General features: G+C 47.7%; 1 protein-coding gene across 1 annotated transcript; it reads left to right on the top strand.

Annotated features, from left to right (window-relative positions):
* The first annotated feature begins 38,574 nt into the window (after positions 1-38,574).
* Positions 38,575-60,237, top strand: PVALB (parvalbumin). The gene is made up of 4 exons (XM_023559949.2): positions 38,575-38,654; positions 40,338-40,470; positions 41,784-41,893; positions 60,035-60,237. The coding sequence occupies exons 1-4, from the start codon at positions 38,594-38,596 to the stop codon at positions 60,061-60,063; spliced, it is 333 nt and encodes a 110-aa protein (XP_023415717.2). The 5' UTR covers positions 38,575-38,593; the 3' UTR covers positions 60,064-60,237.
* The last annotated feature ends 711 nt before the right edge of the window (positions 60,238-60,948 follow it).

Here is a 60,948-nt window from a genome sequence, read left to right on the forward strand (position 1 = left end):
GATCAAAGTGTTCAGTAATGGTAGCTGGGCTCCATCCAGTTCTTTTGGTCTCATGGCAAAGGAGGCAGTTTTTCATGGAGACAATCAGCCGCACATTCCATTTCTTCCTCTCAGTCCTGTCTCTCCTTCTTCCTCTGTTGCTCCAGGTGAGCAGAGACCAATTGATGTGTCTGGGATGGCCCCTTGCAGGTTTGAAGAGCCAGGCACTACGCAACAGACTAGGAGGTAAAACAGAAACACTAAACATGATATTAGGCCAGTTAACTGGGATGTCCAATGAAACCATGACTCTAAACCTCTAAACCAAGAAACCAAATCCCATTAGGTGTTTGGTTGTACATAAGCAGCTTCAACAGCTACTCCTTTTTTTTGTCATTGTAAATATATTATCACACAACTTTTGCCAGTTCAACTTTTTCTAGGTGCACACATTCCTCCACAGGGTTTTTAATGGCTTGTTTTTCAGAAGTAGATCACCAGCCCTTTCTTTCAAGGCACCTCTGGGTAGACTTGAGCTGCCAACCTTTTGGTTAGCAGATGAATATGTTAACCATTTGTACTACTCAGGGACTTCTATAATAAAAGTTGTTGTTGTTGTTGTTAGGTGCCATTGCGCCGGTTCCGACTCATAGCAACCCTATGCACAACAGAACGAAACACTGCCCAGTCCTGCTGCATCCTTTCAATCGTTGTTATGCTTGAGCTCATTGTTGCAGCCACTGTGTCAGTCTACCTCATTGAGGGTCTTCCTCTTTTCCGCTGATCCTGTACTTTGCCAAGCATGATGTCCTTTTCCAGGGACTGATCCCTCCTGACAACAGGTCCAAAGTATGTAAGACGCAGTCTTGCCATCCTTGCTTCTAAGGAGCATTCTGGTTGTACTTCCCCCCACGTGTCTGTCAGTTTGTCGTACTGTGGCAGCTTGCGTGTTGCTGTGATGCTGGATCCTATGCCACCGGTATTCAGATACCAGCAGGGTCACCTATGGAGGACAGGTTTCAGCTGAGCTTCCAGACTAAGACAGACTAGGAAGAAGGACCCGGCAACCTACTTCTGAAAAGCATTAGCCAGTGAAAACCTTATGAATAATAAAAGTAGCCCACCTTTATTGAATGTGCTCTGTGTGTCCAGCTCTGCTCTAGGGCTTTACATGCAAAGTACCTATGATTCCCATTTTATAGATGAAGAAACTGAGGCCAAGAGTGGTAAGCCACTGGTGCAAGACCACACTGCTAGTAAGTGGTGAACCAGATGAACCCAGGCAATCTAAGAAGAGGAGAAAATTCAGAAAGAGACTCATGCTGGCTTTGAAGAAAAGCAGATTTATCCTGTGTGTCTTTATGAGAAAATTCCAGAAACGGGAAGAAGTGACTAGAAGGGAGTGCCGGCTCAATGTGAAGGATTTTCTAACTATCCCAGCTGCCATGTGAAGCACTGAGCTCTTGGTCAACGGAGGTATGAAAGAGGAAGGCCATACCCCTGCAGAGTGAACCACCTGGAAAAGAGGGGTGTCTCTGAGAAAGAAGAACAGAGAGGTTTGGGCAAGAGGGGAGCTCTGGGTCCAGACTGATTGGATTCAAAGCCTAGTATGCTACTTACCAGCTGAGTGACTTGTGGAAAGTTACTTAGCTTCTCTGTGGCTCAGTTTCATCTTCTGTATACGGGACTAAGAATAGTGTCTGTCTGACAGGTGGCCGTAAGGATTAAATGAGCTAATATGCAAATTAACTCGCTATTACCATCATCTTCCTGGTCACTAGAAGGATCAGGAAGTCAAGCAGACACGCCTGAGGGTGGGTGACAGAATAGTCCTGGTCAAAGGGAAGAAGGCCTAGAGCTAGCCAGCCAGGGGCCCAGGAAAAAACCTTTTGGATTCTCTTGAGGGACAGGCTGCAAGAAGTTTCTAAATACTGAATGGCCTGCTGGGCCCTCTTTGTGTTTACTTCCCTGTGGTCTGTAGCGTTTGGTAAAGTCTTTTGACAGCTTCAGTCTGATTCAGCCATTCTAAGAATAAATCTGAGAAGGAGTTTGTGGCACTGGTTGAGCCAAAACATTAAAGGGATAGCAGTGTCCCCATCCTCGCCCCGAAGGTTGGGTAGAGGTGTCGAAAGGGGTCAAATCCAGACTCTAAAGAAAAGCATGTTCCATTGTCCACTGGGGCCCACCTTTATCTCATTATAATCACACCCTTTCCTGTTATGATTGTAAAAGGAGAAAACAAAAACAGACAGGAAGGAAATAGCTATGTGAGTCACATGAGAAAATTCGACTTATCTTTTTCATGGTCGAGTCTTTTTGTCTGACATAGAATGGTGCTAGACAGCCTGATCCTCCGTGTGTGTGTGTGTGTGTGTGTTTCCCCTCCAAAAGTAGGGTCTGAAGGATGGCTACTGCCAAAAATCTAATTTATCTGTGCATCTTTCAAAACCCGTTGCCACTGAGTTGATTCTGAGTCATGGCGGCCTCAAGTGTATCGGAGTAGAACTGTGCTCCACAGAGTTTTCAATGGCTGTGATCTCATGGAAGTAGATCAGGGCTTTCTTTCCTGGCACCATAGGGTGGATTCGAACCGCCAACCTTTCTCAGTTAGTAGCCAAGCACAGACTGTTTGCACCACCCAGGGACCTGTGAGTCAATCAAAGTCCGGTCAAAAACCAGAAAGCGTACCAGTCACTTTAACAGGGAGAATTGATTATAGGGAATTGACTGAGCAGTTCCTGGAGGACTGAAAAGGCAAAAGAGAACACTTAGATAACTGGAGACAGTAACTTCAGGAACAATCTCAGGGCTGTCAGAACAAAGAGGGAGAGGTGGCAGTTCCCAGAATCTAGAAGTTCAGAGAAGGGACCCCACAGACTGCTGAGGAGGGAGCACTCCCCAGCCGGTCCTGGATTCTGAGGGAATGTGATGGGTCTGGGTTGGGGAGTGCTAGAACTACCTGGAGACTGGAGCCAAGTGCTCCTACCTGCGTGAAGGCCAGGCTGGGCTGAAGAAGCCCAGCTGGAGCTGCACTCACAGGAAGAGCAAGCAGAAAGGAAAGCACCTCACAGTCTCTCTCTAGCTCCCACTATTGGCAGAGCCTCACAGGAGCCAGCTGGCAGAGCAGAAATGTGGCTGGGGAATCCCAGCCCCAGCACCACTGGGCAGAACACAGAAGGCTGGGTTTGGGGCTGGGTTAGCTAAATAACTGGCACACCCAGAAGGAACCAAACCAAACCAGCTGCAGTTGAGTCGGTTCCATCTAATGGCAACACCATGAGTATCAGAGTAAAACTGTGTTCCCTAGGGTTGTCGATGGCCAATTTTTTGGAAGTAGATCACCAGACCTTTCTTCCAAGGTACCTCTGGGTGGTCTAGAACTACCAACCTTTATTAGTAGCCTAGCGCTTAACTTTTTGTACTACCTAGGGATTCTACCCAGAACGAAGACAATATTTATCAGTGGGGACTTTCAAAGAAATGGGCCACAGGCCTGGAGCAACTCCCAAAGCATAATTTAAAGGGATAAATACTCTTTTAGAAAGAAATTCTGGCTTATCTAACTTTTATTATGCATCTATTATGTGCCAAGCACTAATTTGGGTGCTATGGGGAAGTTTGGAGCTAAAAATAAATTTTCAGAGTTGAATGTTCAAATGCTGTCTCTCTATTCTTGTAGAGTCACAATACTTGATTCATCACATATTGACTTCTATTTCCTCCATCATAAAATGCAGATGGGGACGGCCACCTTCTATGTAGACCTTGTGGTTTAATTAGAACAATGGAGCGGGCTAATAAATGCAAAGTGCTTGGCATGCAGTGGGCGTCCAGTTGGTCTTTCTCTTTCTCCCCACCTTTGCCTTCTCTTCGTCTTGGTGCTCCCCTCCTAGTTTTCCCTTTCTTACCTCCTCCTCTTCCATCATCCTCATTCTCCTCCTCATCATCACTTCTTGGGGAACAATTATTTAGATGGGTGTCCCTGGGTGGTACAAACAGTTAATGCACTTGGCTGCTAACCGAAAGGTTAGAAGTTCCAGTCCACCCGGAAGTGCCCCAGAAGAAAGGCCTGGCAATCTATTTCTGAAAAATCAGCCATTGACAACCCTATGGAGCACAGTTCTATTCAGACACACGTGGGGTCACCTTGAGTCAGAACTGGCTCCACAGCGACTGGTTTTTATTGAGACTGTATTAAAGGTTTTACCTGCTTCTTTTATTTACTCCCCACAACAATCCTATAAAGTAAATAATATTATTATCCATATTTTATAGATAAAAAGCCTGGAGGCGTAGGGAAGTAAAATTACTTGCCCAAACTCACAATACAAAAGAGAAATCATTATTCTCGTTTTAAAAAAATAAAAACCACTGAGGTCCAGAGAAGTTAAATGACTTATCCTAAGTCATAACACAACTTAATGGGTGGCGAGGCTGCATTTGTGTGGGCCCTTCAGACTGCCTGTCTGCATTCAGCTTGCCGAACACCAGTTGAAGCTTTTTGTATTTTGCTTTATATTATTTTAATAGGGTTTTGTTTTTTACAGCAGAAAAGAAAAATGGGTTAATCACCCCACAACCCAGATCACCCCATAAACATTGTTTTTAATGAAAATCTATCACGTACCTGATAAAACAAATTCCACAGTACATTTCATTGTATGGCTATCTGTAAGTGTCTCCCATTCTTAGAAGTTTGTATTATTTATAATTTATTTTAGGAGCCTGCGTGGTACAAGCGGTTTGCAATCAGCTGCTAACCTAAAGGTTGGCAGTTTGAACTCACCCAGAAGCTCTGTGGAAGAGAGGCCTGGCAAACTGCCTCTGTAAAGATTACAGCTAAAAAAAAAAACCTCTATGGAGTAGTTCTACTCTGTAACACATGGGGTTGCCATGAGTTAGGGGCTGGCTCGACAGCAGGTAACGACAATAACATAGTTTAATTTTTGCTATTACCAAAGTCTTTTGAAATGAATATTTCTTTGAGAGAATATTCCTAAGTATCTAAAAGGTAACCACCTAGCAATAGAATCGCTGTGTCAAAGGGCATGAATTTTTTTTTTTAAATAATCTTTATTGTGCTTTAAGTGAAAGTTTACAAATCAAGTCAGTCTCTCACACAAAAACCCATATATGCCTTGCTACACACTCCCAGTTACTCTCCCCCTAACTAGTCAGTCCACTCTCTCCCTCCACTCTCTCCTTTTGTGTCCATTTTGCCAGCTTCTAACCCCCTCTGCCCTCTCATCTCCTCTCCAGGCAGGAGATGCCAACATAATCTCAAGTATCCACCTGATCCAAGAAGCTCACTCCTCACTAGCATCCCTCTCCAACCCATTGTCCAGTCCAATCCATGTCTGAAGAGTTGGCTTCGGGAATGGTTCCTGTCCTGGGGCAACAGAAGGTCTGGGGGCCATGACCACCGGGGTCCTTCCAGTCTCAGTCAGACCATTAAGTTTGGTCTTATGAGAATTTGGGGTCTGCATTCCACTGCTCTCCTCCTCCCTCAGGGGTTCTCTGTTGTGTTGCCTGTCAGGGCAGTCATTGGTTGTAGCCGGGCACCATCTAGTTCTTCTGGTCTCAGGATGATGTACTCTCTGGTTCATGTGGCCCTTTCTGTCTCTTGGGCTCGTAGTTACCTTGTGTCCTTGGTGTTCTTCATTCTCCTTTGATCCAGGTGGGCTGAGACCAATTGATGAATCTTAGATGGCCGCTTGCTATCTTTTAAGACCCCAGACACCACTCTTCAAAGTGGGATGCAGAATGCTTTCTTAATAGATTTTATTATGCCAATTGACTTACATGTACCCTGAAAACCATGGTCCCCAGACCCCTGCCCCTGCTACTCTGACCTTCAAAGCATTCCGTTTATTCAGGAAACTTCTTCGCTTTTTGTTTAGTCCAATTGTGCTGACCTCCCCTGTATTGTGTGCTGTCTTTCCCTTCACCTAAAGTAGTTCTTATCTGCTAATTAGGGAATGCCCCTCTCCCACCCTCCCTCCCTCCCCCCTCTTGTAACCACAAAAGAATGTTTTCTTCTCTGTTTAAACTATTTCTCAAGTTCTTATAATAGTGGTCTTATACAATATTTGTCCTTTTGCAACTAATTTCACTCAGCATAATGCCTTGCAGGTTCCTCCATGTTATGAAATGTTTCACAGGTTCCTCACTGTTCTTTATCGATGTGTAGTATTCCATTGTGTGAATATACCATAATTTATTTATCCATTCACCTGTTGATGGGCACCTTGGTTGCTTCCATCTTTTTGCTATTGTAAACAGTGCTGCAATAAACATGGGTTTGCATATATCTGTTTGTGTAAAGGCTCTTATTTCTCCAGGATATATTCTGAGGAGTGGGATTGCTGGATTGTATGGTAGTTCTATTTCTAGCTTTTTAAGGAAGCGCCAAATAGATTTCCAAAGTGGTTGTACCATTTGACATTCCCACCAGCAGTGTAGAAGTGTTCCAATCTCTCCACAGCCTCTCCAACATTTATTATTTTGTGTTTTTTGGATTAATGCCAGCCTTGTTGGAGTGAGATGAAATCTCATTGTAGTTTTGATCTGCATTTCTCTAATGGCTAATGATCGTGAACAATTCCTCATATATCTGTTAGTTACCTGAATGTCTTCTTTAGTGAAGTGTCTATTCATATCTTTTGCCCATTTTTTAATTGGGTTATTTGTCTTTTTGCAATTGAGTTTTTGCAGTATCATATAGATTTTAGAGATCAGGCCCTGATCAGAAATGTCATAGCTAAAAACTTTTTCCTAGTCTGTAGGTAGCCTTTTTACTCTTTTGGTGAAGTCTTTTTTTTTTTTTTTTTTGGATGAGCATAGGTGTTTGATTTTTAGGAGCTCCCGGTTATCTAGTTTTTCTTCTGCATTGTTAGTAATGTTTTGTATACTGTTTATGCCACGTATTAGGGCTCCTAACGTTGCCCCTGTTTTTTCTTCCATGATCTTTATCGTTTTAGATTTTATATTTAGGTCTTTGATCCATTTTGAGTTAGTTTTTGTGCATGGAGTGAGGTATGGGTCTTGTTTCATTTTTTTGCAGATGGATATCCAGTTATGCCAGCACCATCTGTCTTTTCCCCATTTAACTGTTTTGGGGCCTTTGTCAAATATCAACTGGCATGAGCATTTTTAATTTGGATCAAAATCACCAAACTTCCTGAGTGGAGTCTGGGGTCTTAAAAGCTAACAAGGAGCCATCTATAAGATGCATCAATTGGCTCCAACCCACCCGGAGCAAAGGAGAATGAAGAACACCAAAGACACAAGGAAAATATGAACCCAAGAGACAGAAAAGACCACATACACCAGAGACTCCATCAGCCTGAGACCAGAAGAACTAGATGGTACCCAGCTACCACCGATGTCTGCCCTGACAGGGAACACAACAGAGAGTCCCTGATGGAGCAGGAGAAAAGTAGGGTGCGGAACTCAAATTCTAGTAAGAAGACCAGACTTAATGGTCTGATGGAGAATGGAGGGACCCCAGAAGACATGGCTCCCAGACTCTCTATTAGCTCCAAACTAAAACCATTCCCAAAGCCAACTCTTCAGACAAAGATTAGACTGGACTATAAGACATAAAATGATACTGGTGAGGAGTGTGCTTCTTAGCTCAAGTAGACATGAGACTAAGTGGGCAGCTCCTGTCTGGAGGTGAGATGAGAAGGCAGAGGGGACAGGAGCTGGCCGGATGGACACAGGGTAGAGAAGAGGAGTGTGCTGTCTCATTAGGGGGAGAGCAACTAGGGTCACATAGCCACGTATGCATAAGTTTTTATATAAGAAACTGATTTGAATTGTAAAGTGTCACTGAAAGCACAATTTAAAAAATCACCAAACTTCCCCCACTGACCTCACTGGATGTGGTCATACCTCACCATTTTTGCCCACTTGACGACTTAAACAAGTACCCCATTCTGATTGGTGTTATTTTGATGAGGTCGACCCCAAGCATATTTTCATATGCTTATTGGCCATTTGTATTTCTTTTCCTCTTCTCCTCTGGTCTATGTCCCTTGGCCTCCCTTTTCTCAATTGAATTGTTCACCTTTTTCTCATTGTTTATGAGCTCTCTGTAAATCAAGAACACTAGCTCTTTTTCTATCAAATAGTTTCCTTCCCAGTCCATTGTTTGCTTTTGACTTTGTGATGGTGTTGTATTGCCTTGTAGAAGTTGTACGTTTTCATACAGTGGCCTTTGTCAATCTGTTTATGGTTTCTAGGTGTCCTCATGGCTTTACAGCTGTCCCTCTTCTCATTTGTAGGTGGGAGAGATTTTTCACGTGGCTTACCAGCTGGCCATCTCCCTGGGCTTGCCCTCCGCCACCCCCACACAGAGGTACCCCCCTCAGAAGACTCAGTGGTCCCTTGACCTGCCTGAGAGGGCTGCTGCCTCACCTTTCACAGGCAACTCTAGGATGCACTTCGCTGTGGTTCTCCCCCGGCCTCCAGCTCCTTTCAAGGAGCTGTGCATCTTAAACGTTCCTTAATCCTCCAACTAAATTTACCAGCTGTTGCTTGCAGCCAAGACATCAGCTAAATTAAACTTTGGAGTTGTGGACACAGCGTATCATATGTTTCTCGGTGGGGAGAGGTGGTGGGAGCAGCCACACCCCATCTGTCCTGGTGCTGGGGGTCAAGCTGTCCCTCCTGCTCTCAGAATCCCACAGTAACGACACCTTCCTTCACTCAGAGACACCACTGTCCCGCCATCTCAAGCATGCATTTGTTCTACTCAGCAAGCGTTTACTGATGCTTCATCTTGCCAGGCGCTGTTCTGGGGGTAAGGTCCCCAGAGGGTGGGAAAGATTTACATTTATCTATTAACCTGAAGGCTGGCCATTCGAACTTAACCGCTGGTGCCGGAGAAGAAAGACCTGGTGATCTGCTTCTGTAAAGATTACAGCTAAGAAAACGCCGTGGAGCAGTTCTACCCTGTAACGCACGGGGTCACCATGAGTCGGAATTGACTGGTTTGTTGGTTTGTTCTGGGGGCTGGGAAATATGTGCGCTTTCCTTTCCAATGGGGGAGACAGGTGATGAGCAAAGAAGCAGGTAAAGAGAGAGAGAGACAAGTAGAGGGGAAGGGTGGATGACTCTTTAAACATGGCGTCCCAGGAAGGCCTCTCCAAGACGGCAACATCACGCAGAAGCCACGCGGATGTCTGGGGGGAGCAGGTTCCAGGCAGAGAGAGGAGCAGATGTAAAGGCCCCGAGGTGAGAACATCCTTGGGGTGTCCCAGGACGAGCAGGGACACCAGGCCACTGGAGCGTGCAGCAGAGGAGGAGGGGTGGGAGGGAGGTCAGAGAGCAGGGCGGGGTGGGTCACAGAGCCTCGTAGTTCTTGGGAAGGGGTTGGGACTGTGTTCCAGGGGAGCGGGGGAAACCAAGGGGGTGCTGAGAATTGGGAGCAAAGTGACCTAACCTCCATCTTAAGTGGATTCAGTTCACGTTCCCCTTCTGTGGTGGCCTGTTGTTCTTGGGTGCCCTTGAGTTGATTTCAACTCCTAGTGACCCATGTGACAAAGAGCTGTCCCATAGGGTTTCCTAGGCTGTAATCTTTACAGGAGCAGATTGCCACGTCTTTTCTCCTGTGGGTTCGAAGCTCTGATTTTTCGGTTAGCAGCCGAGTGCTTAACTACCGCGCCACCAGGGCTCCTCTGTGGCAACCTTTGGGCACGAAAGGCCAGAACGCCATTTGCGCATTTCCATCAACTGAGGATGGCTAAACAAACTGAGGCATAGCCATACAAGAGAATAGCATCCAGCCATGAAAAGAAAGCAAGTACTGAGTCAGGCTGCAAGGCAGACGGGCCTCGGAAACATTCTATTAGTCAGTGATAGAAGCCACACAGAAAAAGCCACATGTCCAAAGGTTCCCCTTGTATGAAACTCTCAAAACCAGTGAATTCACAGAGACAGAACACAGATTGGTGGCTGTAGGGGCTGCAGGGAGGGAGGGATGGAGAACAACTGCTTAATGGGTACGGAGTTTCCTTTTGAGGTGAGGAAAACGTCTGGGAAGGAGATCGAGTTGGTGGTTACACACACTGTGAATGGACTTAAATGCCATGATTCGTTTGCTTTAAAATGGTTAATTTTATGTTATGTGAATTTCACCTCAATAAAAAAAATTTTTAATTAAAATAAAAATCTCAGCACGCGAAGGGGCCACTGAGTGGCAGCGATGTGGAAACTCCAATGATGGTGCCTCAGCACCTGAGAGCAGCTCCTGGGACTGATTTCAGTGGGCACAGCCGGCGTTCCAGGTACATGTCACCTCTTGGGGATGTGGGCAAGGCCCTCCCTGCTCTGGGCACAAAGTCACCACGCGGGAAGGTCTGGCTGGGCCCCAACCTGCATCCCTCGCATCTACAAAGAGAAAGCCACCCCCCTCCCCCGCCATGGAGACTCAGGTCCAGCAAGATCCTTGATGGGGTCCAGCTGTGACCCTGTATCCAGGTGGAGGCCCTGCTGCTCAGGTCTGGCCCCGAGGGAGGGGCAGAAGCAGCTGGCGATGACCTCCAGGTGCAGACACCACAGACTGGGCCGGCCCTCAGCTCAAACGGCTCCAGAGCTGCATTCGCCAATGCACGAAGCTCAGCCAAGTGTGCCCTTGGCCAGCTTATTGGGAGGTTCGCTGGAGGGACAATTACAGAACACCTGATGGACAGCAAGGGTTGGAGAGATACCAGCTCCCTCCCCTGCTCCCTCTCAGTGCCACCGTACAGGCTCAGAGTCAGCACTACAGCAGGTGAGAGACATGGACCACCCTACTGCACCCAAAACAGGAGGAGCCCAGCTGCAGTTTGCCGGATTGACAACAACCTCTCTCTCTCTCACACACACTCACACACACACACACACACACACACACACACACACACACACAGCCTGCTCATGATCCATTTCTACAGAGTGAGGGCCCCAGGCCCGACTATTTCCCCATTATTCTATTGTTCAGCCCCAAATTCAGCCATTAAGGAGCACCTGGGCCGGCAAACTCTGCACATACATAACCATGGCCCGCCACCCTCATTCTGACTTTCACTGATCATACAGGACGGTATAGATTTCACTAAAAATGCCTCTCAGTAATTTGCAGCGTTCCAATTAATTGGTAGAATATAGGTAGAAATTTTGGCAGTCAGAGAAGCTATTGCCTTTCTGGGATAAATCACCAAAGCTTCATGTCTAGGTCCTACCATGGGACCAGAAAAAAAAAACCCAAGTCCATTGTCGTCAAGTCAATGACGACTCATAGCGACCCTATAGGACAGAGTAGAACTGCCCCATGGTGTTCCAAGGCTGAAAATCTTTAGGGAAGCAGATTGCTACATCTTTCTCCCGCGGAGCAGCTGGTGGGTTTGAACTACCCACCTTTCTGTTCGCCGCCGAGCACTTTAACCACTGCACCACCAGGGCTCCTCCCTACCAGGGGAGCGTCTGCAAATGTCCTGTAAGCAAACACTACTTGATGGTCAATTAACAAACGGACACGGCTCCTGCTTCTCCAGACACACCGCATATGAGCCTTCCTCCAAACGAAATGAAAATTCACTTTCCAAAGAGAAAAGAGCATTTTTTTACCATTTCTACTTCAAGTGAATTTTTTTTGTTTTTTTCTTTCCAAAGAGTGATGGCAAACATGGAGGGAAGCCTCTGGGAGCTGGGGGGATAGCTCAGCACTGCCTGCACGTTCTGAATGTAATCAGAGAAGCCAGGTAGAAACATCGAGTGACACGGAAAAGCCTGTCCTGTCAGGGGCATAGCAGCAAGTCTGAGCAGATTGCTTCCTTCTGGTAGAAAATACTCCATCTGATCACAAAGAACTCCAGGAAACCACAGAACTGTTACAACACAGGAGCTGAGCAGCAAATCACAACCTCGATGGTGACAAAAAGGAGAGAAAGGGGACAGTCCTGGATTCAACTTTCCCTTTCTTGTTGCAGGGGGTTGAAGAGCATCCCCTCAAAATTCACGTCCACTCGGAACCACAGAATATGACCTCGTTTGGGACTAGGTCTTTCCAGGAGTGATAAGATGAAGTCATACTGGATTAATTGATGCTGTGGTTGTTGCTAGGTGCTGTCAGGGTCGGATGACCCAGTAAGTATGCGACGAAACCCCTGTGAAATTGGTCACTACAGATTAGTAAGTAAGCCTGTGCTTACCTTGCTTACTGGGTCATCCCTCCCTGTCAGGATGTGTAAATTTGACAGGAGGCTTTGAATCTGTAGGGTGGTGCCGTGGGGTTGGGAGAGACACAGATGCCAGCCATACCTAGAGGCACAATCTTTGATATGGTGAAAAAATGATTTGGTAAGCGAGGAAAGCACTGCGCTTACCTTGCCTATTGGACATTCCACCCCTGGGTTCTGTGGAGTTGATTTCCAACTCAGTGACCCCATGTGTAGAACTACCCTGTAGGGTTTTCTAGCCTGTCATCTTTGTGTGTGTGGTGTGTTTTAGGTAAAAATTTACAGCGCAAATTAGTTTTTCATTAAAAAATTTATACACCAATTATTTTGTGACATTGGTTGCAATCCCTGCAGTAGGCTGCAACATTTATGGGAGCAGATCACCAGGTCTTCTCTTTCAGATCCACTGGGTGGGTTTGAACTGTCAACCTTTCTGTTAGCAGCTGAGCACTTAACCATTGTGCCACCAGGATGAGCCCTAAACCCAATGATTGCTGTCCTTGTAAGAAGATCGTGTGGAGACACGAAGGAGGCCTTGTGAAGCCAGAGGCAGAGATAGGAGTGATGGAGCTGCAAAGCAAGGCACGCCAAGGATTGCTGGGGGCCACCAGAATTTAAGAAGCAGCAAGGAAGGAGGGTTCTTCCCTAGAACCTTCGGAGGGAACACGGCCCTGCTGGCACCTTGATTTCATGCTTCTAGCCTCCAGAACTGTGAGAATGTCTTTTGTTGTTGTTGTTGTTATTTTAGGCCACCTGGTTCATGATAGTTTGTTTTGGCTACTCTGGAAAATTCGTATACCTGTCATCCTTAAAAAGCTAAATTTCTAACTCTCTGCCTCACCTCCCCCAGGGAACTTCAAACCCTCACACCTTGGTATGAATTAGACTGCTTACAACCAATGGGCAGCCAGCCAGATAACTCTAGGGAGGGAAGAGGGCAGAAAGGTCAAAGAGAAGGAACGGGGTCCAGACCTTCTGACTGGCTCCACTGTGCTTTCCTGAAGGTTCTCTATCTTTTGCATCAGGCAACAAGAGTTTCCAAATATGTTCCGTGGAACACCAGTCACATAAGGTGCTCTAGGAGGAAGGGTTCCAGGATGCTTTAGGAACAGCATTCTGTAGGCCTTTTCTTGCCCCCTCAGAGCAAAGGCTGCAATTAAAGAATCTTATTTAACTTCTGTTTTGCCATTGTGTGTTTCTCAAATTTATAGGGTCATGGAATGCCCTATTTATTAAACCCTTATATATATATATTTTAACATGCTACTACAAAAAAAAATTTGTAGCATGTTAAAATATATATATTTCTGTCTAACTTTTAGCTAAGGGCCCGATACAAGAGCTAACAACTGCTCCCACGTTCTATAGGGTCTCGCAAATTTTCTCTTAATGGGACAGATAGGAAATACTTCAGGCTTTGTGGGCCAAGAGGCAAAATTAAGACTATTATGTAGGAACTTATATAACCATTTAAGATGTAATCATTTAAAATTTTCAAACCATTCTTAGCTCTCAGCTGTAACTAAACAAAGAAACAAGTAAACAAACAAACCCACAAAAAACAAAACAAAACAAAAAACCCAAGTGGTTGGCTGGGCTTGGCCTACAGCCTGCAATTTGCTAACCCTTGTTCTAGACTCTTTACTCTGGATTTGGGAATGAGAGAGCATAAAATGGTGACTCTTGGCTTTTCATCCACTGGAAGGCATAAAAGGGTTAAAGCTGGAGAGACAGAGAAGTCAAAGGGTGCCATGAGCCCCATCTGCAAAGGGAAATCATTGGAATATGTTTCAATTATCTATTATATTTGGAGTAGAAAACCACTCCAAAACTGAATCTCAAACGATATGTCATGTCTCGTGATTCTTTGGGTTGGCTGGGCTCAGCTGAGCAGTTCTTCTGCTCCATGTAGTGTCCAAAAAAAAAAAAACAACCAAACCCAGTGCCGTCGAGTCGATTCCAACTCATAGCGACCCTATAGGACAGAGTAGAACTGCCCCATAGAGTTTCCAAGGTATGCCTGGCAGATTCGAACTGCTGACCCTTTGGTTAGCAGCTGTAGCACTTAACCACTACACCACCAGGGTTTCCACCATGTGGTGTCATCTGGGGTTATTCATGTGGCTGCATTCAAGCTGGGATTTTGGCTGCAACTAGAAGCTCAAGGAGCCCTGGTAGTGTAGTGGTTAAGAGTTTGTCTGCCAACCAAAAGGTTGGCAGTTTGAATTCACCTGTCCCTCCTTGGAAACCCTATGGGGCAGTTCTACTCTGTCCTATAGGGTCGCTACGAGTCGGAATCAACTCGATGGCAACGGGTTGGTTGGTTGGTAGAAGCCCAAGGTGGCTTTACTCTCAATTTTGGCATACCAGGTGAGGTGGGCTGGAGGGGCTGGAGGCTGGCTGGGCCTCTCTCTCTCCATATGGACTTATACATACAAGGATAGAGGAATTGTTCATAGCCGTCTTTAGAGATAATCCACCACAGTCTGTCCTCTGACAATAAAAGTTTACAATTTTCCCACAGGCAAACTATGCCCCACTCCCTCCCATGACTCCTAAAAGTATCACCCAATTACAGTTTCTACTCAAAATCCAGTATCTCCTAACTGTATCAAGTCCAGATGCAAATGAGTTTCCTTGGGTGCATCTCTTCTTAGGGAGACCTAAGAGTTAAAAACAGAATTTATTTGTCCTCCCCAAACCCAGCATATTATGTTGAAACAGGGAGAAGATAAATGCAATGGACACTTCCATTCAAAGAAGAAAACAGAAGACACATAACAGTCACTCCAAATCAAAACCAATCCCGTTACTGTCGAGTCGATTCAGACTTATGGCAACCCTATAGAAGACAGTAGAACTACCCAATAGGGTTTCCAAGAAGCAGCTGGTGGATTCAAACTGCTGACCTTTTGCTTAGCAGCTGTAGCTTTTAACCACTGTGCCACCAGGGCTCCTAACAGTCACTAGTCCAGAGCAATCTGAGATCCAGCTAGGCACATATCACCAGTAGATTCCATATATGCACGGGTTCAAATCCCACTTCTGCTACCAACTTCTGTCCTAGTCTTCTATTGCCAAGCAAATATTAAGCTTTAAATGTTGTCTTAAAACAACAACCATTTATTTGCTCATGATTCTGCAACTTGGGCAAGACTTGGCTGGGAGCGGCTCATCTCTACTCCACGTAGCGTTGGCTAAGTTGGTCCAGCTAGGGCTAGAGGATCCAAAATGGCTTTGATAATAATGTGTCTAGCATCTCATGAGAGTGACTGGAATGGCTGGGGGCGGTTGGGATTCTCTCTCACCCTTTCTTGTCTTTCATCCTCTGGTGTCACCCTCTCCAAGTGGCCTCGCTCACCTACAGGGTAGTCAGACTTGTCAACATGGTGGCTAGTTTTCTGGCACGTTGTGTTGGTCAAAACAAGTCACAGGACCAGCCCATGTGCAAGGAGAAGGGCAGGAGACTCCACCTCTTGATGAAAGGGAGTCCTTGTGTGGTGCTGCTAACCAATAGGTTGATGGTTGGGTCTACTCAGAGATGCCTTGAAAGAAAGGCCTGGTGATCTACTTCCAAAAAATCAGCCATTGAAAATCCTATGGAGCACAGTTCTACTCTGACACACATGCAGGTTCCATGAGTTGGAATTAACTCAATAGCAACTGCTACGGTATGGTGTGGTGCGGTGCGGTGTGGTGCAGTGCGGTGTGGTGTGGTGTGGTATTGGTCAAAGTAAGTTACAAGCTCATCTCTACCCGTCAAAGCGGTGGAGGAATAGACTCCACCTCTTGATGAAAGGAACAGCATGCACATACAGGTAGGGAGAATTCTTGGTGGCCATTTCTGCATATTAATCCACCATGAAGTGCTTAAGAAGCTCCAAGCACACCAATGGAAAAGGTTGACACAGTTACCTTTATAATTATGGCCGAGTGGGATGATGCCTGGTACATGATGAGAAATCTCAAGGACATATGGATGGCTGAAGTGACTTGGGGCAGCAGAGTTCAAGGTTTCAGTTAGGAAGTAATGGTACTCCCAGCATCAGAAAGTCGAATGCACCCAAGGAGCATATTTTCTGTGGATGTGACCACGCAAGAGAGCAAACCAGCATAAATTTTTCTTAGATCCTGCCCTTGAGGGGTGTCTTAGTTATCTAGTGCTGCTGTAACAGAAATACCACAAGTGGGTGGCTTTAACAAACAGAAATTTATTTCGTCACAGTTAGGAGACTAGTAGTCCAAATTCAGGGTGCTGGCTCTAAGGGCATTCCGGACATGGTTTCCTCAGGGAGGGACAGTGAGCTGCACAGCCTACACACACCTCCAGAACTAGAGAAGAATGGTGCTTTTGGTAATACCCAAGTACTTGTGTTTATTTTACCACGCCCCCAGCCACCAAGCTGGCTTCAGTGGTTGTCAATTTCCCTGGGCCTGAGCTAGGTTAAGCTGCACATGCTGAGCCATTCTCCCAGCCTTACGGAAGGAAAAAATTCACAACTGGGGAAGAAGATAATCTGCTAGCTCCACTAAGCTGGGTAGCTCAGGACAGAAGTGGCTTCTGTCCAGGCATAAACAGTCCGTGGGCTTTAAATACCTTTCACCCCTGCGTGGACCTGTCTGGGCCGTGTTCAGGAGAATCAGCCCTTGTTGGCAGACTATAACTGTTTCAGCTGTGTGGTGGAGAGATAGGTTTTTGATGTTTGACACTGCTTTGCATATTAAACAGAGCCCTCACCTACCCATATCAGGGGCCTAAAGACTGGTGGCTCCACCCATGTCACTTAGTCACCCTTGACAGGGGTCTAAGGATAAGTGGTACCTCCCAGACCTTACAACCAAAAGCATTGGGTGCCCATGGTCCATCTGCAGAATCCACCCACCTGTGCACTATAGGGAACAGGGAGGTGCTTTCCTCACAGACACTCAGGGGACAGTTGTCAGCCCCCTGCCTTGTTCAGAGTGTGACCCCCTGCTGAAACCTGATACCTGCGCCTACACCAATCACCCCTGGCCCTCTAAGACTGTAGGTCAGAGCCTGTACCACACACTTGATGACCAACCACCTGCACACCTGAGCTGAATCCATACAAGAAAAGTAAATGAGCTCCTAGACTCATATAACTGGTAACAGCTCTAACCATCTGGTGACAGGATGTTAGAGCTTCAAAGGTGAAAATAATCAATCTAGCTCACTCAAGCAGCCTATTTGGGCATATCAAAACAAAACAAACAAGAAGCTAGGATAACAGTAAGCAAATATAAATTAATATAATAACTTATATGCTGGTTGGAGCCAACAGTCAATATCAAATGCATAAAGAAGCAGACCATGATCACTCCAACAAGCTCTCAAAAAAAAAAAGAAGTAAGGAATCTTCCAGATGAAGGTGTATTCCTGGAATTACCAGCTGTAGAATACAAAAGATTAATTTACAGAACTCTTCAAGAGATCAGGAAGGATATCAGACAAAATGCAGAACAAGCCAAGGAACACACAGATAAAGCAGTTGAAGAAATTAAAAGGTTATTCAAGAATATAATGAAAAATTTAATAGGCTTTAAGGATCCTTAGACAGCAATCAGAAACTCAGAAGATTAACAATAAAATTACAGAATTAAACAACCCAATAGAAAGTCAGAGGAGCAGAATTGAGCAAGTTGAAGGCAGAATTAGTGAGACTGAAGATAAAACACTTGACACCAACATATTTGAAGAAAAATCAGATAAAAGAATTAAAAAATGAAGAAACCCTAAGAATCATGTGGGACTCTATCAAGAGAAATAACCTACGAGTGATTGGAGTACCAGAACAGGGAGGGGTAGCAGAAAACACAGAGAGAACTGTGGAAGATTTGTTGGCAGAAAACATACCTGATATTGTGAATTGATGAGAAGATATCTATCCAAGATGCTCATCGAACTCCACATAAGGAAGATCTTAAAAGAAAGTCACCAAGGCATATCATACTTAAACTTGCCAAAACCAAAGATAAAGAGAGAATTTTAAGAGCAGCTAGGGATAAACAAAAAATCACCTACAAAAGAAAGTCAATAAGAATAAGCTCAGACTACACAGCAGAAACCATGCAGGCAAGAAGGCAACAGGGTGACTTATATAAAGCATTGAAGGAAAAAAGCTGCCAACCAAGAATCATATATCCAGCAAAAATGTCTCTCAAATATGAAGGCAAAACTAGGATATTTCCAGATAAACAGAAGTTTAGGGAATTTGTAAATATCAAACCAAAACTACAGGAAATATTAAAGTGAGTTCTCTGGTTAGAAAATCAATAATATCAAACATCAACCCAAGACTAGAACACAGGACAGAGCAACCAGATGTCAACTCAGATAGGGAAATCACAAAAATTAATCACAATAAAAAAATGCTTAAAACAGGGAAACAGTAATGTCATTATGTAAAAGATGACAACATTAAAACAATGAAGAGGGACTAAAAACGTAGTCATAAATCTTTCACATGGAGAGGAATTCAAGGTGATATAAAGAAAATAAAGTTACGTTTATACTTAGAAAAACAGGGGTAAATATTAAGGTAACCACAAAGGAGACTAACAATCCTACTCAACAAAATAAAATACAAGAAAAAAATAAAGACTCAGCAAAAACAAAATCAACAACAACGAATAAGAGGAAAAGACAATACATGAAGATAAACTACTCAGCACAAAAAATTAAGTGGGAAAAAGAAACTGTCAACAACACACAAAAAAAGACATCAAAATGACAGCACTAAATTCATACCTATCCATAACTACGCTGAGTGCAAATGGACTAAATGCACCAATAAAGAGACAGAGAGTGGCAGAATGGATTAAAAAACTCGATCCGTCTACGTGCTGCCTACAAGAGACACAATTAGGCTTAAAGACACAAACAAGCTAAAACTCAAAGGATGGGAAAAAAATATATCAGGCAAACAACAATCAGAAAAGAGCAGGAGTGGCAATATTAATTTCTGACCAAATAGACTTTAAAGTTAAATCCATCAGAAAGGATAAAAAAGGAGATGATATAATGATTAAAGGGACAATAAACCAGGAGGATATAACCATTTTAAATATTTATGCACCCAATGACAGGGCTTCAAGATGCATAAAACAAACTCCGATAGCATTGAGAAGTGAGGTAGACAGCTCCACAATAATAGTAGAAGACTTCAACGCGCCACTTTCAGTGAAGGACAGAACATCTAGAAAGAAGCTCAATAAAGACACAGAAGAGCTAAATGTCACCATCAACCGACTTGACCTCATAGACATATACAGAACACTCCACCCAACAGCAGCCCAGTATACTTTCTTTTCCAGCACACATGGAACATTCTGTAGAATAGACCACATATTAGGTCATAAAGCGAGCCTTCACAGAATCGGAAACATTACAAAGCATCTTCCCTGACCATAAGGCCGTGAAAGTAGAAATCAATAACGGGAAAAGCAGGCAAAAGAAACCAAATACATGGAAACTGAACAATACCCTGCTCAAAAATGACTCGGTTATAGAAGAAATTAAAAAAAAAAAAAAATTAAGGGCAGAATAAAGAAATCCATAGAATCCAATGAGAGTGAAAACACTTCCTATTAGAACCTTTGGCACACAGAGAAACCAATGCTCAGAGGTCAATTTATATGAATAAATGCACAAATCCAAAAAGAAGAAAGGGTCAAAATCAAAGAATTATCCCTACAACTTGAACAAATAGAAAGAGAACAACAAAAGAAACCCTCAGGCACCAGAAGAAAGCAAATAATAAAAATCAGAGCAGAATTAAATGAGAGAACAGAAAAACAATTGAAAGAGTTAACAAGACCAAAAGCTGGGTTTTTTTGTTTTGTTTTTGGTTTTTTTTTTATTAACCTTTATTGAGCTTCAAGTGAACGTTTACAAATCAAGTCAGACTGTCACATATAAGTTTATATACACCTTACCCCGTACTCCCACTTGCTCTCCCCCTAATGAGTCAGCCCTTCCAGTCTCTCCTTTCGTGACAATTTTGGCAGCTTCCAACTCTCTCTATCCTCCCATCCCCCCTCCAGACAGGAGATGCCAACACAGTCTCAAGTGACCACTTGATATAAATAGCTCACTCTTCATCAGCATCTCTCACCTACCCACTGTCCAGTCCCTTTCATGTCTGATGAGTTGTCTTCGGGGATGGTTCCTGTCCTGTGCCAACAGAAGGTTTGGGGACCTTGACCGCCGGGATTCCTCTAGTCTCAGTCAGACCATTAAGTATGGTCTTTTTATGCGAATTTGGGGTCTGCATCCCACTGATCTCCTGCTCCCTCAGGGGTTCTCTGTTGTGCTCCCTGTCAGGGCAGTCATCGATTGTGGCCGGGGACCAACTAGTTTTTCTGGTCTCAGGATGATGTAGGTCTCTGGTTCATGTGGCCCTTTCTGTCTCTTGGGCTCTTAGTTGTCCTGTGACCTTGGTGTTCTTCATTCTCCTTTGATCCAGGTGGGTTGAGACCAACTGATGCATCTTAGATGGCCGCTTGTTAGCATTTAAGACCCCAGACGCCACATTTCAAAGTGGGATGCAGAATGTTTTCATAATAGAATTATTTTGCCAATTGACTTAGAAGTCCCCTTAAACCATGGTCCCCAAACCCCCGCCCTTGCTCTGCTGAACTTTGAAGCATTTATTTTATCCCAGAAACTTCTTTGCTTTTGGTCCAGTCCAGTTGAGCTGACCTTCCATGTATTGAGTATTGTCCTTCCATTCACCTAAAGCAGTTCTTATCTACTAATTAATCAGTAAAAAACCCTCTCCCACCCTCCCTCCCTCCCCTCCCCGTAACCACAAAAATATGTGTTCTTCTCAGTTTATACTATTTCTCAAGATCTTATAATAGTGGTCTTATACAATATTTGTCCTTTTGCCTCTGACTAATTTTGCTCAGCATAATGCCTACCAGGTTCCTCCATGTTATGAAATGTTTCACAGATTCATCACTGTTCTTTATCGATGCGTAGTATTCCATTGTGTGAATATACCACAATTTATTTAACCATTCATCCGTTAATGGACACCTTGGTTGCTTCCAGCCAAAAGCTGGTTTTTTAAAAAAATTAACAAAATTGATAACCACTGGCCAAACTGACAAAAGGAAAACAGGAGAGGAAGCCAATAACCCAAGTAAGAAACGAGATGGATGATATTACAACAGACCCAATTGAAATTTTAAAATTCATATCAGGTTACTACGAAAAATTATACTCTGACAAATATGAAAACCAAAAAGAAATGGATGAATTTCTAGAAATATACTACCTACATAAACTAACACAAACGGAGGTAGACCAACTAAATAGACCCATAACAAAAGAAGAGATTGAAAACGTAATTTAAAAACTCCCAACAAAGAAAAAAGCCCTGGCCTGGAAGGCTTCACTGGAGAGTTCTACCAAACTTTCAGAGAAGAGTTAACACCACGACTACTAAAGGTATTTCAGAACATAGAAAAGGATGGAATACTCCCTGACTCATTCTATGAAGCCAGCATATCCCTGATACCAAATCAGGTAAAGACACCACAAAAAAAAAAAAAAAGAAAGAAAATTACAGACCTATATCCCTCATGAACTTAGATGCAAAAATCCTCAACAAAATTCTAGCCAATAGAATTCCAACAACATATCAAAAAAAAGAATTCACCATGACCAAATGGGATTTATACCAGGTAGGCAGGGATGGTTCAACATTAGAAAAACAATCAATGTAATCCATCATGTAAAAGACAAGAACCTCATGATCTAATCAATTAATGCAGAAAAGGCATCTGACAAAGTCCAACACTAATTCATGACAAAAACTCTCAGCAAAATAGGAAAATCCCTCAACATAATAAAGGGCATTTATACAAAGCCAACAGCCAACATCATCCTAAATGGCGTGAGTCTGAAAGCATTCCCCTTGAGAACGGGAACCAGATGAGGATGCCCTTTATCACCACTCTTATTCAACATTGTGCTGGAGGTCCTAGTCAGAGCAATTAGGCTAGATAAAGAAATAAAGGGCATCCAGATTGGTAAGAAAGAACTAAAAGTATCTCTATTTGCAGATGACATGATCTTATACACAGAAAACCCTAAGGAATCCTCAAGAAAACTACTGAAACTAATAGAAGAGTTCAGCAGAGTATCAAGATTCAAGAAAAATATACAAAAATTAGTCGGATTCCTCTACACCAACAAAGAGAACATCGAAGACGAAATCACCAAATCAATACCATTTGCAGTAGCCCCAAAGAAGATAAAACACTTAGGAATAAATCTAACTGGAAACATAAAAGACCTATACAAAGAGAACTACAAGACACTGCTGCAAGAAACCAAAAGAGACCTACATAAGTGGAAAAACATACCTTGGTCATGGATAGGAAGACTTAACATTATAAAAATGTCTATTCTACCAAAAGTGGTCTATAGGTGCAAGGCAATTCCGATCCAAATTCCAAAGACATTTTTTAATGAGATGGAGAAACAAATCACCAGCTTCATATGGAATGGAAAGAGGCCCCGGATAAGTACAGCATTACTGAAAAAGAATAACAAAGTGGGAGGCCTCAGGCCCTGATTTTAGAACATATTATACTGCCACAGTAGTCAAAGCAGCCTGGTACTGGCACAACAACAGATACACAGGTCAGTGGAATAGAATTGGGAATCCAGACATAAATCCAACCACATATGAGCAGCTGATATTTGACAAAGGCCCAAAGTCAGTTAAATGGGGAAAAGAGAGTCTCTTTAACAAATGGTGCTGGCATAACTGGATATCCATCTGCAAAAACAAATGAAACAAGACCCATACCTCACAGCATGCACAAAAACTAACTCAAAATGGATCAAAGGCCTAAATAAAAAGTCTAAAATGATAAAGATCATGGAACAAAAAAATAGGGACAAGGCTAGAAGCCCTATTACATGCCATAAACAGTATACAAAACATTACTAGCAATGCATAAACACCAGAAGAGAAACTAGATAACCGGGACCGCCTAAAAATCAAACACCCATGCTCCTCCAAAGACTTCACCAAAAGAATAAAAAGATTACCTACAGACTGGGAAAAAGTTTTTAGCTATGATATTTCCCGTCAGCACCTGATCTCTAAAATCTACATGATACTGCAAAAACTCAGCTACAAAAAGACAAATAACCCAGTTTAAAAATGGGCAAAGGATATGAACAGACACTTCACCAAAGAAGACATTCAGGCAGCTAACAGATACATGAGGAAATGTTCTCAATCATTAGCAATTAGAGAAATGCAAATCAAAACTGCAATGAGATACCATCTCACCCCAACAAGGCTGTCATTAATCCAAAAAACACAAGAATAAATGTTGGAGAGAAGAAAATATTCTTTGATGGTTATAAGGGTTGGGAGGGAGAGGGGTATTCACTAGATAGTAGATAAAAACTATTTTGGGTGAAGGGAAAGACAACACACAATATAGGAGAGGACAGCACAACTGGACTAAACCAAAAGCAAAGAAGTTTCCTGAATAAACCGAATACTTCAAGGCTAGGGTAACAGGGACAGGGGTCTGGGGACCATGGTTTCATGGGACATCTAGGTCAATTGGCATAATAAAATCAATTAAGGACAAAAAAAAAAAAGCTTACAGCCTAGGAAACCCTATGGGGCATTTCTGCTCTGTCCTATAGGGTTGTTATGAGTCAGAATCAACTTCATGGCACACAACAGCAACAGCCAAAGTAGAACTATTGGCATGTTTGGTTGGAAATTATGTTGATACCTGGAAGATGTTTTATGCTAACAAAGACTAAGAGCCTCTGACCTACAATGCTTGTTACAAAGGGGCCACTCATGAGGTTGATCTAGAGGAAGTCAGAGAGCCAGCCCAAGGGGTTTTGCTGCCCTCCCTGAAACAACAGGAGGCCCCTGGCAGGTTCTAAGTAGGAGAATGGTGGATTCAGGGTGCACGGAGGGTGGCTGGACGGGCTAAGACTGCAGGCAGGGGCACCGATCAGAGGTGAGCAGTCTGCTGTTGGAGCCAGACTTCCTGGGTTCAAATACCATTTCTACCACTTACCTGCTGTGTGACCTTGGACAAGTTACTTAACTTTTCTGATGCCTTAGCATTCCTATCTGTAAAGCAGTGATTATAAGAGCTTTTTTAAAATAAATGAGTTTCAGTATGTAGCGGTTAGGATTATGTCAGAGTTTAGCACCATATAAGAATGTTACCACCTCTTGTGTGTGTATGTCTCTATGAGTACTACTATTATGGTCCAAGAAAAGATATTACAGTGGACTAGGGCAGTGTCACGGGGAATAAAGCCTGCAGACCTAGTGAACAAATACTTGGAGATATGCACATACTTAAATGCATCTACTATTCAAATGGGTCCCTGAATGGTAGCAAAAGGCTAATGCTCTTGGCTGCTAACCAAAAGGTTGGAGGTTCAAGTCCACCCAGAGGCACCTCAAAAGAGAGAATTAACAATCTGTTTCCAAAAAATCAGCCATTGAAAACCCTGTGGAGCACGGCTCTACTCTAACACACATAGGGTCTCCATGAGTTGGAATGGACTTAATGGCGACAGATTTTTTTTTACTATTCTAGTACTTTGTACACTATCTTATATATAGTTAGGAGGTTTAAACACATCTACAAATTTATATACGCTCCATCTACATGTGGAGCTCTGGTGGCACAGTGGTTAAGTGCTCGGTTGCTAACTAAAAGTTTGGCAGTTTGAATTCACCAGTTGCTCCATGGAGAAAAGGTGTGACAATCTGTTTCTGTAAAGATTTGCAGCCTTGGAGACCCTATAGGGCAGTTCTACTCTGTCCTATAATGGTCACTGTGGGTTGGACTTGACAGCAGAGGGGTTTTTTCAGTTTGTTTTCTGATATCTATATGTACTATATATCAAAAGTGTGGTGAAACCTATGTGAAATTGGTCACTACAGATTAGTAAGTAAGCATACGTAAGCCCATGCTTACTCTGCTTAATGAGTATTCTGCCCATGTGTCCAACGCAGTGAATGTGGACTTGGAGAAGGACCAAGACTCCTTTCTTCAGCCGGGGATGGGCTAGCAGCCCACCGACCTCTGGGGGAGCTTCACAGGAGACAGGCCAGGATTCAGTCAGAGCTTGGATCTCTTGTTTTCCTGGAGCTAGCAAGCCCAGGAGCAGTGGGAGCAGACCCAGGAGAGCAGCAAGGGAGGGGTGAGGCTGCTCTGGACACCTCTGCCGCTCCCCCAGCACTTGGCACTCCTGAGGCTCAGAGATGGCTAAGGAGCCCCACCGCTGCTCGTGCAGCCCCCAGGCTTTCCTCAGCCTCTGCCATTTTCCAGATGAGGAAACTGAGGCTGAAGAGAAAGGATTCCGCCCAAGGTGTGAGAGAGAAGCAGGCGTTTGAACTGGTTCGTTCTGGTTAGACCTCCTGTTGAGAATTTGCATTTCCACCCCAGATATACTGAATCAGGACCTACAGTTTAATAAGATCCCCAGGTGATTCTTATGTATGATATTTTGAGACCCACTGCTCTACTAGCAGAAACCCTGGTGGTGTAGTGGTTAAGTGCTACATCTGCTAACCAAAGGTTGGCAGTTAGAATCCACCAGGCACTCCTTGGAAACTCTGTGGGCAGTTTTACTCTGTCCTAAAGGGGCCACTATGAGTCGGAAACGACTCGAAGGCAGTGGGTTAATGGGACTCTACTAGGGGTGCTAAGATTGGTCCCTAACCAGAAGTATTAGAATCGCCTGGGAACTTGTTAGGAATGCAAGTTCTCAGCAGGGGTTCAAAGCTGGCCAAAGCAGTTGGAAGCCTGGGAGAAAAGTAAAAGGAGCAGCATCGTCTGAGCGTGTGTGTACCAGGACCCGTGTCCGGCCTTAACCTACTGGACGTCAGACAGGAATCAGCTGAAGGGAGTGTGATTACGCCCTTTTGACAGATGAGAAAACCGAGCTCCAGCGGTTGGGGCATTTCCTGGAGTTCGGAGGCAGGTTAGAATTTGTAGTTTAGTGTCTGCCTGTGCTTTTCCTCCCATCGTAATAGGAAAGAGGGAAGCAAGAGGACGGAATTCCGGAACAGCCCAAGTTTTGATGAGTTTTTTTTTTAGTTGCTTTAATTTTGCTCCCACCCTGGACTTTGAAGTCCTCAGGAAGCTGCTTGCCCTGGCCTCCTTGGCCTGAGAGTGTGGCCCCCACCAGCCTCCTTTCTTCAAGGCCACACAGCTACGGAATTTGGCCCTGGAGATTAATCCTTGTCACTCTCCTGGCCTCTCCCTCTCTCCCACTAAAAGTGAAGGGGTCTTGGCCATGGTCTGTAGGCCTGCCTGAAATCTAGTGGGGACACCACTTCCTGCCCCTAGCCTCCCCCAGCCCTAACCCACTCACCCCTCGGCTGTAAGACCAAGCAGTGGCCATGTCAACAGGACTGGAATTCTCCTTTCTTGCTTGCTCTCAAATCATTTTAAGGATCTTGGTAGCAATTTGGTATCCTTGAAAGCTCACTTAATGAGGAATCTGTTCAGAATTCAGCAAAGATTTGAATACATTTGTATTTACGTCACATACAGCGTGCATCACACAGGCTAACAGTTGTGGTGGTATGTTTATAGTCACTGAGTGCTTCCAATGAACCAATCTCCTCTTTAGGTCGTCCCATCCATGTGTTCATGTCACCCTTACAACACTCAAGGGAAGCACCTGTATGAGTCCTGATTTACAGAAGAGGAAACTGAGGCTCAGAGAAATCAAGACTCTGGCCACATCCACAGTGAGATTCAGAGCTAGGAAAAAATCAAACCCATTGCCTTCGAGTTGGTTCTGACGCATGGCCCATATGACAGAGTAAAGTTGTTCCATATGGTTTTCCTGGCTGTGATCTTTATGGAAGCAGATTGGTGGGCTTTTCTTCCACAGAGTCACAGGATGGGTCTGAACCGCCAACTTCTCAGTTAGTAGCTGAGAGCAAATTGTTTGGGCCACCCAGGGACCTTTTAGAGCCTAAATATCCTTTCCTCTCTACCATGCAAAGACAGCAGGCTTCATTCTCCCCAAACACTCAACCCCTCTCTGTCTCAGCTCCCTTAGCTCCCAGCCTCCTGCACAAGCGGACACCAGGTTGCCCCACAGCCAAGGTCTTCTGACCATTCTATTGCCCGTAGAGTCAGTAAGAAAGTTAGACAGTATTCAGAAAGGGCTGCTCTTACAGGAATAACAAAAACAATATAATAATAATAGGTATAAAAGTCAAGGAGTCTCTGGGTGGTGCAAATGGCTAACCCACTCAGCTGCTAACCGAAAGGTTGGAGGATCAAGGCCACCCAGTGGTGCCTCAGAAGAAAGGCCTGGGAATCTACTTCCAAAAAAAATCAGCCATTGAAAACTGTGTGGAGCACAGTTGTACTCCGATACACATGGGTTCCCCGTGAATCAAAATCGACTTTACAACACATGGTTTTTAATAAAATTCAGCAGTTCCACAAGGGATGAAGTTATACATCCCACATGGCTTTGGCACAGCTCTGTGAGGAAACTATAATTATCTTTATTCTCCAGATGTGAAAACTGATGTTGCTAAAACGGAAGAACCTTGCCCAAGGTCACACAGCTAGTGTGTTGGCAGAGCCAGGTTTTAAACTCAGGTCCACGTGGCACCAAGATCTATGTAATTTCCTCTCCACTTTCTGCCTCTACTAAGTCCCTGACCTCAGCGAGTTCCCATTTGGGGAGCAGACAAGTAAATGGTTAATGGCCCCACAGCAATGATCATAGTAAACGCAGGGTACCAGGAGGAGCGTGTAATCAGGGAAAGGAATCCAGGAGGGCTTCTGGAAAGAGGTGGTACCTGACCTAAATCATATGGGATGAGGAATCACAGACCTGCAGGAGTTGCAGCTGGAAAATATCCGGAGAAGATCATCCACTCCCACTTCCAGGCTTTACTACAGGTCATTCATTGTTACAGGGGTCTGTGTCATCCTTCAAGGCAAACTGAAGGTAATTCCTCCTCTGAGTGCAACCATGACTATAGCAGTAAAAACGCTCATCACCTGATGTTGTATACCTTTTCTACTTCGGTTCCTGAAAGCGGAGCCCAGACCACTTATAAAGACGGCACGTCCTCTCATGCCCGGGCCTGGGCTCTCTCTCCCACACACCCACGCCGTCTTCCTAACACATGAACTAGCCACTTTCAGGGGCCCAGAAATTGGATCCGCAGGCCTGGGTGTGAGTCCTGGCTCTGCCACTTGGCCCTGCCACTTCCTTGGGCACTGTATGACTCCCTGTGCCTCAGGCTTTCCTCTGTAAAATGAGATGGTTTCATTGGCCTCTAAGAGCTCTCCAACTCTGCAGACCTATGAGACCAAGGCGAGTCCCTGGTGGTGCAAATGGTTAACATGGTCAGCTGCTAACTGAAAGGTTGGCGGTTCAAGTCCAGCCAGGGGTGCCTAGGAAGAAAGGCCTGGTGACCTACTTCCAAAAAAATTACCCACCGAAAACCCTATGAAGCACAGTTCTACTCGGACACATATGGGGCCACTGTGAGTCGAAACTGATTCGACAGTACCTGGTGGTGGGGTGTGAGACAAGGACTCACGACTGAGAACCCAGGAGAAGAAAGGACAGCCAAGGAGGCAGAAAGGAAAGGAGCAATCTAGTCTCCAAAGAGGGGTGGGGGAGAGAAAGGGCAGTCCTGCTCTCTCAGCCCGTCCCTTCTCCGCCTCACTTTGCCTATTTGTCTATTTCCCAACTCTCAGCCATTGGCCCTCTTCAAACCTCAGTCCTAATCTCCAACATGGTCTGTGGGCCAGACTGCAACACCGAAGTGAGATGGGAGCCATTAAGTTTTCAAACGGATCCAGGTTCTGTAATTTCAAAAGAAAAAAACGTCAATAGGATTTGACCCAGAATCAAGATGAAAGCAATAAATATTTGTGAGAAAGAAAAATGGTTCAATCATTCCCTTAAAACGATTTGGTTGTGTCACCTAGGAATTTTACACTAAGTACCAGGTCTTTCTCGCATTGGCTGAAGGGCCACCAAGAGGTAGAGTGACCACACATTCCGGATTTACTTAGCCTGGTTTCAAATATTCAGTTCCTTGTTCCCCAAAGCACCTCTCTTATCAGAATATGAGCTGCCATTTTGGATTAGAAAGAGGCCTGTATGTAATATGTGGCTTTAACCCCCAGGAAAGACACAGTTTCCAAAAGACTTAGTACACACTAGCAATTACCCCTCAAACACAGGTGAATAAATGGATGTAGACAGCATTCTAAGCAGGAATCCAAGAATGTTTTCGAGAACAACCACTGCACACACGCAGCCAAAAATAAAGCTGTCAGTTTGATTTATTCTCCTTGGAGTGCCTCCTGGAGAGAAGCTGGACACTGGCGTTGGTGCCTCAAACTGCCAATTAGAAAGGTAGCTGGAAACAGAGAGAACAAGCAGAGTAACGGGGCCAAGACCACAAGACGGTGATCAAGGCCAGTGCAAGGTGCTAGGAGGGGCATGAGGTCAGAGGGAAGAAACCAAGGAGGACTTCTTGTAAGAGGTGACGCCTAGGCTAAGTCATGAAGGATGATCAGCAGGCGGAGGGTCAGCAGGAGTGAGAAGGCCAAAAGTCTCCAGAAAGTAAATGATAACAACTGTATTTTTTTTTTTTTTGTACTTGGGTAGCAATGGTTATGGGTGGCTCCCTCCCCCTTCTAACCTTTCTATTTTATATTGTTTCTTTCAAGAGTATATGTCATTTTTGTAATAATATTTTTTAAAAATAAAAAGAATAACTGTTTCAAAGGATTTGCAGAGTTTTTGTGTCTGTGTCGTGATCATGGGAATGGAGACCTTTCCCTTCTCCTTCCTCCGGCAGCCTCTCTCTGTGGCTGGTGCAGATAAGCGGTTAGAGGTAAATCCTTTCTTTCCCTTCATTGCTATGAGAGAGTTCAGAATGTTAGTACTTGCCAATTTTGATACAAATTTGCTGGGTGCTGGAGAGCACACATAAGTGGTCTACTCAGGCCCGGAAATGGGCTCAAACATACCAAACAGTCTTGATGATAGACTGGACCAGGCAACTTTTTGTTGTGTTATACATAAGGTCACCAGGAGGTGGAGACAACACGACACCGACACCAACAACAACTCAGGCTGGGATATCACGGTACCTCAGCCCACCTGGGTGAAGTGCTGGGCACTGGGCACCCCAACAAGAAGTCAGGAGCACTGCATGGGATCCTGAAAAAATATGGAAATTCCTCACCACCAGCACAACCACCACACATACGAGTGTCCTAACTTTGCTGTGGGCTGTGGGCTGCTATGGTGGGGTGGGGGCAAGGGACAGAGGTAGAAGTGGGCTGATCAAGAGATGATAACGTGAGAAAGGACATTGCCTTTATAATCCAGGGACACCTTATCGATCTGAGCTGGGCTCCAGACATCACACTCTCTGCCCCTCTGAGGCTACCAGGCCTCCTGGAGCCAGGAGCATTCTCCAGGACTCTGCAGGCTGGGCCTCTGACTGCTTCTCCACTCGCATTGCTCAGCACAACCCAAAGAGAGAGGATCCCAGAGACTGCACATTACCAATATCAACCCCAACTTCTAGCTTCCACAGCCACGACAGGGATGACCTGCTCCCCTTTATAAATCCAGGCCACACAGGGGCCAAACCCAGTCCCTGGTTTCCACTGAGAGCGGATGGTGTTGTTAGCGGCCACTGAGTCAGCCCCCGATTCATGGTGACCCCAGGCACAATGGAACAAAAGCTGCCTGGTCCTGTACTATTCCCATGATCGGTTGCAGATGGGACCATTACGATCCATAGGGTTTTCACTGGCTGATTTTCAGAAGTATATGGCTACACCTTTCTTCTAGTCTTAGTCTGGAAGCTCCGCTGAAGCCTGTTCATCATCATAGCAACAAGCAAGCCTCCACTGACGGTGGCCGGGAATGGAACCTGGGTCTCCAACATGGAAGGCAAGAATTCTACCACTGAACCACTACGGGCCCTGAGGTTTTCGATAGAAGAACATAAATCTAGGGGGGCAAGAGCCATAATTACCTTGGTTTATACAGCCCCAACCTCAACTCACTTTCCAGAATCCCAGCCCCTTCTAGGACCACTCCAGTCCCACCCCCATCCACCTTTCCCATTCTCCAGCTCCACATTCCCCCAGCCTGAGCACTGAATCCTGGCCTCAGACATCCCCGTGTTAAAGCAAGTGGTGGCCAGGGCCGTCTCTCCTTGGGTCTCCAAATTTCCATTCATAAAACAATTCTCAGGAGTCCTGTCATTCCATGCCAGGGCAGGATCAAGGGTAAGTTTCTCACAATGATACCCCATTGCATCGATTCCAACTCATAGCGACCCTATAGGACAGAGTAGAACTGTCCCATAGTGTTTCCAAGGAGTGGTTGGTGTATTTGAACCACCAACTTTTTGGTTAGCAGCCGAGCTCTTAACCACAGCTCCACCAGGGCTTCTCAGAAGGATAACCACCCTGATTATCATTTGTGTGGGGCTACATAGCCTCCAGCCCCTTACTGGGACATGATCTCATTTAGTATGCACACAGCTTCCTCTTCAGCTCCATCTCACAGATGGAGAGACTGAGGCCCAGAGAGGTGAAGCCACTGGCTCAAGGTCACACAGTGGGTAAGTGGCAGAGCCAGGGCTGGGCCCCAGAGCTGTCTACTTACGTGCCCTTACCACCTTTGGGCTCTCTCTCAGTGGTAAAATAGTGTTTCAGTTTGGGTGAGGGGAGGGAGGGGGAAGAAAGGCCACAGGCTCAGGATCTGGCTCTCAGGAATGGGGTCAAAATTCCTTCAAGTTAATACACAGCATCCCAGACGACTGACCTCATAAATATCACTAGATCCCGCAGCCTCCACCCAGTCCACCAGGGCCCTGGACATGAGGAACTCTGTATCCTGTTCCCGGCTGCAGCAGGTGGAAATAGTGTGAACTAATGAAATATTGCCAGCGAAGCTAACAGCTGCATTCCTATCTCCTGGCAGACAGTACCTGGAGACTACTGACCCACACTCACTGGCCTCCTCCCTCCACCAGCTGGAAGGCCAGAGTGAGACTTAGGAGAGCTCTGAACATGGGTGGAGGCAGCAGACCAGGCTTTGGTACCAAGGCTAGCTGTGTGACCTTGGGCGAGTGACTTGACATCTCTGAACTTCAGTTTCTTCACCTGTAAAAAGGGGATAATGGGACCCACTTCAGGAGCTATGGATAAAACACAGTAGCCTATATGTGGAAGTGTCTAGCTGGAGACCAGGTACAGTGTTGGGGGCCCAGGAGACAGAATGGGGGTTAGTGTGGGAATGTGACACCCATCCATCTACCCACATGCCTGGTCCCTGTTCAGAGTACAAAACTCAAAGCCAGAGGAAAATCCCAGTGGACACTGCTACTGCCTTTAAACAGAGGTCTCGGGGGCTGGGAGTAAGCTGCCTGTTAGGCCCCACAGGGGTGGGACGCAGACCTTAAGCCAAGAAAGGCAACTTTGGTTCCCCAGAGTGAATCACTGTCTAGAAGTTAGCTGCACGCTCTCATCAAGTTCACCAGGAAGTCAGTGCCTGGCCTGCTTGGGCACCCCAGAGACCCGCCTCAATGAATAATGTGGGATTTTGTCCATGGGCTTTGGCTGCCTAGAATCCCTTCCCTCTGTCCAGCAACAGGCCCCTGCCCAGGCAGCTCCACTGGTGTTGACACCCCGTCCCACCCCCAGTTTAAGGTAAGGGTGGCTTGTGAACTAGACCAGGCAACCCATGCGCTCCCCTTGTGATCCACAGAGCCTGGTTCAGGGATGAATGTATGCTCAAGCAGAGCTAATCCCAGCCAGTGAAGCTGGATCAAGCCACACCTGAACCCTCCTGGCTTTTCAGTTGCATGAGTCAGTAAATTCCACTTTTTGTCTTAAGCCAGCCTGAGTCAGGCTTTCTGTCACTTGCAATCTAAACAGGCCTGACAGATAACCCATTTCTGACATCAAGGCCCTTGTAAAACCAAATTCATAAAGTGAAGGCTGCTTCATTGGCACAGATTCAGAGCAAAAGGAACTGGGTAATGTTTCAAGACATCCTACTCAGGCTTTAGGACATCCTTACCCTGGTTCAAGTGCTGTGGAAAAAATGCTTCAGAATCCGAAAGGCCTGAGTTTAAATCCCAGCTCCACCACTTACTAGCTGTGTGACCTTGGGCAAGTCATTAAACCTCTCTGAGATTCTATTTCTTCAAATAGAAGAGGGCTATTAAAAAAAAAAAAAACATTGCTGTCAAGTCAATTCTGACTCATAGTGACCCTACAGGACAGGGTAGAACTGTCCCATGGAGTTTCCAATGCTGTAATTTTTTACAGGACCAGACTGCCACATCTTTTTTCAGTGGACCGGCTGGTAGATTTGAACCAACAATCTTTTGGTTAGAAGCTGAGCGCTCAACCACTGAGCCACCAGGGCTGAGGGTAAAATGAGATAATGTTCATTAAGCACCAGGCACACAGTAGGCACTCAATAAATGCATCCCCACAGACCATTTCAAAAAACCAACCAAACCCATTGCCGTCCAGTCATTCCAACTCATAGCAATCTTACAGGACAGAATAGAACTGCCCCACAGGGTTTCCAAGGAGCGGTTGGTGAATTTGAACTGCCGACATTTTTGGTTAGCAGCCATAGCTCCCTGGAGCTCTTAACCACTGTGCGACCAGGACCTCTAGACCTGCTTAATTGCAGATACATGAAGAAGACATGGGGACAGCGAGGAGGCATCCTGGTTCCCAAGAATTCACTCATGGGGAGCCCTGCCCCCAATGTATATCTTCTGTCCATCTTCACAAGAAGCAGGATAGTGGTGGTCGTTAGGTGCTTTCGAGTTGGCTCTGACTCAGAGCAACCCTGTGTACAACAGAACAAAACACTGCCCAGTCCTGCGCCATCCTCACCATCGTTGTTCTGCTTGAGCCCAATGTTGCAGCCACTGTGTCATCTTATTGGGGTCTTCTTTTTTTTGGCTGACCCCCTACTTTACCAAGCATGATGTCCTTCTCCAGGGACTGATCCCTCCTGAAACCATGTCCAAGGTATGTGAGAGGTACAAAGGATAGTGGAGTACAAAGGAAAAAAGGATGTTCGTGCCAGAGAGACCTGAGTTTAAATCCTACCTATGCTCTGAGACCTTTGGCAAGTTACCTAACCTTTCTGAGCCTTGTTCTCCCATCAGTAAAACGGGGATGGCAATGCCTACCTACCTTGTAGACGGGGCGTAAGGATGAAAGCGTGATGCTGTGTGTGTAGATAGTACCCAGCACAGTGTTCAACAAACGTGGTTATTCTCCCAGCCTGTAGCCAGGGATCTTCTTCAATGGCTGGTCCCCAAGACTACCAATTTCCCTCTCTCTGAGCTCAACCATTCTCATGCTTCAACTCCTTAGCCTCCCCGGTAACCACCGGCCCTGATTTCTCTCAGAATTCAGGTCTTCCGGGCATCTCCAGGGCATCCCCTAGGCATCCCAGACCCAACTCAAGGCCCTGGTTCCTCCAGTACCTGCTAAGTGATTTGGGGCAGGTCACCTTGGCATTGGTCCCTCCACCTGTCAAATGAGCAGCTTACAGTAGCTAACTACAGAGACTGCCCCAGCCCTAACGCCCTAGGGTTCTCAATTCTGCTGAATCATCTCCCCATCGAGGCCTCACCTTCCCAGACTCACCACCTTCAAACGGTGCTACCATTCTTCAACCAACCCAGGCTTGAAAATGTGGAGTCAACTTGGATTTGTCCAAGCTGGATTTGCCCCCACGTCTGAGATACTCGCCTGTCTACACATTCCTCTCTATCATCACTACCATTATCCTAGTCCGGGCCCAGCACTACACATCCAGGCTACAGCTACAGCCTCCCCCATCTGGCCCACTCCTCCACTCTTTTCACCCTCAGAGCCAATGGGCAATAGAAAACTAGAGTGTCAACCTCCCAGCAACCTTTGCATGGAAGCTGGGCCTCCTCATGTCACCGTCAAGAACTGAAATCTAATATTGACAACCTCAGCATCCTGGAGATCTTTTTAAGGTGAATGGGGCCGGGGGGAGACCTTTCATGTTGTTCAGACTAGACACTCAATAAATATTTGTTAAATTCATTCATTCATTCATGCTTTTAAAAACACACCCATTGTACTGTCATCTCCAGCCTAAGACAGGTGTCATGCAAATCTCATGAAACCTATGGCCCTTTGCTCCACAAAAGGGTATTTGCATGGGACATTGTGCGTGTATTTTCAGGGGGATTTTAGTCCCCCCAGCCCATCTGCAGAGCACAGGTTGGCCCTGATGGAGATGGTTTTACTGACAGGGAGACTTGAGACACAAAGAGAGGAAGAGACTTGTCAGAGAACATGCTGAGCGTGCCTTTCCACCAGGCATGAGATCATCAAATCAAAGTGCTGGGGCCACTGCCAGCTCTACCACTTCCCACGTCTGTGGCTTTAAGCAGCAAGTCACAAAACATCTTTGCGCCTTGGTGTCCTTCTCTGTATGGTGACTGTGCCTGTGTTGCAGTGTCGTAGGAAAAAGATGAACTTCGCCCAGTCCTAAGAAGACAATCCCTGCTCCATTCCCTTCCATGCCTTTTTTCTTCCTTTCTTGACAGGAGTTTGGAGAAAGGATATGTTGCTGCCATCTGAGGTGGTCATGGAAGGCTTCCTGGAGAGGGTGAGACCTGCCTGGGACTCAGTTTCAGGTGTTAGAGGGAGGCAGGGGCCAAGGATTATTAATAGGCCTGGCTCAATGGGCTCAGGGAGAGTGAATGTGATACAGACGGTTGGGAAGTACCTGACGCTGGAAGGGGAGGGGGACAGGGACTGGGGGGTGCGCCACCTCCCAAAATAGCCAACGCAGAAGCCTATATAGGTGGCCATCCCACCACTAGGCTCACTTTCCAACAGGACTCCCACCAGCCCCATCTTTCAGTACAGGCTCTGGCCCTCCACCCCTAACCAGGTGAGTGGTAGCTCCTGGGCTGGAGGGATGCAGTAGGGAGGGGCCGGCTGGAAGGGACAGCATCTCCCCTTCCCCCAGCCACCCAGGGGGTGGGGTGGGGGTGCTGAGAGGTAGGAGTATGGACTTTTGCGTTCTTTCTCCATCCTGCCTTCTGGGGTGACCTGCGCCAATCCCTCCCCTGTCTGGGCCCCAGGTTCCCCATCTATAGAACAAGAGAGGTGGAGCCAGATATTGTAGCCTCTGGCAATGCCACCAGAGGGGGCCCCCGAGTGGGCAGAGGAGGCAGGACGGTGTGTGGAGGATGGACGGGTTGATCAATATCAAGGGCAGAGCTGAAAGGGAATCAGCTGATGCTCCAGCAGGAGGACTGGGCCCAGAGAGGGTATCTAGCTGGTCAGGGAGAGATGGAGGAAGGAGAGGAAGAAGGGTGGGCCCCTGTTGAGGCTCCAGCCTTCAGCTTGGGGTTCAGTGCTTGGGTTTGCTCCAGGAGACATGTGAGACTCAGATAGGGCTGAGTGTGAGACTTGATAAGGCTGGGTCCCAGGTACTGGGGAGGGGCATTGGAGCAATTGGTGACCTCGAATTAGCAGACCCTGAGTGGTCCCTGCTTGACCACTCCTCACTGTGTGTCCCTAGGCCACTCGCTGACTCTCTCCAGCCTCAGTTTCCCCACCAGGATAGCATAAGTGTCCTTTGGCTGGGAAAACAGATTCTCCAACTAGGCTGAGCCTGCGGCTAACAGGATAGCATAGAAGCTCCGATGGTCCGAGTTAGCAGCCCAGCTGGGGTGGGGTCAGAAATGGTGGGGCAGCAGCAGGGACAGCAGGGACCACAGCATCTGAGGAAGGTCCAGGGGAAAGACCTCGAGCCAAGGGATACCAGGTTGGGAGCTGCAGCCTTGGTCCCTTTTAAGCTAACTGGTGGGCTATGTATGGCCTGAAGGAGCTAACTCACAGGGAGGGCGCCCCAGGAGTCAGTGGCTTCCTCAGGGTTCCAGGAAAGGCAGGGGTCCAGGGCCAAGCACAGGAGACAGTGTTGACAGGGAGTGTGAGGGAATCTGAGCCAGTGGCAGCTGGGCAGCCCTCCTCCCACCCTGGTCAACACTACCAGGGGCCACTCCAGCCCCAGTCCCTCCCCACCAGAAGGGACCACCACCACCATCCAATACAACTCCACTGACAAAAGTCCAGAGAGGGGGGAGGACACAGCCCAAGGTCACACAGGAGATAGCATAGCCTCAGATTTGGGGCCCAGGCCTCCTGACCCCGGTGTTCCTTCTGCATGCCCTGCAGGCAGCTGGTGACAGCCTGGATCCTTGAGAGACTGTGGAAAAGGATGCAACTGGTCTCTGGTTGCAACTTATTAGGGAGTGTCACGTTTCCAAACACATGAAGTTTGGTGCACAAAACCAGCTGGAGCTTATCTAGAAAGTGTGCTCCCAAGGCGCCACCTCTCTCCCATGCATACACAGGGCCCCTGGTCTCCTAGTGGGGGAAGGTGCATAGAGGTTCCAAGTAGCCTCCTCCACTCTATCCTCCCCCACAAAAGGCTTGTGGGGAAGAGAGAGAGGGTGGACCAAGTCGACAAGGGGACCAGGGAAGCAAGGGGCGGGGGAGGTCTGAGAAGAGCTCTTTGAAAAGCCAGGCTAGCAAAAACAAAACAAAAATCAGGTTTCAAAGCGCACATCCCTTGCCAGATGTGAGATGGAGTGCCCACGAAGGGCCCAAGCAGTGCCCGCCTGTCCCAGCCACCCCTTCACTGTGTCCTTGGGTCAGGTTTGGAGACCTCAACGCTCAGATTTTGCAGCATAGATTTGCATCCAGGGTAGACAGGAGGCGAGGCTGAGGTAGGGGCGAAGAGAGAGAAGGAATAGAGCTGAGGGGCCACAGGGATAGAGGCCTGGCTTCTGCAGGTTCAGTATCCTGTCAAAGTGGCCTACAGCTTTCCAGGTGCACAGGCCGAAGCTTCTGTGCTGCACCAAGCCCGCACCTCCTGCATGTCCTTGACGGCTGGCGAACTCCGCCCCACCCGGCTAGTAGCTCGAGCGCCCACTAAATTCCAGAGGCCGCCCGTTGCCCTCGCACTGGCCACAGCCCCTGGAATCTCTCGGACCCCAGCGGGGCGGTCCAGGAGCTGAGGGCGCCGGTCCGGGGCCGGCCGAGCTGCTCGGTGGCGCAGCTGCACTGAGTAGCTCTAGCCTCGCGCCCCGCCCGGCGCCCCCTGGCGCTGTGCCAGGGCGGGCGGGCGTTCGCCCGGCGCGCAGCACTGCAGCGCTGGTCATATGAGCAGAAATGATGAGAAAAGCACTTTTTAATCTTTTCGCACTTGCTCTGCCCGCTCAAACAGTTGCAGGATGTCGATGGCAGACTTGCTCAACGCCGAGGACATCAAGAAGGCAGTGGGAGCCTTTGCCGGTGAGCAGCGCGCTACCCTGCGCATTTCCTTCCCTAATCCACCACCCTCTCCCCTGTACCCCGCGGGCCACACTGCAAGCCAGTCCTCCCAGCACTTCTCTGCCCACTCATCCCGCGGGGCGCTGGTGGCGGGGGTCCTTGGCATTTCCCAAACTCCGTCCGGGCGGAGCTTGGCGCAGGCATCTGGCAGGGAGGTCAGGCGTCCCGCCTGAGCGACCCAAACTTGCCGGCGCTGTGGCCGATGGCCACGAGCTGCAAGGACTCAGGTGTTCAGGGCCAAGGGCCAAGTCCAGGGCCAGAGGCGGGACCTCTGAGTTCTCTGGTCGCGCTCGGGACTTCTCCTTCAAGGCACATGGAGGGGCTGCAAGCGCGCACGCCTTCTCACCCCTTTCCCCAACCCGGGCTGTGCACAGGACTCTTCCCACCCGGAGGCGGCCGTTGCTGGCTCCCAGTCTATCCGAGCCCCTTCCCATAGCTCAGCGTCCCCCGCCTCCAGCGGACCCGAAAGCGAGGTGACCTTCCCGGAGCTGGCGCTCCGCTCTGCCCAGCCTTGAGCGGAGCATCCCCGGAGCTTCCAACTACCAGCCCAAGAGGGCGGCGGGAGGGCTGCAGGAGGGAGGGGAGCCGGCAGCTTCACCTCTCGGAGCCACCCCGACTTTAGCGCTTGGCTGCCCCAACTGAGACTCGGAGAGGTCAAGGGACTTGCCCAAGGTCACCAAATGTGGCAGAAGGGGGTTAGAACTGGGGTCCCCACTGCACCTCTAGGACTTGGTCCATCACCCCAGTGTCAAAGGGAGCAACTTTTCTTCCCTCTGGCCCTGGGCAGAGGAGAGGAAAGGAGCCCGACTCCCAGTAGGACAGTCCAACCCCCCACCTCCTGCCCCAGGTTACCTGGTCTAACTTTGTACCCTTTCCAGGGCGTTCTAAGAGAGGAACTTAAGACAGAAAATTGGAAGGCTCCCATTTCGTTTCTGCTTGGGGTCCCCTCCCCTGGGCACGGAGAAGCTCTGGGCAGGCAATGATCACTTTACCTTGAGTCACCTTGCTACTTCTGTGGAGAAACTTAGCTGAGATCCTCAGGAGCCTGGCAGCCCTCCCCAACTGGCACAAGAATGGGTTTCTGAGGCAAAGCCAGGACTTTTGGGTCCTGCCCTCCACACAGCCTCCTCCCAGCCACTGTGTGACCTTGAGAGGAAAAGTTGTCCTCTCTGTGCTGATTTTCCTGGCAACACCATCTGTGGCCACAAAGAGGGTGGGCTATCCTCCCTCACCACCCCCCCCACACACACTCTGGTTATCCCTCTCACCACCCTTGGGCACCCCTCAGCAACCGCCTCTTCATAGAAACAAGGTTCTCATAGGACCGAAAGTCTTGGTTGGGTTCTAAGATGAGCTTCTTCTACAGAAAGCCCCCCTTTGCCTCCACCATCAGCACAGGGTGCAGTGGATAGAGGGGCCGGTTTGGGGGCTAGCAAGATCTGGGTGTGAGCCCCCCCACCTCTTCCCCCACCAGCTGTGTGACCTCGCCTAGGCTCAGCCCTCAGGTGGAGGCCCGTTCCCTGGAGTCCCCCTCCCAAGGCTGGCAGGTGGGAGTCAGTCAGCCAATGTGATGCCCGCCCCCATTCTCCCACCCTTCCCTACGCCTCTTCTGTGTCCTCATTTTAACCCACTCCTCCCCCACAGCTACCGACTCCTTCGACCACAAAAGGTTCTTCCAAATGCTGGGCCTGAAGAAGAAGTCCCCGGATGACGTGAGGAAGGTGTTCCACATTCTGGACAAAGACAAGAGTGGCTTCATTGAGGAGGAGGAGCTGGGGTAAACTGAGTCTCCTGGGGGGATGCCCATCCTGAGGCTCAGGGAGAGGAGGTGGGCTTGGGACTCTTGCTTCCAGGTTCCCGTCAGCACCCCCCCCTCGCCCCCCCGCCGCCCTTATCTCTGCTCCCGTCACGGAAGATGGAGGATAAACGTGCGTGACCACAGAGCTCAGACCCGGGGAGCCAGGGGAGAAATGCCCCTGGTGCTGTTGCTTCCGGAAGAATAAAACCCTCAGCAGAAAGCGCAACTAACTGGGTTCAATTACAGCCACTTAATATTGCTAATGGAATGCTACTACTTAATAATTTAATACAAATGAAGAGGTAGTTTTTTCTGGTTGGCTTGTACCATAGGCAAGGCAGAGGACGTTTTTTAAAGGCACCTTCCACCATCCTGCAGACTCCCACTCCTGTCCTAGGGTGACTAGACATGGTTCAGGGAAATTCAGGGGGTGCAGAGCCAGCTTTAGGGGTTCAGGAGTCCTTGGAGCAAAGCAGAGGAGGAGAAGGCTATAACCAGGAAAATGGCAAACTGAGTGGGCCAAGAACCTTCCCATCATAAATCCCTGGCCCACATATGCCGGCCCAGCTGTGTCTGATGTCACCCTCCAGCCAAAGCTGCCTTGAATTTTGTCATAAGGAGGAAGGAGAGGGTGTGGGGAGGGGCTGTTCAACTGGGGACCCCCCCACCCACCCATCCTGTCTCTCCTCTAAACCGTCCCACAAAGGTTCTATTTATCTGGAAATTTCTTCTACCCAGCCATGCCAACACATGCACACACAAGTGTGCTTGCACACACATAGTCAGGCTAACTTCTACCCATGCTCCAGTCACCACCTCCTCCAGGAAGCCTTCGGAGATCTTCCCCTTCCCTCAGGTGGAATGAATGCACCTTCTCTACGCCCCTTTCTGCTCCCCGTCGTTGCATCCATCACCCCGTGCATTCTCTCTCTAAGTCCTTGACCTCCTCCCCAATCTTATTAGGAGGTTTGCTAAGATCCTCTCTATATCCCCTAGTATCCAGTATAGGCCAGGAGAGAGAAGGCACTTAATGCAGGTTGAAAAAACAACAAACGTAGGTGCTGAAGTGGGGTCAACCCTTGGATGAGGCCAGCTGCCCTTCCTGCACATTCACCCACAAAGGCATAGCCCAGCCCGGGCTGCCTGGCCTGGCATGGCTGCATGCATTACATGCCCACTGTGCTGCCTGTCCCAGCTGCATGTGTCCCCTGTGCAGATGCCAGCCCACCAGCCATTCGGAGCAAGGTGACCTCATCTGACTCCCTCCCTGCTCTCACCCTTTCCTCCCTCAGGTTCATCCTAAAGGGCTTCTCCTCAGATGCCAGAGACCTGACTGCTAAAGAAACCAAGATGCTGCTGGCTGCTGGAGACAAGGATGGGGACGGCAAAATTGGGGCCGAAGGTGGGTCACTATGACTAGGGTCTGGCACAGTGTGGATCGTTGGGATGTTGAAAAGCAAAAAAAAAAAAAAAAAAAAAATCCATAAAGCTATGCTGGTTACAGGGAAGGGGAAGAAGGGGCTCCGTCACACCCCAAGATTAGGAAAAAAAGGTGGCAGGGGGGCAATCCATTAGGTCTGAGAGCTCGGTCACATGAGCCAGGCCAAAAAAAAAAAAAAAACTGGTAAATTTAACTAAATTTAAACAACTCAGAAAGAATGGATTCTCTTTTCCCCTATTGGATAGGAAGCCCAGGAGAATTTGGGATTTTGCTGGAACTTTTCCTGAACTTTTCCCTGGGTTCCAGTCCCTGCTCTGCCCAAGCTCACTGTGTGACCTTGGGCAGTCTCTCCCCTTCTCTGGGCCTCAGTCTCCCATCTGTAACCCGAGGAGATGAGGCCAACTGATCTCCAAGGACCCTTCCAGCTCTCACATGCTCAGATTCCAGGGATGGAAATTCCTTCCCTCCCAGCCTCCTCGGCACCTCGTCCTGGTGTTCCGTAACCTTGAGTCCCAGAAAATGTGCTTGGTTTCATTCAGACGTACCATTCCAGCTTTGCAGGAGAGCCAGGGAAAGAGCCAGCCGGGTGTCGTGTGGGAATCAGGAAAAGAAATATCTGGCCTTGCCTTACTTTTCAAGCTGTGATCTTATCACAGGCAAGTGACTGGCAGGCCACCGCCCCACTCCTCCATTCAGATCCAACTAGTAGTCACGGAATACATCTTAGCATCGGTGCTGTCACAGGTTTAGCTCTCCTAGACATCACAGCATCCTTGGGAAGTATCTCCATTTTGCAGATGTGCAAACTGAGGTTCAAGCGGCTTAACTTAGTTCAAAGAGCTAGGACATAAGTGGTGGAGCACGGATTTACAGCCAAGTCTGCAGAACTCCAAACCAGGCCTCTTTGCAGTGTGCTATGCTGTATTATTCACTCCTGTGTCTGTAGGTACATGGGCTTGGCCTGGGCTCTCCACATTCAAATCTCCACATACCACTTTCTAGTTGTATGACCCTGGGCAATTCAGGGTACTACTCTGGACCTCAGTTTCCTCATCTATGAACTGAAGGTATTGATAGTTTTTATCTCATAAGGTTGTCATGAGGATTAGATGTGTTAATATGTAAAGTGTCTGGCACATCAGAAAAAGAAAAACCAGACCCGTTGCCGTCAAGTTGATTCTGACTCACAGCAAGCCTATGAACTGCCCCATAAGGTTTCCAACGAATGGCTGGTAGATTGAACTGCCGATGTTTATGGTTAGCAACCGAGCTCTAAATCACTACATCACCGGAGCTAAAAAAAAAAAACTAAAAATCCATTGCCGTCGAGTCAATTCTGACTCATATTGACCTTATAGAACAGAGTAGAACTGCCCCATAGAGTTTCCAAGGAGAGCCTTGTGGATTCGAACTGCTGACCTTTTGGTTAGCAGCTGTAGCTCTTAACCACTGGCCCACCAGGGCTCCACCTGATACAAAGCAGGCACTTAATTAACCCAGACCCCCGTGCCATGCTTCCCTCTCTGTCCCCATCAGCTGTGATCTTGGTCATATCATCTTTCCATACCTAGGTCCTCTTGTTGGCAAATGGAGTGCACAATTTTATCCTAAAACTGGCTTGGGCTCATTGTGAATATTAAGTGGCTGTAGACACCAAATTGCTTTGGGAAGTTACAAGGACTCTGCAAATGGGAGTTGGGTTTATTAAAGTTTTATGCCAGAGACAAGAATGCGCCATCTCTAGCAAGGTCAGACACAGCGAGTCCCCTGGCCTTCGATGCCAGCTGTCCTTCTCATGGCTGGGAAGGGGGAGGTGGTTTTAAAGGAGCCGAGTGGAGAGTGTCAGAGAGACCTTGGTGGCTTTTCTTGGGTGATTCCAGTGGGCGGCAGGTCCTTCCGCACACCCCATCCTCACTGAGCCACCTATCAGTCAGCTGCATCCCAAGCCCTGGTCCTTACCGTGACCCCAACCCAGGCCTTCTGGCTTGCCTCTCCATTTTTATTTGCGGCTAATATGCCATAGCTCAGAAGCTCTGGGCAGGGTCTTCATGGCTGGCTGCTCACCGACAACCTAAATGATGAAGGAAAACCAGGGCAGGCTTTGGCCTGGTTCCCCGCCTGCCTCCCTGCCTCCCCCCTGCCGTACTTGGCTCTTAAAGAGCTAAATTCTTCCATAAAACCAGCAGAGATTTACCGAGTAGCAAGTCCGTGCCCAGCAGTGGGGGATAAGAAAAGATGAATCAGGCCCAGCTCTTGGTGTCACCATTTCCTGGCCGGGTGACTCTGAACAGCGGCGCATTTACTCTGAGCTTCAGTTTCCTCATCTGTGAACTGGGCGTGATAATAAGTATCTCACTGGGATTATGTGAGGGTTCTGTGCCGTAATGTACATGCATGTTGAGCGCAGGGCCTAGCACATAGTAAGTGCTCAATAAATGGCGGCTGCGATATTATTTGTAGTCTATCCACGCCTTGCTTGCAGTTCTAAGCATCTATACAGAAGTGAAGAACCGTATCAGGCAGAGAGAGAGAGGTGGAGGCCGAGATCTGTGTGGAGGGACACAGCATGGAATCGAGCGGAAAGGGGAGGTCCAGGCCCAGGCATTGGCATCAGCAAAGGCACGGGGGCTGGAAAGTTGAGGGCATGTTTAGAAAAGAGCAAGATTGGTTTGCCAGGAATAGGAGGAGAGAGAGAAGTATTACCGGGATGTGTAATATGTGCCCAGCCCCGTGCGGGGCTCCGTACAAATATCACCTCATTTGACCTTGGGATGATAGTGGATATAGGTAGAGATGCAGAAGGGGCAGTTCAGGGGGTCCGAGGTCACACAGCCCCCAAGTGCCAGAAACAGGATTCAAACCCAGGGCTATCTGACCACAGGATCCAGGCTTTTCCCACCTGTGCTGCCTCCCACTGGAATTTTGAGGTCAGGACAGAGCCAATGGTTGGGGGAAGAGATGAAACGGGCAACCAGTGCCGACTGCGCTCCATGCAACACCTTCCCGCCTCCCACTGCCCAAGCCCCGTACGCCTTCTGGAGGGGGCTGGGAAGAGTGGGTGTGATGATGCCCAACAGGGCAGTGAGGTGGGAGGGAGAGCCCCTTATGAGGCCCCAGCAGGTTCCGTTTCACGTGCTCTGCTGCTTCTGACTGCCAGCGGGTCCCAGCCCTGCCCCCACCGCGGGAGGATGCCTTCCACTCCCCGTATGATCTAGGGCAAATCACAAAACCTCTCTGACCTTCATGTGCCTGGTCTGTACAATCAGGGATCCGATCACTAGCCAATCACTGGGATCCCTTCTAGCTCTAGGACTCCACAGATATCACGGTGGATAAACCTCTCGACAGAGGACCAACTTGGCACTTGGGCTCAGCTGTGTGACCTTGAATAAGGATGGTGATAGCACCTACTTCATGGAGCCCCTATTGTGTGCGAGGCACAGTGCTTAGCACTGCACTCATGTAATCTTCCTAACTACTCTTAGAGGTGGATCCTAGGAGTGTCCCATTTTCGAGCTGAAAACATGGAGGCTTACAGTAGCTAAGGGTTTGGCTAAAGTCCCATGGTTAGGAAGAGACAAGATCAAGACCTGAGCTCCAAAGCACATGCCCTGTACTGCCACCATCATTCATTCATTCAAGGCCTAGTGAGCATCTATGGTAAGATTATTTCACTGATTGACTTATTGCTTGCTTCTCTCTCCCACTAGGATGTTAGCCGCACGAGAGCAGAAACTTTGTTTTGTCCACTTGTGAATCCCCAGTACCTGGAATGGGGACTGGCACATAGTAGGGGCCCAAGAAATGTTTGCTTATTACATGAATGAATGAATATATATGTGTGCGGGGATGAGGAAGCACAGTGGCTGCCTGTAGGGGGAGGCAGTCTGCCGGCCAAGGCTGGAGACCTGCGTGGGCTGGAGGCTGGCATGCAGCAGTGGCTGGGGGAGCCCAGAGGCAGGTATCACCCCGTCCCCAGCTCTGTTTGTCCTTCTGAAGGTGATATTCATCAAGTTCTTTAAGATCCCAGTTTGAAGGGGGAGAGTCGAGAGACAAAGTTCTAATAATAACCCTTTGCATTCCTGTCTCTGGGACAACTCCTTCCAGGAAGCTCAAAGACTTTTATAGCTGTGGTCGATTGATCGTTGGAGACCAGTGCCATGCTGGCAAGGGGGGTTTTAAGGGGGAAAAAGAGAGAGAAGCTAGAAAGGGAGGTAGGTGCCAAAATCCCAGTTGCAACTGCAAAATGCAAGGACGCACAGCAGATGGGACTCACTACGTGACATGTACCTTTCCCAGCACTTTGCCTTCCCAACAGTGGACCTCAAACTTGAGCTTGCACTGGAGAGACCTGGAGGGCTCAGGAAAGCACTGGTGGCCAGGCCCATCCCCAGGATTTCTGATTCCTTAGGCCTGGGATGGGTTCCAAGCTTTTGCATTTCTAACGAGTTCTCAGGTGATGCTGATGGTCTGGGGAAAACACTCTGAGGACCACTGCTTTACAACCCCCATTTTACAAACAAGAAAACAGAGGCACTGAGAGGTTAAGCAAAATGCCCTCACTCAGCTGCCAGGTGGCAGAGCCAGGATTGAGGCACAGTGGTCTGGCCAGGCTTGTATCCCCTCTGCCTTCCTGCCTGTCACATGGGCATGTGTCCCCGGCCGGGGCACTCCACCTGTGACGCTTGCTGGGACCTTACAGATTGGCAGAAATAGTGGTTACCATCCATTCAGCACTTCCTGTGTGCCTGGTACTGCACATGGACCTTACTTCTATAGCTCTTTCAGTCCTCACAACAGTTCCCCAAAGTAGCTCCGTGACCCTCACTGTGCAGACGAGGAAACTGAGGACCAAAGAAGTGGAGCAACTTGCTCAAGACCACACAGCTCATATGTGTTCGAGCCCCACTTCGAACCCAGACGTTTGCGCTCATCGCCACTTACTTGGATAAGACACATACAACCCACATACACACCACACACACATGCAATCCTAGTGCGTTTCCTGAAACTCGTCCATGGGTCCAGTTTCCATGCTTCCAACCTGTTCAAACTCAAGAGCCCACGCTTTGCTTTTCCCCTTCATTTGCTGCAAAATTTCCAGTCAAAATTATTTCCTGACCATTGCCGTCTCCGCTCACCTGCCTGAAGGCGTTTGCCTTGTCTGCTTCCTTCTGGCAAAATCTGTTCTCTTTTATCCTTAGGTAGTCTATTTAGCAAGGGAGGTGGAGTGATGGAGTAAGTCCTCAGGCTATAACAGCACACCTGAAGTCAGACAGAAAATACTAAACCCGTTGCTGTCAAGTCAACTCCAGACTCATGGAGACCCCATGTGTGTCAGAGTAGAACTGTGCTCAGTTGCTGAGTTTTTCTGAGTAGATCCCCAGGCCTTTCTTCTGAGGTACCTCTGGGTGGACTTGAACTGCCAATCTTTTGGTTAGCAGCCGAGCGCACCATTAACTGTTTGCGCCACCCAGGGACTCCCAGACAGAAAATAGAACTCGCCAGCTGTGAGCGTGCCCAAGCCTTTGCCTCTCTTTGGACACACATTTCCTCATCTGTAAAGTGGGAATCAAAACAGTCACCTAACAGAGTTGTTGCTCACATTAAGTGAGATTGTTCTGGAAATGACTGAGTGATACTTTTTTCTCTCTTATTTTATATATTTATTAGAATGTATATTTCGTTTATGGAAACCCTGGTGGTGCAGTGGTTAAGAGCTTGGCTGCTAACCAAAAGGTCACCAGTTCGAATCCACCAGGTACTCCTTGGAAACCCTTTGGGGCAGTTCTACTCTGTCCTATAGGGTCGCTATGAGTGGGAATCGACTAGACGGCAATGGGTTTAGTTTTTGGTTTTATATTTCATTTGTTAGCCGCCTCAAAACCCCTTGGAAGCAGTGGGAAACAAATCCTCAAATGATATGAAATCGAGTCTAAGACAGGAGAAACGGGAGAAGGATTCAAGGAGACTCTCACCTGCCTCCCTGTAATTCCAGCCTTTTTTTTAGCCAGTGTGGGATTTGATTTCCCAGGAAGGCAGGACGTGAGTACCAGGGCCAGGTCCTGGCCGCCGGGCCCCAAGGTGGACACTGCTTTGTCCGCGTCTCATATTACGCTCACATCAGCCAATAGGGTCAGGCGGGCAGAGGCTGTGACCCCCACTTGAAAGATGTGGAAACTGAGGCCCAGAGGACATTAAGTGGCCAAAGTCATGTAGCAAATCCTTGGCAGAAATGGAACCTGGGTCTCCTGACTCCGGTACTCTCTCCAACTAGGCTGCGTGGAGATATCCAGGTTATAAATGGTTCCCGTGCTTAGCAAGCTGCTCGTTTTTATTCCCAGGTGGACCTCGCCTGACTCCAGCCTTATGCTGCACTAGATAAGATTGAGCAGAGGGAGCAGAGGCAGCACTTACATAATTGCCCTCAGTAAAGAGGAGCAGTAGTCAGGGCAGAAAAAGACCTTCACTTTCCGTTTATCCCTCTTCTCCCTGGGTGGTGCAAACAGCTAATGTGCTCGGCTGCTAACAGAAAGGTTGGAGGTCTGAGGTGCCTCAGAAGAAAGGCCTGGCAATCTACTTCCAAAAAGTCAGCCACCGAAGACCCTGTGCAGCACAGGTCTACTCTGACACACATAGGGTGGCCACGAGTCGGAGTCGACTCAGTGGTAACTGGTTCTGGTTTTTCTGTCTGTAGGATATCGCTTGAGTCAGAACGCTGTCAAGTCAGTTCTGACTCACGGCCACCCCATGTGTCTCAGAGCAGAACTGCTCCATAGGGTTTTCAAGGCTGTGACCTTTAAGAAACAGATCGTCATGCCTGTCCTCTGAGGTGCCTCTAGGTGGGTTTGAACCACCAACATTTCGGCTAGTAGTCAAGCACTTAACCATTTGCGCTAGGCAGGGACTCCTGAGTCAGAATGCAGGGCCACTCAACTCCATCCTTTGAGAAAGGGATCCACTCTGGCGTGAGCTGTGCCTGAGTTAGAATCTTCCTCACTGAGTGACTTTCAGCCTCAGTGTTGCCGGAAGTAAAATGGAGATACGAAAGCTCGAGGATGAGATGGGCTAATACACAGGGCAGTGCCTGGCACAGAGCAGGCCCCCAGAACTGTTGACGCTGCCTCCTCGCGGCTGTCTGGCGTGACCCCGGATGACTCTGCCTCCGTTCTCTAGGATGGGAACGTGATCCTTGTTTGCAATACCAATTTTAAGAAACCCAGCCCAGGATCTATTTAGGGGCAAGGTGATAAACCAGGAGGCCGGTTCCTTCGTCTTGGTCATCACAACAGAGGGGAGGAGAGAGCCTTCCAGCTGCTGACTCAAAGTCCTTCTCGGTTTCACTTCAGGCTATCAGCCTGTGCCGTTCTCACCTGTCAATACTTTCTAAATTTGTCCAATCCCCACAGCAGCCCGGACTGGGCAGACCTAATTAGGCTAATTTCAGTTTCCTAAAGGCGAGGAGGCCAGCGTCCTCCCAGTCTCTGAATCTCCATCTGCTGCCTGCCCAGCCCCCACCCTTCCCTGCCTGCCTGGTCGCTTTCTGAATGAACGTTGAAGGTATCAGCAAGCCAGCCTCAAAGGGCCTTCCGGGAGGCTTGAGACTCAGAAGTTAGTGCTATAATTGCACGTCTTATTGGAGGAAGAACTTTCTGAATCCTTCCAAAACAGCACTCTCCCTCACACCTCAGCAATAAGAGTTGATTTAATTAAGCTCCCACTTGGTGCCAGGCACTGTACTAGGCACTTCTGGTCCGTTATCTCAAGCGTACCTCACCATAACCCTATGAGGAGATACGCTCACTATCCCTATTTTACAGATGAGGAAACTGAGGGTCAGAGACTGAGGTCCCGCGGATGGGCATGCTGCAGGTGGGATTCCGGTCCGGATTGTTCTGATAGAGCCGGAAATTTGTATCGGGGCAGGTGGTTGCTATTTAGGCTTCCTGTCTCCTCTGTCTGTTTATGTCCTGCTTGTGCTTCTTAGTTTCAGAATCTTTGTGGTTGTTATTTCAAAGTTCCAGTTCGTGTCAGTTTCCCTGGGAAGATCCAAGGGAGGTGGGACTAGTGTTTATTGACCACCTATAATGTGCCAGGCACTGTTCTGAGATATTTCAATTGTATGTTTTCTGCTGGTCTTCCCGATAGCCTTGCAAGTAGGCATTATTATACCCACTTTGTAGATGAGAAAACTGAGGCTTAGAGAGGTAAAATAGTGACCTAAGGCCAACTAGCCGGGAAATGAAGGCACATGATTCCGACCCAGCTCCAGAGTTGCTAGAAGTTGTAGGCAGGTGCCAGGGCAGAGGCAGGAAACGGTAGGGGTAACGGAGACAAACAATGACAACAGCAACAGTGATGATAACAAAGGTCCCAGTGCCATCTACAGAGTCCCTGCTAAGTCACAGGCAGTAGCCCGGCATTTCAAGGCTTGGCTTTAATGGATTGATTTCCAGAAGCCTCTTGATAACAACAGCTGCCAATTGCTTGAGTGCGTGCTATGTGTCAGGCTCTGTGACGAAGCCAAGGGCTTTAATGCTGGTTCCTCAGGACACCCCGAGGAGGCAGGTACTCTCATGAGCTCCATTTTACAAGAGAGGAAACAAGCACAATGAGGTGAGGTATCCAGTCGAAGCCACAGAAGCAAGAAGCTGGGGAGCTGGGGGTTGAGCCCTTATCTGTTGCTCCAAACGCTGTGTGAGAGCTGGAAGGGAATTTTCTAGGCTTTGCCACAGCAAGGTAGAGAAACCAAAACCTGGAAGGGTGAGGTGTCTTGTCCAAGGACACAGTGGTTGGTGGAACCAAAACTTGTACCCCAACTTCTGCACCCCACCCCCCAATCAGGATCTTCCCACAAAGTCAGACTTTACAGTGTCTCTGTTTGCTCGTTTGTTTTTCTTCAAGGAGAGCCCTGAACATTTCAGAGGAGACCTTTTGATAGGAGGCTGTTGGTTAATTGGTTGGTTCGTAAGCGTTCTGCCCTGAGCGAGACCCACAAGACACAGAGAGGCGGCCTCTGCCCTCTATTTGTCTACTAAGAGCCCTCTCAAGGTTCTGAAAGGATAATTAGAATCCTGTGTTCTCTGCAAAAAGCCAGGCACGTGGCCATGGTGAAGCCCTGGCTGCTTCAGAGCGGACCCCAGAGCAAGCAGGGGTCTGACTGACAAGCTCTGGAAAACCCTGCAGGTCCCAAATACCTCCCATAGTTGTTGGTAGGGCCAGCGAGTTGGCTCTCACTCACAGCGACCCCATGTACGATGGAACGAAACACTGCCCAGTCCTGCGCCATCCTTATAATCGTTGCTATGTTGAGCCCATTGTTGCAGCACTGTGTCAATCCATCTCGGTTGAAGGTCTTCCTCTTTTTCGCTGACCCTCCAGTTTACCAACCAGGATGTCCTTCTCCAGAGACTGGTCCCTCTTGATAACATGTCCAAAGTATTTGAGGTGAAGCTTCGCCATTCTCGCTTCCACGGATCTCTCTGGCTGTACTTCTCCCAAGACAGATTTGTTCGTTCTTCTGGCAGTCCACGGTATATTCAATATTCTTCACCAACACCATAATTCAAAGGCATCAATTCTTCTTCAGTCCTCCTTATTCATTGTCCAGCTTTCACACGCATATGAGGCGATTGAAAATACCGTGGCTTGGGTCAGGCACACCTTTGTCCTCGAAGTGACATCTTTGCTTTTGAGCATTTTAGAGAGGTTCTTTGCAGCAGATTTGCCTAATGCAATATATCGTTTGATTTCCTGACTGCTGCTTCCATGGGCGTTGATTGTGGATCTAAGTAAAATGAAATCCTTGACAGCTTCAATCTTTTCTCGTTGCTTATGGGTCCAGTTGGAAGAATTTTTGTTTTCTTTATAATGAGGAGTAATCCATACTGAAAGCTGTGGGCTTTGATGTTCATCGTTCATTAGTTAGTACTTCAAGTCCTCTTCACTTTCAGCAAGCAAGGTGGTGTCCTCTGTATATTGCGGGTTGTTGATGAGTCTTCCCCCAATCCTGATGCCCCGTTCTTCTTCATATAGTCCAGCTTCTAAGATTATTTGCTCAGCATACAGAATGAATAGGTATGGTGAAAGGGTACAGCCCTGATGCGCACCTTTCCTGACTTTAAACCAATCAGTATCCCCTTGTTCTTTCCGAACAACTGCCTCTTGATCTATGTAAAGGCTCCTCATGAGCACAATTAAGTATTCTGGAATTCCCATTCTTCGCAGTGTTATCCATAATTTGTTATGATCCACACAGTCGAATGCCTTAGCATAGTCAGTAAAACACAGGTAAACATCCTTCTGGTATTCCCTGCTTTCAGCCAAGATCCATTTGACATCAGCAGTGTTATCCCTCGTTCTACATCCTTTTCTGAATCCAGCTTGAACTTCTGGCAGTTCCCTGTTGAGGTACTGCTGCAACCACTTTTGAATGATTTTCAGCATAATTTTACTTGCATGTGATATTAATGATATTGTTCAATAATTTCTGCGTTCTGTTGGGCCGCCTTTCTCTGGAGTGGGTACACGTATGGATCTCTTCCAATCGGTTGGCCAGGCAGCTGTCCTCCAAATTTCTTGACATAGACAAATGAAAGAAAAGACCTCCCATAGTTTGGCTAAAAAATGCCAGACCTCCTGCTTCTGGAGAGACCCTCAGCTGGCGTTCACGGTCCTCCGCAACCGACTGCCCCCAGGCCCATCTGGTGTAAAGGTGATTAACAGGCTCTTTGCTCATGGGTGCCACAAACAGTTAGGTATTCAACTACTGACTGAAAGGTTGGCAGTTCGAATGCACCCAGAGGCGCCTCAGAAGAAAGGCTGGGTGATCTACTTCTGAAAGGTCACAGCCGTTGAAAACCCTATGGAGCACCATTCTGCTAACACACATGGGGTCGCCATGAGCCAGAGTAGACTCAGTGGCAACTGGCTGCTGGTTCCCGATAAGCAGCCTGAGAGTCCATTTCCGGGGAGGGAGGAAGAGAGGTTGGTGTGGCATGGGAAGCAGTAAAGACTGGCGTCCCCTATTGATCATCTCTGCAAGTACAGGCCTTGGAGGAAGGACTCAGGCCTCCTTTATTCTAGGACAGAGCAACTCAGGGCCCAAACCAGGAATTAAATGGCAGATTGAAGCTGGAGAGAGTTCAACCTTCCACCCCAGCTGGACTCCAGCCCTACCAGGAACGTTGCTGTTAGGTGCTGTTGAGTCGGTACCCTGTGTACCACAGAGCGAAACACCGCCTGGTCCTGTGCCATGCTCCCAATCGTTGTTATGCTTGTGCCCATCATTGCAGCCACTGTATCAATCCATCTCATTGAGGGTCTTCCTCTTTTCGGCTGACTCTCTACCAAGCATGATGGCCTTCTCCAGGGACTGATCCCTCCTGACAACGTGTCCAAAGTATGTAAGATACAGTCTCGCCATCCTTGCTTCTAAGGAGCGTTCTGGTTGTACTTCTTCCAAGACAGATTTGTTCGTTTTTTGGGGGAGTCCGTACCAGCAATTGCTTCTCCATATTCAGGTAGGGGAAATTCTTGAGACCAGGGGCCAAGTCCTGGCTCTTCCTCTTATTTTCCACATGACCTTGACACTTCACCTCTCCAGGCCTCTGTGTCCCCATCTATAAAAATGGGAATCTTCCCATTTACCTCCCAGGGCTGTCATGAGAATTCTGTGAGTTAAGTTAGTACTTGCTGAATCCTAAGGAGGATCCTTGAGCCATTCATTCATTTGGCATTCATTTATTAGCTTCTGCTGTGTGCCTTCCATCTTCTTTTGATGCTTCCTGGAAGGAATACACACAGTCATTATATCAAAAAGAATTAGTCAATATTCAACCATTTCAAGAGGTGGCATATTATCAGGAACCAATGGTACTGACGGAAGAGATCCAAGCTGCACTGAGGGCATTGGCGAAAAACAAGGCTCCAGGAGTTGATGGAATATCAATTGAGATGTTTCAACAAACAGATGCAGCACTGGAGGTGCTCACTTGTCTATGCCAAGAAATATGGAAGACAGCTTCCTGGCCAACTGACTGGAAGAGATCCATATTTATGCCTATTCCCAAGAAAGGTGATCCAACAGAATGTGGAAATTATAGAACAATATCATTAACATCACACGCAAGCAAAATTTTGCTGAAGATCATTCAAAAGTGGCTGCAGCAGTATATCAACAGGGAACTGCCAGAAATTCAGGCCAGTTTCAGAAGAGGATGTGGAACCAGGAATATCATTGCTGATGTCAGATGGATCCTGGCTGAAAGCAGAGAATACCAGAAGGATGTTTACCTGTGTTTTATTGACTATGCTAAGGCATTCGACTGTGTGGATCATAACAAATTATGGATAACATTGCAAAGAATGGGAATTCCAGAACAGTAAATTGTGCTCATGAGGAGCCTTTACATAGATCAAGAGGCAGTTGTTCGGACAGGACAAGGGGATACTGATTGGTTTAAAGTCAGGAAAGGTGCGCATCAGGGCTGTATCCTTTCACCATACCTATTCAATCTGTATGCTGAGCAAATAATCTGAGAAGCTGGACTATATGAAGAGGAACGGGGCATCAGGATTGGAGGAAGACTCATTAACAACCTGCGTTATGCAGATGACACAACCTTCGTTGCTGGAAGTGAAAACGACTTGGAGCACTTACTAATGAAGATCAAAAACCATAGCCTTCAGTACGGATTACACCTCAACATAAAGAAAACAAACATCCTCACGACTGGACCTATGATCAACATCATGATAAACGGAGAAAAGATTGAAGTTGTCAAGGATTTCATTTTACTTGGATCCACAATCAACAGCCATGGAAGCAGCAGTCAAGAAATCAAACGATGCATTGCATTGCGTAGATCTGCTGCAAAGGACCTCTTTAATGTGTTGAAAATCAGGGATGTCACCTTGAAGACTGAGGTGCGCCTGACCCAAAAAAACAAGCCGTGGTATTTTCAATCCCCTCATATGCACGCAAAAGCTGGACAATGAATAAGGAGGACCGAAGAAGAATTGACGCCTTTGAATTATGGTGTTGGCAAAGAATATTGAATATACCACGGACTGCCAAAAGAACGAACAAATCTGTCTCGGAAGAAGTACAACCAGAATGCTCCTTAGAAGCAGGGATGGCGAGACTTTGTCTTACATACTTTAGACATGTTGTCACAAGGGATCAGTCCCTGGAGAAGGACATCATGCTTGGCAGAGTGCAGGGTCAGGGGAAAAGAGGAAGACACTCAACGAGGTGGATTGACACAGTGGCTGCAGCAATGAGCTCAAGCATAACAACTGTAAGGATTGCTCAGGACCGGGCAGTGTTTCGTTCTGTTGTGCATAGGGTCACTATGAGTCGGAACCAACTCAACGGCACCTAACAACAGCTGTGTGCCAGGCCTTTTCTAGCTGCTAGAAGAGTGGTGAGCAAGACAAAGTTCCTTGCCCTCCTGGATTTACATTCAAGTGGGGGAAGACTGACAAAAATAAGATCATTTCAGAAAGTGCTAAGTACTGTGAAGTAAATTAAAAAGGGCCAACGTGACAGAGTCATGGGGCAGTGACATTCAAGCTGGGACACATGTCACTTTATACCTAGGTCTCAACAGGTCAGAAACCTCCAGGTTAAAGAAGGCAACCTAAGAGGGTGGCTTGAGTCATGCCCGCTGTGTGACTTTGGTCAAGCTATTTAACTCTTGGGCCTCAGTTTCCCCACATGTAAAATACAGACCAAGGTATCTCCCCCATGGGATAGTCATGAGAATTCAACGAGATCATATATGCAAAATTTCTCTTACCTAGGCATTCAATAAATGTTAGTTACTTACTATATGGAGTCCCTGGGCGGGACAAATGGTTAACGTGCTCGGCTGCCAACAGAAAGTTTAGAGTCCACCCAGAGGTGTCTCGGAAAAGAGGTCTGGTGACCTACTTTCAAAAAACCAGATGCCGAAAACTCTATGGAGTACAGCTATATTCTGACACACATGGGGTTGCCATGAGTCAGAATCGACTTGACAGCAACTATTTTTTACTAATTATATAAACAGACAATATTAATAAAAGTACTAACAGTAAAAGACTTCTCAAAAGAGTCATCTCCCCACCAAGGTGGGCAGGACCGTAGAGACTCATGGCTCATGGCTGAGAAAGTGAGTGCTTTGATACCTGATGGGTGGGGGAGATTTTTTGAGGGTGTTTGTTGCTCAGTTATTTATTTGGGATTCCACTCGTGTCACTCACTATTAGTACTCAGCCTGAGAGCCTGGGGGCTTTTAGGACCAGGTGGTAGACCCTCCCTCTCTCCTACCTGCAGCCTCCTTGAAAGGTTGCCCAGACCCCAAATCCTGGTCATCCGTCTTTCTTGTCCTCAAGGGACAGCTTGGGGACAGGACAGGGTAGTGTCCATTTCCCAGGTCAAGCTCCAGAAAGGTGAGGAGCCCAGGTATGTGTCCCTCTACCAGTGCCAGGTTATTTCCATGATGATAACACACCTGGATTTTGTTGTTTCTTGTTGAGTTTGTGTTTTGATACAATTTGAGCCTTACAGAAGAATTGCAGAGGTAGTACAGAGAGTTCCATATACCCCTCACCCAGCTTCTGCAAATGGTAATATCTCATGTAACAATGGTACAGTTATGAAAACTAAGGAATGACGTTGATAGGCTTTTACATCTGCATTTCGTATAAAGTCCAGGAAGGGTGGGGCTTACCTCAAGGAAGCCCAGATGCTTGCTTTGGCCTTTTGGGAGCCATTTCACATGCAGTTCTTCATTTGCTCCTGGAGAGAATTACTAGTGCCCCCACCCTTCACCACCCTTCACCACAGGGGCAGACGAGGGAACTGAAGCCCACAGAGAGGCATTTTCCAGCAAATAGGGCCAGGCTAGGACTGGAGCCCCTGACCCTTGATCCCCAACCTGTGCCCTCCCCACTCACGATGCTCCACTTCCTAGAGGCAATGGAGACTGGCTGACCTGGGGTCCTGCATGCCCTGGCAGCCTGGGACATGGCATCTCAGGACCACGTGGTGGTACATGGTGGCAAACTCCTTCTTGCCTGCTCTCATCTGGAGAAAAAAAACGCCAGAGAAGACATTCCCTGGACCCCCTTTATTCCAGAGAAAGCTGAAGTCTTGGCTGCTGAACCATACCCCTTTTGACCCTTGTAGGGAGGACCTCACAGTTGAGGGGCATGGAAATCAGTGGGGGCTAAGGACCTTCCATGTGCCAAGCACCTGACATACCTGTTATCTCTTTTGACCACCTCCACTCCAGGAAGCTGACCAAACCAGTAGTCCTCAAGTTGGTTCTGACTCATGGTGACCCTATGTGCTCCATAGAGTTTCAATGGCTGATTTTTTAGAAGGAGAACACCAGGCCTTTCTTTTGAGATATCTCTGGGTGGACTCAAACCCCTAACCTTTGACTTAGCAGATGAGCACATTAGCAGTTTGTACCACCCGAGGACTCCAACTTTTATTCCTTTTATGGATGATGACAATGAGCTCAGAAAGGTTAGGTGCCTTATCTGAAGTCACACAGTCCATGAGCGGTAGAGCCAGATTGGAGGCCAGGCCTCTTCGGCTGTATTTGTCCTATCATACACAACTCTAGCCCAGCACAGCTGCTGGGTCTTCCCAAATACCCCCGGTGTTTCCTGCCCTCCTAGGCTTTGACTGGAGGTATCCCTTTTCCTCCGTCTGCTTTTTCCTGTAGGACTCCTGCCCCTTCCTAAAGTGCTCAATCAGAGGCACCTTCCCTCTTGAAGGTTTTCCTGCTACCTTAAATAGAAGACACCGCTTCTCCCTTTGAGACTTGAAGCCTCGTACCTCTCTCATCCTTTCACAGACATTATTGCCCCTCAGTGTCAGGCACTGCGCCCGTGCAGGGAGACAGCAGACTCCCTGCCTCCCTCCCCGGCGTTTATGCTCCAACACAGAAAACAAACAAGTCAGCAAGTATAAACTCAAAAATCTTCTGGAGGTGGTCAGTGCTGGGGAGCTAGTAAGACGTGGTGATAGCAAAGAGGATCACAGTGGTGGACGGGGATCACTGCTTTCACCAGGGTGGCCAGAGAAGGCCACTTGAGGAGTGACAGTGGAGCCAAGACCAGGTGAGTGAGAAGGAACTAGTGTGAGAAAACGTGGGCCGGCTGAGTGAGCCAGGTGGAGAGAACAGCAGGTGTAAAGGCCTCAGGTGGAGATGCCCCTGCGTGCTGGAGATTTAGAGAAAAAGTGGCAACACAGAGCACTTCTTGCCTGTCTTGTTTCCCAACTTGACCAGAAGCTTCTGTCACCTTGGGTCTCCCTTCACCTGTTTGGGGCTGCCCTTTTGTTAGTTTCGGTAGAATTGGATTCAATGGCGGGACCTTTGATCGCCCCCTAGTGCTGACATCAGTCACTGACACCAATAATTAATACCCGCAGAAGCATGGAGGAAAACCCTGGTGGCCTAGTGGTTAAGTGCTACAGCTGCTAACCAAAAGGTCGGCAGTTTGAATCCACCAGGTGCTCCTTGGAAACTCTATGGGGCAGTTCTACTCTGTGCTATAGGGTCGCTAGGAGTCAGAGTTGACTCGACCATGATGGGTTTGTTTTTGGTTTTTGGAGCATGGAAGCCTGGCATTGCCAGGAGGGAAGGGCAGGTGAGCCCACGGTAAACTTGAAGGTAAGCAGATGTGATGGGGGTGAAGGAGGACCTTGGACAGGGGAGTTTGAATGCTGGCTTAGACCTGGAAGCTCTGAAAAGTCACTTCTCTCTGGGGCTCAGTTTTCCCTTCTGTAAAATGGAAATAATAGACCCCAGTTTCCCAGGTGTTTGTGGGGTTTAAATAAGGAGCTATGAGAGGCAGAGCCCGGCTTACTCCGAGGACCTGTACCTGTTCACATCTCTGTGCTTCGTGGAGATGATCCCGTGTTTAGACTCGCTGGAAACCCTGGTGGCATAGTGGTTAAGTGCTAGAGCTGCTCACCAAAAGTCAGCAGTTTGAATCCACCAGGCACTCCTTGGAAACCCTGTGGGGCAGTTCTACTCTGCCCTATAGGGTTGGCTCTGAGTCGGAATCGACTCGACAGCAACAAGTTTTTTTGGGTTAGGGTCATGCTGGAGCATGCAGTGGTTAGAGCTTGGCTGCTAACCAAAAGGTCAGCAGTTCGAATCCACCAGCTTCTCCTTGGAAACTCTACAGGGCAGGGGCCATGCTTGGTCTTCCCAGGAAGGTGGCAAGACAAGCATGGTGGCTTTTGAACCTGACTGCTCATCAGGATCATGGCAACTTGCTTCTCACCCCAGACCTCCTAAATCAGAAATTCCAGGGTGGGGGCTTGGGAATCTGCATCTTTTTAAATTCTGCAGTTGATCCTGGTGGGTGGTTTGGGAACAACTAGCCAAATAGTTGAGAAAGAGCTCGGATCCAGAGTCAGGCTGACCTGGGTTTGGCTCCTGGCTCTGCCTTTTAGTAGCTGTGTGGTCTTGTAAAAACTGCTGAACTCGGTGCCTCAGCTTCCGAATGGGAATAATGGTAATACGCACCTTACAGGATTATTGCTGCTGTCAAGTAAGATACTGTATATAAAGTACTTAGAATAGTGCCTGGGGTATGATAAACATTCACAAAAATTTTATTGTTATTATTATGAATAATATGATGAGCCCTGGTGGCGCAATGGTTAAAGCACTCAGCTACTAACCAAAAGGTCAGCGGTTCAAACCCACCAGCCGCCCCATGAGAGAAAGATGTAGTTATCTGCTTCCATAAGGATTTACAGCCTTGGAAATTCCATGGGGCAGTTCTACTCTATCCTATAGGGTCGCTATTAGTCGGAATCGACTTGACGGCAATGGGACTTTTTTAGGTTTATTATGAATAATAGTTTGTGAGTGGTATGATATCATGAGGCAAAAGATATGGTAGGCCCACCATTTCCCATCTCACTTCATTCATTCATTCATTCCCCCACTCACTCACTCACTCCGTCACCCCGGGCCTCCTGCAACGGATACAAGAACCGAAAGAAAGCTGTGTACTTGGAGTGTGACCAGCCTCCTTTGACCTCTCCACCTCTGATTCACCTTCCTTTGTCACTTTCTCTTGCAGAATTCTCCTCTCTGGTGGCTGAATGCTAAGAGGCACTGACTGCCCTGGCCTTCCACGTTTCTGCCCCAAACAGCTGACCTCAGCCCCTCTTGCTGCCCTCCTGCGTTCTGTTCAGTTTATGTTATTTTTTACTCCTCCCATCCCCTGCAGCCTTCAAATAACACCATTCTTCTGGAAAATGCTGGAGAAATAATAAAGGCTGTACCAACCAGACTCTGCCTGCTCAAAAGGCAATAGGCTTTGTTTTCTCAGACATACCTGGGTAGGTAGGGGCGGCAGAATTCAGACAGAAAAGACGGTGGTGGGGGTGGGATTTACCAACTCCTCTTCTGCATTTTGATCCTGAGTGTGATAGTGATACTCTGTACAGGTTGTCCACTTAACCTTGAAACCATCCCATAAGGTGGGTAATGAAACTCCCATTCTACAGATAAAGACTCTAAGTCTTAGGTAAAGTGCTGCGTCTAAGCCACACAGCTAGGACTTGGAACTGAGACTTGAACTCAGGCCTGTGGATGGCTGGATGGCTGGATGGGGGGGTGGGTGGATGGATGGATGGATGGATGGATGGATGGATGGATGGATGGATGGATGGATGGATGGATGGATGGATGGGTGGATGGGTGGATGGGTGGATGGGTGGATGGGTGGATGGGTGGATGGGTGGATGGGTGGATGGGTGGATGGGTGGATGGGTGGATGGGTGGATGGGTGGGGGGGTGGATGGGTGGATGGGTGGATGGGTGGGGGGGTGGATGGGTGGATGGGTGGATGGGTGGGGGGGTGGGGGGGTGAATGGATATTTGCTGAAACTCTTTTGTTACAAATGACAGAATCCCAATTCAAAGTAACTTAATCAATAAAAGAATGGATTAATTGGCTTAGGTGCCTGAGTAGTCCAGGAGTCGGTCTTC

Source organism: Loxodonta africana, chromosome 4, assembly GCF_030014295.1.
Source record: "Loxodonta africana isolate mLoxAfr1 chromosome 4, mLoxAfr1.hap2, whole genome shotgun sequence".
In the NCBI taxonomy this organism is placed as follows: domain Eukaryota; kingdom Metazoa; phylum Chordata; class Mammalia; order Proboscidea; family Elephantidae; genus Loxodonta; species Loxodonta africana.

Bases quoted from the DNA above. Each gene is read 5' to 3' on its own strand.
- PVALB (XM_023559949.2), top strand. From the start codon at position 38,594: ATGTCGATGGCAGACTTGCTCAACGCCGAGGACATCAAGAAGGCAGTG. The intron at 38,655-40,337 runs GTGAGCAGCGCG...CCTCCCCCACAG, and splicing joins GGCAGTGGGAGCCTTTGCCG to CTACCGACTCCTTCGACCAC. The intron at 41,894-60,034 runs GTGGGTCACTAT...TTTCTCTTGCAG, and splicing joins CGGCAAAATTGGGGCCGAAG to AATTCTCCTCTCTGGTGGCT.